Genomic DNA, 72,089 nt, shown 5'->3' on the forward strand with positions numbered 1-72,089 from the left:
TTTGTTTTAGACCATTTCCACTCAGTGATATTTTGTATGACCCCATACTCCACTACAATAATCTAGAACTGGTACGACAGTTATAAATACTTTAAATCCAACGTCTTTCATAGAATGTATTTCTTAAATTACAGATTCCAATGTACGCCCTCCAGATTTTGCAAGGTTTTCAGCATTCCATTTGAAGTCATTTTTTCATCAAATATTACTCCAAGATGTCTATAGGAAGTTTCCTATTCCAAATGTTTATCTTCTAGATTAAACGTATAGTTGCTTCTTTTTGTTCGTTCTTTTTTTTTTCTGAAGTGAACAACTTTTGATTTGTCCGGGTTTATTGGGAGGCGCCACTTCAGACACCAGGAGTCCACAGTATCCGGTGCGTCCTGTCGACCAGTCTCAGTTGGAGATATTAAAACGATGTCGTCTGCTTACATTAAAATACTCAAATCATAATCGTCAATTTGGATTCATTTGTTTGGGGATTTTACCTGATCAGCGAGATCATTTATAGAGAGCGCGAATAAAGTGGGGGATAGCATGTCGCCCTGTCTCATTCTTGTATTGCAACCAAACCAGTCCGTGTATCCCTCCTCTAAAAGAACACATTATTGTGTGTTTTTGTACAAAGATTTGACTGCATGATAGAAAATACTATCAATTCCACTGCTTTTAAAAGATCGTGTTCTAGCAACTCTCTATCAACCGAATCAAATGGTTTGTGTAAGTCAATAAATGCCACAAAACCAGAATTTGAATTCTGGGCCACACTGTCTAGTGTAAACACATGGTCTTTATTCACAAAAAGCTCATGATTCTCGAAGTATGTCAAAAATCTATTGCTCAGAACAGAACTCTGAATATCAGCCACCGCGCATTGCAGACTGATTCCTCTATAGTTTAAGGGTTTTCTGGGACCTGGAGTGTTGTGATTTAGTATCCGACAGATGATAGCCTTCCGCCAAATCGAGGGAATAATGTGTGTGTCAAAGTACAACAAGAATTCGAACATTCTATGCATAACGATCTCAGATTTAAGGACCTCGTATGGTAAATCATCTACTCCCGGGGATTTGCCCCCCCCCCCCCCCCCCCCACTCCGTTCTTTTGCGCTATTTGAACTACTTTTTATTTTCCTCATATCGATCTCTCTGTTCAATTCACTATTCGCGTCATAGAGGGGATCACGCACTTCACATTCTCTGTGATGTTAACGTTTCTGATTCACTACGTGGGTTTTGAAATCGGAGTCAAAATTCTCAGCGTTTTGAGGATTGTATGGGTTTCAAATTCTGATGTCTATTTTTCTCGTATAAACTTGGAATCTGTTGTCAGATTGCCATTGTTCAAATAACACTCATCTGGAATTTTACATTTTCTATTTGGTCCCAACCGTTTGATACCGTTTGGTGTGACCGGTCAACAGGGGATGCTTACTCCTCCTAGGCACCTGATCCCACCTCTGGTGTGTCCAGGGGTCCGTGTTTGCCCAACTATCTATTTTGTATTGCTTATAGGAGTTATGAGATTGATCACTGTTCGTTATCTTCATCTTGCATGATCCGACCTCGGATCATGAGAAACAACCGAATCGATGTATATGGCCAGATGAAACTTTTCAAACATTGATGCCAATTTTAAAAATGCAATAAATAACTTAGATACTTTTCCTAACGTTAATGGATATTGTGTGTGCTTATGTTATTATACATTTAAAATTCATTGATAATTTTTCTGCCATTTCTTTAATCTGTAATGTAATGTAATGCACTCTCACGTATTTTGTAATGCAATGTATTACATTTCAAACTGGGGGTAATGGTAATGTCAAATTTTCGAGGTAATGGTAATGTAATGCATTGCATTGCTACGTAATTGACCTCCAGACCATGCTTCAAGCAATTAACTTAGAATAGGCTTTAGTAAAAAAAAAAATCACTTACATGTATTTCATAAGATTTATCGAGCACAGATTTTTTTTTTGAATTGCAGATTTATAAACAATTCAAATTGAAATATTCTGAAAACTTTATTTCTTCACGGAAATTATTTCAAAAGTTAGCTGGATTTGAAATTTAGACTTGAGTCTATTCTCAGTTTATGGTCTTGAGGCCTGATCTCACGACATATTTGAATTTTGTTGATTGCGTCAACCACTGTGTTTGAGTTCATGAAATGAATAGGATTTGCCTTAGATTATAGCGTGTTTAAGTTTCAGTTTCATTAACCTCATTTGGAATTGTCAGTTAAAGTGGTTTAAAAAAGCTAAAAAGTGAATATTGAGTGGTCAGGGAGTTTATTTTTCTCACCAGGAAGTTCATCAGACGGCATTGCTCTACAATATTGCCGTAGCCTGTGATACGGATTTGTACAACGTGGGAAAACGTCACGAGGTACACAAATATAACGTGAGAAAACGTCACGGGGTACACAAATATAACATGAGAAAACGTCACGAGGTACACATATATAACGCGTGAAAACGTCACGGGGTACACAAATATAACGTGAGAAAACGTCATGGGGTACACACATATAACGAGAGAAAAAGTCACGGGATACACAAATATAACCCAGGAAAACTTCAAGGGTTGAGAAAACGTCACGGGGTACACAAATATAACGCGGGAAAACGTCATGGGGTACACAAATATAACCTGAGAAAACGTCACGACGTACACAAATATAACGTGAGAAAACGTCACAGGGTACACAAATATAACGCGGGAAAACGTCACGGGCTGAGAAAACGTCACGGGGTACACAGATATAACGTGAGAAAACGTCATGGGGTACACAGATATAATATAACGTGAGAAAACGTCACGAGGTACACAAATATAACGTGAGAAAACGTCACGGGGTACACAAATATAATATAACGTGAGAAAACGTCACTACCTAATTTCATAATCTGTTTGCATCCAAAAATGAAAAAAAAATATTTAGAATTGTGTAAATACATACAATTAATTACTGAGAGAGTAACCCCTCCGGATTAAATGTATATATTATATTATTGTACTTATTTATCATCAAGATTGTGATATACATGTATTTATATGACAGGGCCGTAAATTAACCTTCAATTTGGAGGAGGCAGGAAATTAGGCGGGGGTCTGGGGGCTGCCCAGGCCCCCAGACGCTGAGCACATTTTGTGCACACTGAACACGTTTCGTGCAAAATCCTTGATTCTAGGGCCTTCTAAGATGTTACTTGACTAACTCATTCTAAAAGAAAGATTTGGAATGCTTTTTAAGGGAGGTATCATGTTCTTAGTTATTGGAAACAACATTAAATTCTAATGAACTTTAAATTTTAATTTTTTTTGGCTCAAAAGTTGGAGGAGGCAGCTACCTCCTCCGCCTCCATGTAATTTACGGCCCTGTATGAATTATTTGTGCATGCGTGAATATTGTTTTTGAATGCATATTTGATATGTTCTCTGTGTTGTGTAAACAGCAAATGAGAAAAATAAAAACTTGAAGCTTGAATACTTTGTAGAGTCTCTGCCTTGATTACGCAAAATAAGCCAGCGGCAAGCGTGGTCAGCACTTTTCTCGGTGACCACTACAGGTAATCACTATTTCTGAAAATCTAACTGAGTTACTTTCGTTTTTAATGCTTGGAAAGTGCAGGAACTCATGAATTCCATGAAATCCTGTGTAGCATTGACCATTCACAGGCACAGTTTATACTGGTAAGCAACTTGCATTTATCATTCAGTATTTTGTTATCAGACTCTTTATATAGACCTGAAGATATATATTCTATCGCTACACCAGGTAACGCTGTATTGTAGGGGTGAAAAAAGATTTTATCAGTATACTTTACAATATCAGTTAAACTCATGCATTTTATCGTATGTCGAAAGGGGGGAAAATTAAATAAAAAATAGGAATGAATTATGCTTTTTTTTATGCGGCGAAATCATGTTTTCATTTTTGTGAGTTGATTTTATCAACTCCTCTATGCAGTCACTCGGCTCAAAGTGGTTTGGACATTAGCATTTCTTTACAGAGTATTATGCAAAACGCTTCACATAAATTGAAATAATTGTAATGAATTAATGTTTCTTAACGCTTTAAATGTCAAAATCGTGTTTACACGTTTTTGAAATAATTGAGGGTATGAACAGCGCCGCGTCATGCTGGCCTATATACTACATGACACGCGTTCACTATATACAAATAAATCTAAAGGACATATTGCATGTTTCCAAAGTATACAAAATTATCTCTGCATTTTGTCTTTTATTGCTTATAGGAATTAATTTTAATAGGTAGTGCAGATTAATATCGCGATAATTAGCCACATTACGGATTTAAATCTAAGCTCCGATTTTAAGAAAAAAGGTGTCTTTAATTAGTTGGGTAGTCACGTGGTACAGTGACATCCCAAACGCCCCTTTTCGATTAACTGATTGTGAAAGTAGTTTTAGATATTTTCAAAAAGTCGGCTTTTAGGGGCTTAAACAATTCACCGTGGACAACATCTAAATCGATGTTGACAAAGAAGGTGTTGCGCGTCTCATGTTAATTTCCCTAAAGGTGTTGCATGAAATATCGAAAAAATTAAGTTATTCGAATATATGATAAAACCAGTTGGAACGTAGATCTATGTCTTGATTCAATAATTTTTGAAAATAAGTTTAAAAGACGTGTATTGACAAAATTAGCAAAATATTTCGAATTTAAATCAAGTAGTAAGCGATTTATATTATTTTTAGCGTTAAAATGGAGGGGCATCCCCGAATTTCAGAAAAACTGCCTCCGTGAAACAAAAATAAATTTAGCATGAACATGTTCTTAGGTTTTTCATCTAGATTTTTTTTCTCTATTGAAACACGCTTCTAGTTTTTATAAATGTTTCATGTCAAATGTCTGTTTATCACCATGTGCCTAGTTTAAAATAAGCTTCCAACCTGGACACTGTTTAGTGTGTGAATAGGACTCGCAACAAACACGCCGAATACAGCATGTAATACCTGTGTTGTAATGGTCAAGGCTGCTAACGAGAACTTGTATGTTTTTCTGAATGAAAGTTGTTGACAAAGGCATGGTGCCTTTTACGAAAAACCATTGTGAACTATGCAAAGCTTTGGAAGAAAAACAAGGGTTCCTGACATTGTGCAGATTCAAGTTTGTTAAATTCATGGCTCTTAGAGGTAGAATGGAGCCACAATAGGGAATCAAAGTTTTAAATGCGAAGATATAGGGAAAAGTCTTTATCAGTCTTTTCTCAAGAACCACTTGTCCATACAAGTTGAAATTTACATGGCAGCTTTCTGACAGTAAATATTCATGTTTGTAAAAATTATGGCCCACGGAGGTAGGTTGGGGCCACAACTGGGGATGAAAATTTTACATGCAAATATATTGGGGGAAAGTTTTTCATACGAGCCCAGGTGACTCATGAGCCCCTTATTTTCATTTTGCATTATAGTTTGTCAATATCTATGCTATCACTGCTAAGATGTACAACTAAATTTGATGTAAGTTTTCACACAGTCTCCAAATTGTTCAACAATCCAGGATCACGTCTGGATTCTGATGATAACAGTTGATGTTTTTGTCTCCTGTTGATAGTACACGTATTTTGTGGCACTTCATTTCGCCTTGAATTATTTTTTTTTATACATTCTCGTTTAGAGAACCAAAAGTAGCCAAGTACTATGATGTGACCGGTCGATAGGGGATGTTTACTTCTCCTAGGCACATGATTTCTCCTCTGGTATGTCCAGGGTCCGTGTTTGTCCAACCCTTTATTATGTATTCGTTGTGGGAGTTCTGAAATTGATCACTGTTCGTTATGTTCCACCTTTCATATGCAAGTTGACATGTTTCAGATTATACGGAGTGTCATAAGTGGCCTGACATTAGAGTAGATTAATGTCTAAGGGGGATTAAAGCTCTACATCGACATTTATCTATAGGGAAACATTTCTAAAATGTTCATCTCAACAATAACAGGGTCATGATCTGTAAGTATCTTTACGTAGTTCACTATCACGTTTGTTCTATTCCGGGGTCCCGGGGCAGGGTGTGGCCACAAAAGCATGATGAAAGTTGTATATAGGATCATACCGGATTTTGATTTGAACAAATTCTTTTGAAGATAAGCAGGGCTATACTATCATATACACTGCAAATGTTCCCAAATTGTGTGGATTTTTTTTTATGTCCCTGCGATTAACGTTTGATTGATTGATTGACAGTCAAGTATATTGTTTAACGTCCCACTTGGAAATTTTTCACTCATATGGAGACGTCACCAATGTCGGTGAAGGGCTGCACAATTTAGGCCTTCGCTCGGCTCTTACGGCCTTTGAGCAGGGAGGGATCTTTATTGTGCCACATCTGCTGTGACATGAGACTTCTGTTTTTGCGGTCTCATCCGAAGGACCGCCCCATTTAGTCGCCTCTTACGACAAGCAAGGGGTACTGAGGATCTATTCTAACCCGGATCCCCACGGGGTATTAACGTTTGAATAATGAGTGATATAGTTGTCATATTTCATACATATGCATGCCTTGTGACAAAACTTTATCTTTGGAACCAAATTTTTTTTTTTACCTTTTGACATTAACCTTGGGGATTGACCAACTTTTAAGAAAAGCTATCTTATCAAGTATCTCCTGAACTATTTAAGGCAATCATTTCATATTTTGTATTTGACGCTTTATAGCAACGATTTTCATAATTTAGCATCATGCAGTTTGACCTAGTAACCTTGCCGTGAAAGTTTGACCTGAAAACCTAAAGTATTCAATATCTCATGAACTATGTAGGGAAAATATTTGTATACATATTTCGTTTGGAAAGATCTTTCGTTTCATACCATGATCAATAACATTTCGAGCGTAACCTTCTCCATAACAGCACGGTCATGTTAGTCATATTGGTGATGATACATCCTATGTTTGTGTGAATACAATTTTGTGAATACAAATTTGGTTTTGTCGTGACCCTTTAGGGCTAAGTTAGGGCCATTACAGTGGAGCCTCGTTAATCCGGACACTTTGGATCCCAGCAAAATCGTCCGGATAAATGAAGCGTCCGGATAATTGAATCGCATATTTTCTATCTGTACATAAGTAACCAATATATGCCTACTTTATTGATGCATAGTGAATTAAACACATTCTATCGTTTGATATAACCATTTGCATTAGTAAATAAATTATGATAATGTTAACATTTACATGTATTTCAAAGCACTAAAATTTAATGTACGTGTTCAGTGTATTTGCGTGTGCTTACGTTGTACATATACATGTATATGAACCTTACAAATAAATATACAAAACTGTGTACCGTATGCACTAAAACAAATAATGAAGCACTTAAGTAACTATAAGTAAATAAATCATTAGCAACTAACATAATCACTTAACACTTCAAACACTTCATAACACTTTTACTTCTTAGAGAGGCCGGTAATTTCCATCTGTCACGGGTTCAGCGGTCTCTTAAAACACTCTTCATCGTCCACAGTTGATATAAGAATTTCGTGATTATCATGTCAGTTGACAACATTCTTTAACCAAAATTCCATCTGCCAGAGTTTATATTCCTTAGTCTATAATTATCCAAGACAATATCGGGAGAACAAAATCATTTAAGCTCATAATATATAGACCCACTACTGCTTTGATCTAGCCACGCGCACCTATTATTTTGATGATGCGATAACAACGGAACAAAACACGAGTGAAACTAACATTACGGGTACACACAGAATTCAATTGTCATTTTTCTTAAAATGGTAATTTTCTCACTTCTACCCAGAGTTTAAAAATTCGAAAGCAATAAAGCTCTACAACATCGTAACAAGAATCAATCGTACAAAGATACATTCTACATGCGTGTCATTCTAAACGTTAAAAACTTACTACACATACATGTGCATGAACATACATATATATTTCACGCCAATCAAAAGTATAAAATCCAGAATCTAGAAGTATAATCTACACTCTTTAGATTTGCATAAGCCGATAATCAATTTACGAATCAGTACAACTGATATGTGCAGCAGTTAAAAAAAATATCATTACGTCATGATGTTTAATTTATTAATACTATTAGGCTATTGATCAAGACTATAAAATAATATGCTACAGATTTATTTACAAAATTCAACACTACTCGCAATAAAGATCATATGTGCGAAAATTGGCAATACAATGTCTCGATCGGCACGTGCTATCTAACTGACATATCATCACACACTATGCAATTATAGGGAGGTATGAACAGGGTACAGGTAATCGCTTCAATTAGACGGTTTGACTTGTTTTCTTTATAATTTACATCTTGCTAAAATTGTCCGACACAGACCTTCCCTACAAAAAAATTTACCGTCCGGATTAATGGTACAATTTCCAATGCATTATAACGTTTAGTAGTAAAAAGTTACCGTCCGAATCCGGAACGCGAATTTCGGGATTAATGATGTAAAATAATGTATAAAAATTCCGTTCCCGAGAAAAACCGTCCGAAAGGTGAAGCGTCCGGATTAATGGCGTCCGGATTGCCGAGGCTCCACTGTATATGGGTCCAACATTTCTATTGGGTTAAAGATTGTAAAAAAAACCTTTTAAAATTCACAACAGCTTAGATTTAAGAAAAGTGGGAACAGGGTGACTCAAGTTAGCAATGTGGTCCACCGGCCTCTTGTTCTTCTCATTCACAATGGTGAATGTAAAATCATGACTATTTGATTGTTCAATAGCGTAAACAGTCTGAAACTCAACAATACAAGGGAATCATTTTATGTTAAGGAAGTACCATGGCTAGTTTAGTTTGTCGTGCTATTTTTTGAATTGGGGGAAATTTGAATTTGTTGAAATGAAAGATCGAATCCCCTCTAAAGGGAGAAATTAAGGAAATAGTTAAAGTGTGATCGGGTGTGTAAAATATCTTTTCAAAAACCGCATGTTTATTGTTATTTTGAATTTCCAAAATTTCGGCTTGCGCATCACTGGCGAGACATTTGTCGAAATTCGCATCTGGTGCATCAAAATTGGTACCGTATAAGTTTTACATATGTACGGTTTGTCAAATATTAACATTAGCATTCCCCTGTACTGTTGAATTCACCTTACGCGAGGGGTTTTGAAGTTTAGATAGGAATACCAGGTATATTGGAAAAAACTTTGATGTTGCGTGTACTAGATTAAAGTGTCTCTACACCATGTACCTCTGAAGCAGGACGGGGCCACAGGAGTGGAGGGATGGGATATAATCAGAAATTATGTTTTATACACAATACGTGAGCGATGTGGTTAATGTTCCTCCTATTGAACACGATACTCTGTAAATATGGAATGACAAGTACCCCCCCTCCCACACACACGAGGAATTATAATTTATGTGCTAAATGTAAACCGGATGTGACTGTATATATGGATGTGGTTGACAAGAGATGTCCAAAATAGTAGAATATACAGTATTTAAAAGATATAGACAGCTTTAAAAGGAAAGTGTTCAGGATGTATAACTGCATAATGTGTCTGTATTTCTTTTCAGTGAAATAAAGAGGAAGGAAGAAAACATCCCTGTTTGATTGATAACGTTAAGTTTTACATTATGGGAAAGGGAGGAAAAAACAGGAAGAAAGGTAGAGGGCAACAAAACAATGAAGAAAAACCAACAACAGACGATAAGGGAACTCCACCTTTGCAGGGAGACCCCAAACATGTAATGAATTCAACTGATTCTGAGGGCGATAGTCATAACAGTCGTTCAGCCAAAAATGACACAAAAGAGTCTGAAGTAGACGGACTGGGGGGAGAAAAGCACTGTGGGAACCAGAGTCCGACAGAAGCACACAGAAGTATGAAAATGAATAAAACTGGTACAATTAGTGATAGTATCGAGGTGATCAAAGTCACGGATCGTGAGGATATGAAGAGGGTGAATGACAATGATAGCACCAGTCAACAAAACACTGTGGAAGGAACGCTGCACTCGGGGGATCAAACTCCCATGGACGAAAACCAGCCGGACGACGTCGAATTCTATCATACATATCCATATCTGTTTTGGACATATGTCATGTATATATACAAAAGCGTTTTAAACTATTTTTTAGAAATTGCGGGAAAAATGAGAAACTCGCGTCGACAACTTGAACCTAGCCTGACAGAATATAGAGGTATTGTGGAATATTATTTGTCTGATATTTCCCTGTTACCCAGAACGTCAAATTAACATATATTCAAATATTTGTACATATCTTCAAATGACTGAACCTTAAATGTTTGTAAAAGCATATATACAAATTATTGACTTCCTAATATCAGAATTTTAAAGTTACATTTACTGCGTATTTCATTCATTTCAAATCTGCATGCATATGTGTTGATAAGGGTAATTATATATTTTTTCACAGAAAATTTCTGATAACAACATTATGGAATTTCCTTGTCTTGCATCACGTGATTAACAATCTATTTCCATCGTTACATTGTCTCAACTACTGGTAGAAGTTAAAGAGCATTTTGTAATAGTTTGGACTAGGCGGATGAACATGCTATTGAACTTTCGCGCCATTTGTGACGTATTGGAGACAATAAATGACGTATAGAAGATCTTTTAAGGATTAGTTCTTATTGTCAGTATAATCATAATTAAGGATAGTTTCAGTTTAATTGCACTTATCTTTAAATCCAGTATGCTTATATTTATTTCATTGTATTTGTATCTTATATTCTGTAATAGTCAAATCGATAGAGCCTGTCTCCAAATAAGTCAAAGGAAGGTATATTTAATTCTTATAAGTACGATTGGTTTGAAGAAAGCTACAGATATCTGAAGATGGGTATGAATATATGTTTATTTGGTATTCCATCTGATGAACATTTTACTGATCAGTATGTTTCTAATTAATCACCTTAAATTCAAAGCATGGATTATTTGCCTGAATGATGAATTAACACCCACAATATTGCACCTTTTATTCATTCAATATTATTCAGCTGTTAACAGTAAAGTAACGGTGCTACTAAGTAAATTTTTTCCATATATATATATTTATTTAACAGTATATTATACAAAATTCTGCGTAGGATCAGCTTTGAAATCGAGGGGAGGGGGGTCTTTATATTACTGATTTTAATTACGTATTACTCCATTTACCTGACCAAAATATGGGACTCACAGTGGATGTGACTGTAAAGAGGGGATTGCCTGTACTAGCCACCTTATCTCACTATTGAGGTGTACAGGTATCCGTGTTTGTCCTATGTTGAGTCGTTCAAAAATGATAGGCATGTTTCAGGAAGGGGTGTACCCCCTCTCGTAGGACATTTTTTTCTTCAAACTTTAAAAGTAATTTGTGCCATTTTAAGAATTTTATATTCTAATCTTTTGAAATTTTATGGGGATGGATGTCCCTTTACCACCTTAATTACGGCAGTGGGAAGGACGTTTTATTTTAATGTCTATTTGTACTGAGTTTGATACTAGCTGCAAAATGAAAATGTGATCAATTCCATAACTCCTATACAGAATACAAACTTATGAGTGAGACAAATACGGACCCTTGGACATATCAGAAGTGGGATCAGGTGCCTAGGGGAAAAGATGATCCCCTGTCTAACAGTCACATCCACCGTGAGCCCTATATCTCGATCGGGTAAACGGGCTTATCCGTAATCAAAATATTAGCTGCAATAATGTAGCCTATCTGATTTGGGGGGGGGGGGGGGGGGGGACTCCTTAGGATCTCCGTAATGATGTACTCCCGCAGCACTTTCGATCGTTCTAAGGTACATTCTCCATTAAAGTGTTAAATTGCATATTCTATGTGTCCGTGGCCCTCAAAAATACAATTAATGCTTTAGCTGATAAAATCGTATATTTTACACATGTATTCAGTATGCATCAAAATCCTAACAAATTGTGCTGACTTTCTTTACGTACAGAAAATGATATTCTATATTTCTTAGTCAATATATAAATTTACAATCCGCAACTTACGATTTGTGAGGCTCTATTATACCGTTTTCAACAATTTCGATATAATCCAATTTTTCGATTCATATTTGTGCGCCATGTTTAATGTACTGAAGTTTCAACCTCCGATTGTCAAGTTATTTGCATATGCCATATAAGGTAGTATTTACATCGATGGACAAATACGGACGAGAAAGCTATTTCGTCAGTATTAAAAACTTTTAGGTTTGATAATATCAAGTTAAAAAAAACGAACAGCAGAGTGTAAATTCTTCCTGCAACCATATGATTTTCCTTTCTTTGTCACATTTGTTCGAGTGACTACATTTTCGCGCAGATTGTCTATGCTTAGGTTTTTTCACTAGATCTATCTATGAGATCTCGTGATAACAAACATGGCGGAGCAGACGAAGAATTTTGCATACTGTATATGATCTTGATTAGACAAGCCCAAGCACAAAGTTGGTACTCTTTTTTGGTGTAAACAACATATTGGACTAATACACTGAGCTTATTATCGGTAATTCATTAAATTATGTTGCACCATTACGGAGATCCTATGGAATCGTAGCACTATCCCGAAAACGTCAGAATAAAAAAAATCAGATAGGGCTACATTATTGCACTATCAAAATCTGTGTGCAGAAAAAGGGTCGATTGGTATGAAACATGCCACACAATATTTTGACAGGTTATGAAATTTATCACTGTTCGTTATCTTCACCTTTTATTGGTACATGTAAATTAGATTGTTATAGTGACCGTAAAATTGCGAAATGCAAACTTTGAACGAGACTGTTTAAACCCCTCTAACATTAAGTTATTTGTCAGTTGCCAGCCTCGATTTAAAACCCGAACATGTACAGAACAAGCTTTTGCGTATCGAATCAGTTGAGAAACATTAACACCATATGTAGGTGATAATGAGTTATTGCTGCATAAATATGGGAAGTTGACGATTGAGAATCTGAAGTGATCTCATTTGTTATAAAATATGAGTTGTTAATTTGCCGTCAACACTTAATTAAAATAAATATTTAAGAATGGCGTAGATGTGGAAGACTCTGTGATGTTTTTTTTAAAAAAAAATTTGAGTTCTCTGGGATATATTGGATCGACGCATGATTGTATAGTGACAAAAAGGTCTTCGAAATATCTTAATTTCGAGTTGAAGGTTACGACATGCTTTTTTTTTCTTTTCGTGTGAAAGCTTTTGAATAAATTATGCATCGAAAAAATATAAAAATAGGTCGGTTAATAAAGGAGTTCAATTCGTGCCCATGGGAATTGCAACAGACTGTTGGAAGACCTGATCACCAACGATCATCAACTTTTATGAATATATTGTCAATGAGGAACTAGTATTATATTGAGAGTACTTGTTTGTTGAATAAAGTGGTGTTTAACACAACAAAGGTTTGAATAACTAATCAACAGAAATGAATAAGGAGCAGATTTCCCGACCATGGGAATTTCTACAGACTGTTGGAAGACCTGATCACCAAAGACCGTTTCCTAAATCTGTTTCCTTTGTTTAATATATATCCAACCTGTTTTTGTAGTACCTTCATCTGAATAAATAACGTTATATATTGTCTTTTCAGAAAAAGTGTCTGAATGCGAGAGAGAAATCGCGGAACTGAAAGAAGAACTTGAAGGAATTCGTAAGTACCCTATCTTAACAGATAAAAACCCCATTTATTTAACTGATGTAAAACGAAGTTTACATTTGTTGAAAACTAAGATTGAACGTTAAATACCTTTGTGGAACAATTTAATGTAACTACATACTTGCATTATCATCTGATAAAAAAATCAAGATGTGCATCTATTTCAATTTTTCAGAGTTAAAACTAATAAATTATCAAATAAAATATATAGATCATCACACTTTTTAAGATGCGAGACATACATATACAAAATCATATATCAATGTCAGAAAATGGCAAATTTATCAATGAAATTTCACAAAAACTGGTTTAAAAAATATAATATTCATAATAATTTCATGAAACTTTTTCTTTACAAAACTATTGAAAATTTCTGTAAATAATATGGAAAACCCATCGCATAATGAATCCGATAAAGGATTCAATGAAAACAGAGTTATTGCTCTTGGATTCAATATTTTGAAACATATTATTGATTATTTATATATAATTTAGACTTTTGAAATATTTTATGTTGAACAAGATTTTAAACAATAACCTTTTAAAAAGACTCCAACAAAATTTATGATAAAATCATGCATAAATCTAAATAAATCATTGATCATGACGTCACAGGAAGGTGGACTTACTTTAAACAATATTTTAATCAATTCTGAAGGAGATTGGGCAGCAGGAGAAATCTTTGTTCGGGTTTTGTGTAGGGCAATCATGTTTGATACAACAGTTTTCTGCATTTACCAAATGTTATAAACACATTCACGTTTATTTTTATTCCTTTATAAGTTGCTAGAAACACGTTTGTGACACTGATGCGGTGTATTTCGTTTGATGAGATAATTTTCTGTACTCTCCTTTTATCTGAATAAGCCTGGCTTTAAACAATACAATCACTTTAGATTTACAAATTATTGTATGATATTAAAGGGAGGGGGGAATCATGTCATGCAATAGTTTTAAACTTTTAAGTTATTGTACAAAAACAGAATGAATTTGAAAACAAAAGAAGTGAATGTATAAACAGACCAAATTCTGTATCAATTTTAGATTCGCCATGTTCCGCCCGGATGTCATAATCTGTACATTTGCGTTAGACTCGTGCTTCAGATATAGAAGCACGTGTTCATTTCACCAGAAGCTGGAGATACAATGTAAATAAAGTTATATACCTCTTCAACTTTAAAACCGTCATCAAAGTCTACGAAAAAGAAGCCCCCCCCCCTCCAATTTGCTCCCAATAACAATTAAAGACAACCAAACACAACCAGCTATAAAGCAATAGTTATCTGATTCGCGGAAATTGTCCATGTAGCTCGTGAAACACCACTTAGAACCATTTTAAAAAGAACACGTGGTATCTCTTGACCAGTTCATAGGACGATAAAGAGAATGTTTTATTGTCTGTTTCTAAGGAATATTGTAGAAAGAACATTTTTTTCTATTTTCGAGAAATATGTTTTCGATTAGGAATGCACATTTCTTTTATATACTATGTACAATGGGAAATAATGTAAGAAATAGACTCAAGAACATTGTAAGAGATTATATATTTAAGAGGATTGTACAAGACAGGACTTATGTAATGGACCACTGTTTGTTATTTTCATCTTTCATGCATATTTCATGCACATTCTGGCTACTGACAAACCAGTTGATGTTACAGGGGATCATACGAGTCAAGTGACGTTAAAGCTGTATTGTCTGAATTACAATATTTTTTTCCATCTCGTAAAAAACGCTATTAAATCATCACACGTATGTATTTATGAGGCTGTATGACATATCATACATTATTTCACCTGTTTCAACCCCACTTATTTGAATTTAAATCGATGTTTACAAATAACCGCGTCACTCTGCCATTTCAAGTGATAGTCACGTGACCAGTTCAAACTTTCAGATTAGCGGTGGTCTTATCTGTGTAAAGCTGTGCATTTTGTTACAACAGCACCGTGCCATAAGTTTGATAAAAATGAAAATATCAAATACCTCTTAGTAATTCGTTGTTTTACGCGCTTTCAGCTTTAAAACTAGACGAGTTAATACATCATGTTGGGATTCCCCTGACGCGGGTGGGTCTATTTATAGACGTCTATTATGGGATGATTGATATATGTATCACACTTATTTACTTTCTAAATAATATTCTCGCTGTTTTCTTTTACATGCAGATATATTAAAGTAATAATGCACAAAAATAATACATGAACATCGGGTCATACAGCTTTAATTCTCGAGTTACTTCTAAATCATGCCAATGACAACAATGACAATTAGATGTAGCTGTCGAATGCAGTTGTATCAGTCAGTTTGACGTGCTCGTGCGTGTGGATAGTTTGTACCGGTGGATTTTTGTGTGCACGTGTCTGGAAATATTTTGTAACAATCTGTTTTATTGACACGGTCTTTAGGATAATTTATTTGTACACAGTGAATGTTCTGTACGTTCAACCATAACTTTAATATAACGTAGTTCTCACGATGAGGGAACTGTATCAGTCAACAGCGTACCAATGTGGAGGTACTTCTTTTCGATGAATGATAATCTGATAAATGTTTCGAAATATAAAAGTCCATTTGGGGAAGAGGTGCTGATTGCTACTTGTATCATTATTTCTGTTGCATGGTTTAACTTTTCTTCTAAACCGTTATTGTATTGCATGTTTCAACTTTTTTATTTAGAGACGAATTATAATGAAAACCAGAAGCTGACAGAAGAAGTACAGTGTTTGAAAGGTATTTGACTTCATTTGAAGTTTTGTAGAACATTATATGTACGATGATTTTATTGATATCAACATTGATGATAATCATTGCTTATAGGAGTTATGAGATTGATCACTCTTCGTTATCTTCACCTTTCATTAGTCAACAGCGTACATTTGTAGAAGCATTTCTTTTCGATAAATGACAATTTGATCAATATATCAGATCTGAAAATTCCAGTTGATAAAGAGATGTCGATTGCTAGTTAAACCGTTATTGTATTGCATGCTTCCACTTTTTTATTTAGAGACGTATCATGGCGAAAACCAGAAGCTGACAGAAGAAGTACAGTGTTTGAAAGGTATTTGGGTTGGTTTAAGGCTTTTTTTTTTACATTATATGAAAGATGATTGTATTCCTACCAACATTGATGATAATCATTATTTACTGTGCTAAATAGGATCTTTTCTTCACACCAGATGTGTTATTATTGATATTTATTCGCATGCTGTAATTATTACAGAATCCCGTGACCAGGAAATGAATGCTGGGAAGGAAAAGGAGATGAAGATCCAGCACCTGAGCGAGGAATTAAATGGGCATGAAATCTCAATTGCAGAAATCCGTAGTATGTTTTTTCTGTTCACGGCAAATTCTAAACGCATATTTCCATTGCTTAAGTTATTTAAAGAAAATTTACAAAATGAAGTTAGCTTTAAGATTTCAACATTTACTATCTAAGTCTAAAATGTCTAGCATATTGTAACATCAACATTTGTAAAACGAATATCCAATATTCAATACATGATATTCTTGTTTTTATTATACTTTTAGAGCAATTAGCCGATGGAAATGAAGAGAATCAAAAGTTGGAAAGAGAAATCAAGATACGAAATGGTGGGTAATTTTAGTGCTTGTTTATTATTATTATTATTATTTATTAGCAGTATTCGTGTATTAAATAGGCTTGGTAATTAAGTTATGCACAAAATGTCCACTTTCCATTGCATTTGTACATTCTTTAGATCTGTTTGGTAGGTATATTTCCCATGAAAATTTTATATCTAAAGATCTATGTAAGTGGTGTAGAAAGAGGGCTGTAACTCGTTACATTCTCACGTATACATTAAAGTTATAATTCTCGCATGAATGGATGTATAGAAGGCTTATTCCCGCGTGCAGTGCAAAATATCAAATGACAATTGTGACTTATTACAGGTCACATGGATACATAATGTCCATCTAAGAATATGTGTAAAAGCGGGTGAATGTAAATGTTGGATTTCATAATAATTTCTTACAATTCCTTTTCATTAGTGTTTTTTGAAATATTTTACTTTAATTCTCTTGGCAGAAAACATATCATCATTTAAAGAAGAAATTGAACGTCTGCAAAGTGAAATTCAAAGCAAAACAGGTTGGTGGTTTACTATATATAAACATGAAATCCATTTACTCACCACGTAGCGAACGTTCTAATTATGAGGGCAATATACTTATTTGTTTGATTGTTTTACGTCCCCTCCAGAAGTATTCATTCGATTTTGACTACGGATAATTCCGTTTACCTGATCAGGATATAGGGCTCACGGCGGGTGTGACCGGCCGACAGGGGATGCTTACTCCTCCTAGGCACCAGATCCCATCTCTGGTGTGTCCAAGGTCCCTGTTTTCCCAACTATCTATATTGTATGGTATTGCTTATAGCAGTTATGAGATTGATCACTCTTCGTTATCTTCACCTTTCATTAGTCAACAGCGTACATTTGTAGAAGCATTTCTTTTCGATAAATGACAATTTGATCAATATATCAGATCTGAAAAGTGCAGTTGGTGAAGAGATGTCGATTGCTAGTTAAACCGTTATTGTATTGCATGCTTCCACTTTTTTATTTAGAGACCTATCATGATGAAAGCCAGAAGCTGACAGAAGAAGTACAGTGTTTGAAAAGTATTCGACTTAATTTGAAGTTTTGTAGAACATTATATGTACGATGCTTTTATTGCTATGAACATTGATGAAAATCATTATTTACTGTTCTAAGGAGGATCTTTTCTCCACAGCAGATATGTAATTATTTATATTTATTCGCATGTTGTAATTACAACAGAATCCCGTGACCAGGAAATGAATGCTGGGAAGGAAAAGGAGATGAAGATCCAGCACCTGAGCGAGGAATTAAATGGGCATGAAATCTTAATTGCCGAAATCCGTAGTATGTTTTCTTTGTACACGGCAAATTCTAAACGCATATTTCCATTGCATAAGTTATGTAAAGAAAATCTACAAAATAAAGTTAACTTTAAGATTTCAACATTTACTATCTAAGTCTAAAATGTCTAGCATATTGTAACATCAACATTTGTAAAACGAATATCCAATATTCAATACATGATATTCTTGTTTTTATTATACTTTTAGAGGAATTAGCCGATGGAAATGAAGAGAATCAAAAGTTGGAAAGAGAAATCAAGATACGAAATGGTGGGTAATTTTAGTGCTTGTTTATTATTATTATTATTATTTATTAGCAGTATTCGTGTATTAAATAGGCTTGGTAATTAAGTTATGCACAAAATGTCCACTTTCCATTGCATTTGTACATTCTTTAGATCTGTTTGGTAGGTATATTTCCCATGAAAAATTTTATATCTAAAGATCTATGTAAGTGGTGTAGAAAGAGGGCTGTAACTCGTTACATTCTCACGTATACATTAAAGTTATAATTCTCGCATGAATGGATGTATAGAAGGCTTATTCCCGCGTGCAGTGCAAAATATCAAATGACAATTGTGACTTATTACAGGTCACATGGATACATAATGTCCATCTAAGAATATGTGTAAAAGCGGGTGAATGTAAATGTTGGGTTTCATAATAATTTCTTACAATTCCTTTTCATTAGTGTTTTTTGAAATATTTTACTTTAATTCTCTTGGCAGAAAACATATCATCATTTAAAGAAGAAATTGAACGTCTGCTAAGTGAAATTCAAAGCAAAACAGGTTGGTGGTTTACTATATATAAACATGAAATCCATTTACTCACCACGTAGCGAACGTTCTAATTATGAGGGCAATATACTTATTTGTTTGATTGTTTTACGTCCCCTCCAGAAGTATTCATTCGATTTTGACTACGGATAATTCCGTTTACCTGATCAGGATATAGGGCTCACGGCGGGTGTGACCGGCCGACAGGGGATGCTTACTCCTCCTAGGCACCAGATCCCATCTCTGGTGTGTCCAAGGTCCCTGTTTTCCCAACTATCTATATTGTATGGTATTGCTTATAGCAGTTATGAGATTGATCACTCTTCGTTATCTTCACCTTTCATTAGTCAACAGCGTACATTTGTAGAAGCATTTCTTTTCGATAAATGACAATTTGATCAATATATCAGATCTGAAAAGTGCAGTTGGTGAAGAGATGTCGATTGCTAGTTAAACCGTTATTGTATTGCATGCTTCCACTTTTTTATTTAGAGACCTATCATGATGAAAGCCAGAAGCTGACAGAAGAAGTACAGTGTTTGAAAAGTATTCGACTTAATTTGAAGTTTTGTAGAACATTATATGTACGATGCTTTTATTGCTATGAACATTGATGAAAATCATTATTTACTGTTCTAAGGAGGATCTTTTCTCCACAGCAGATATGTAATTATTTATATTTATTCGCATGTTGTAATTACAACAGAATCCCGTGACCAGGAAATGAATGCTGGGAAGGAAAAGGAGATGAAGATCCAGCACCTGAGCGAGGAATTAAATGGGCATGAAATCTTAATTGCCGAAATCCGTAGTATGTTTTCTTTGTACACGGCAAATTCTAAACGCATATTTCCATTGCATAAGTTATGTAAAGAAAATCTACAAAATAAAGTTAACTTTAAGATTTCAACATTTACTATCTAAGTCTAAAATGTCTAGCATATTGTAACATCAACATTTGTAAAACGAATATCCAATATTCAATACATGATATTCTTGTTTTTATTATACTTTTAGAGGAATTAGCCGATGGAAATGAAGAGAATCAAAAGTTGGAAAGAGAAATCAAGATACGAAATGGTGGGTAATTTTAGTGCTTGTTTATTATTATTATTATTATTTATTAGCAGTATTCGTGTATTAAATAGGCTTGGTAATTAAGTTATGCACAAAATGTCCACTTTCCATTGCATTTGTACATTCTTTAGATCTGTTTGGTAGGTATATTTCCCATGAAAAATTTTATATCTAAAGATCTATGTAAGTGGTGTAGAAAGAGGGCTGTAACTCGTTACATTCTCACGTATACATTAAAGTTATAATTCTCGCATGAATGGATGTATAGAAGGCTTATTCCCGCGTGCAGTGCAAAATATCAAATGACAATTGTGACTTATTACAGGTCACATGGATACATAATGTCCATCTAAGAATATGTGTAAAAGCGGGTGAATGTAAATGTTGGATTTCATAATAATTTCTTACAATTCCTTTTCATTAGTGTTTTTTGAAATATTTTACTTTAATTCTCTTGGCAGAAAACATATCATCATTTAAAGAAGAAATTGAACGTCTGCTAAGTGAAATTCAAAGCAAAACAGGTTGGTGGTTTACTATATATAAACATGAAATCCATTTACTCACCACGTAGCGAACGTTCTAATTATGAGGGCAATATACTTATTTGTTTGATTGTTTTACGTCCCCTCCAGAAGTATTCATTCGATTTTGACTACGGATAATTCCGTTTACCTGATCAGGATATAGGGCTCACGGCGGGTGTGACCGGCCGACAGGGGATGCTTACTCCTCCTAGGCACCAGATCCCATCTCTGGTGTGTCCAAGGTCCCTGTTTTCCCAACTATCTATATTGTATGGTATTGCTTATAGCAGTTATGAGATTGATCACTCTTCGTTATCTTCACCTTTCATTAGTCAACAGCGTACATTTGTAGAAGCATTTCTTTTCGATAAATGACAATTTGATCAATATATCAGATCTGAAAAGTGCAGTTGGTGAAGAGATGTCGATTGCTAGTTAAACCGTTATTGTATTGCATGCTTCCACTTTTTTATTTAGAGACCTATCATGATGAAAGCCAGAAGCTGACAGAAGAAGTACAGTGTTTGAAAAGTATTCGACTTAATTTGAAGTTTTGTAGAACATTATATGTACGATGCTTTTATTGCTATGAACATTGATGAAAATCATTATTTACTGTTCTAAGGAGGATCTTTTCTCCACAGCAGATATGTAATTATTTATATTTATTCGCATGTTGTAATTACAACAGAATCCCGTGACCAGGAAATGAATGCTGGGAAGGAAAAGGAGATGAAGATCCAGCACCTGAGCGAGGAATTAAATGGGCATGAAATCTTAATTGCCGAAATCCGTAGTATGTTTTCTTTGTACACGGCAAATTCTAAACGCATATTTCCATTGCATAAGTTATGTAAAGAAAATCTACAAAATAAAGTTAACTTTAAGATTTCAACATTTACTATCTAAGTCTAAAATGTCTAGCATATTGTAACATCAACATTTGTAAAACGAATATCCAATATTCAATACATGATATTCTTGTTTTTATTATACTTTTAGAGGAATTAGCCGATGGAAATGAAGAGAATCAAAAGTTGGAAAGAGAAATCAAGATACGAAATGGTGGGTAATTTTAGTGCTTGTTTATTATTATTATTATTATTTATTAGCAGTATTCGTGTATTAAATAGGCTTGGTAATTAAGTTATGCACAAAATGTCCACTTTCCATTGCATTTGTACATTCTTTAGATCTGTTTGGTAGGTATATTTCCCATGAAAAATTTTATATCTAAAGATCTATGTAAGTGGTGTAGAAAGAGGGCTGTAACTCGTTACATTCTCACGTATACATTAAAGTTATAATTCTCGCATGAATGGATGTATAGAAGGCTTATTCCCGCGTGCAGTGCAAAATATCAAATGACAATTGTGACTTATTACAGGTCACATGGATACATAATGTCCATCTAAGAATATGTGTAAAAGCGGGTGAATGTAAATGTTGGATTTCATAATAATTTCTTACAATTCCTTTTCATTAGTGTTTTTTGAAATATTTTACTTTAATTCTCTTGGCAGAAAACATATCATCATTTAAAGAAGAAATTGAACGTCTGCAAAGTGAAATTCAAAGCAAAACAGGTTGGTGGTTTACTATATATAAACATGAAATCCATTTACTCACCACGTAGCGAACGTTCTAATTATGAGGGCAATATACTTATTTGTTTGATTGTTTTACGTCCCCTCCAGAAGTATTCATTCGATTTTGACTACGGATAATTCCGTTTACCTGATCAGGATATAGGGCTCACGGCGGGTGTGACCGGCCGACAGGGGATGCTTACTCCTCCTAGGCACCAGATCCCATCTCTGGTGTGTCCAAGGTCCCTGTTTTCCCAACTATCTATATTGTATGGTATTGCTTATAGCAGTTATGAGATTGATCACTCTTCGTTATCTTCACCTTTCATTAGTCAACAGCGTACATTTGTAGAAGCATTTCTTTTCGATAAATGACAATTTGATCAATATATCAGATCTGAAAAGTGCAGTTGGTGAAGAGATGTCGATTGCTAGTTAAACCGTTATTGTATTGCATGCTTCCACTTTTTTATTTAGAGACCTATCATGATGAAAGCCAGAAGCTGACAGAAGAAGTACAGTGTTTGAAAAGTATTCGACTTAATTTGCAGTTTTGTAGAACATTATATGTACGATGCTTTTATTGCTATGAACATTGATGAAAATCATTATTTACTGTTCTAAGGAGGATCTTTTCTCCACAGCAGATATGTAATTATATATATTTAAAGAAAATATACGAAATGAAGTTAGCTTTAAGCTTTGAACATTTACTATATAAGTGTAAAATGTCTAGGATATTGTAACATCAACATTTGTAAAACGAACAGCCAATAGCCAACACATGATATTCTTGTTTGTTTTTTTATATACTTTTAGAACAATTAGCCGATGGAAATGAAGAGAATCAAAACTTGGAAAGAGAAATCAAGAGACGAAATGGTGGGCAAATTTAGTTCTTGTTGATTATTATCATCATTATTATTTATTATTTGCAGTATTCGTGTAGTAAATAGGCTTTATAATTAAGTAATGAACAAAATGTCCACTTTCCATTGCATTTGTGCATTCTTTAGATGTAATTGGTAGGTATATTTCCCATGAACAATTTAAATTCTAAATATGTATGTAAATGGTGTAGAAAGAGGGCTGTAACTCGTTACATTCTCACGTATACATTAAAGTTATAATGCTCGCATGAATGGATGTATAGAAAGCTTATTCCCGCGTGCAGTGCAAAATATCAAATGACAATTGTGACTTATTACAGGTCACATGGATACATAATGTCCATCTAACAATATTTGTAAAAGCGGGTGAATGTAAATGTTGGATTTCATAATAATTTCTTACAATTCCCTTTCATTAGGGTTTTTTGAAATATTTTGCTTTAATTCTCTTGGCAGAAAACATATCATCATTTAAAAAGGATATTGAGCGTCTCCAAAATGATATTGAAAGTAAAACAGGTTGGTGGTTTACTATACATAAAAATGAAATGTATTTGCTGACCACGTAACGAACGTTCTAATTATGAGGGCAATTTGTTTATCTGTTTGGTCGTTTTACGTCCACGCAAGAATTTATCATCTATATTGAAATGTTGCCAAGTGTCGACCAAGTGCTGTCTGACGTGTTTCATACCGATTGTTAAGCCGTTCTTGGCACACTGATTTTGACTGCGGAAAACACCGTTTACCCTAACAAGATATAGGGTTCACGGCGGTTGTGACCGTTCTACAGGGGATGTCTACCCCTCCTAGACACCTGATTCTACCTCTGGTGTGTCCAGGGGACCGTGTTTTCCCAACTATCTATTTTGTATTGCTTGTAGGAGTTATCAGATTGATCACTTTTTGTTATCTTCACCTTTCATTAGTGCTTATTTTAAATTTTTTACTTTAATTCTCTTGTCAGAAAACATATCAGCATTTAAAGAGGAAATTGAACGTCTGCAAAGTGAAATTCAAAGCAAAACAGGTTGGTGGTTTACGATATTTAAACATGAAATCCATTTACTCACCACGTAGCGAACGTTCTAATTATGAGGACGATATACTTGTTTATATGATTGTTTTACGTCCCCTCCAGAATTATTCATTCGATTTTGACTACGGATAACTCCGTTTACCTGATCAGGATATAAGGCTCACGTCGGGTGTAACCGGTGGACAGGGGATGCTTACTCCTCCTAGGCACCAGATCCCATCTCTTGGAGTGTCCAAGGTCCCTGTTTTCCCTAACTATCTATATTGTATTATATTGCTTATATAAGTTTTGAGATTGATCACTCTTCGTTATCTTCACTTTTCAGTAGTCAACAGCGTACATTTGTAGAAGCACTTCGTTTTCGATAAATGACAATTTGATCAATATATCAGATCTGAAAAGTGCAGTTGGTGAAGAGATGTCGATTGCTAGTTAAACCGTTATTGTATTGCATGCTTCAACTGTTTTATTTAGAGACGTATTATGGCGAAAACCAGAAGCTGACAGAAGAAGTACAGTGTTTGAAAGGTATTTGACTTAATTTGAAGTTTTGTAGAACATTATATGTACGATGATTTATTTCTATCAACATTGATGAAAATCATTATTTACTGTTGTAAGGAGGATCTTTTCTCCACAGCAGATATGTAATTATTTATATTTAAAGAAAATCTACAAAATGAAGTTAGCTTTAAGATTTGAACATTTACTATGTCTAAAATGTCTAGCATATTGTAACATCAACAATTGTAAAACGAATATCCAATATTCAATACATGATATTCTTGTTTTTATTATACTTTTAGAGCAATTAGCCGATGGAAATGAACAGAATCAAAAGTTGGAAAGAGAAATCAAGAGACGAAATGGTGGGTAATTTTAGTGCTTGTTTATTATTATCATTATTATTTATTATTAGTAGTATTCGTGTAGTAAATAGGCTTTATAATTAAGTTATGCACAAAATGTCCACTTTCCATTCCATTTCTGCATTCTTTAGATCTGTTTTGTAGGTATATTTCCCCATGAAAAATTTAACTTCTAAATATGTATGTAAGTGGTGTAGAAAGAGGGCTGTAACTCGTTACATTCTCACGTATACATTAAATTTATAATTCTCGCATGAATGGATGTATAGAAGGCTTATTCCCGCGTGCAGTGCAAAGTATCAAATGACAATTGTGACTTATTACAGGTCACATGGATACATAATGTCCACGTAACAATATTTGTAAAAGCGGGTGAATGTAAATGTTAGATTTCATACTAATTTCTTACAATTCCTTTTCATTTGTGTTTTTTGTGAAATATTTTACTTTAATTCTCTTGGCAGAAAACATATCATCCTTAAAAAAGGAAATTGAACGCCTCCAAAATGATATTGAAAGTAAAACAGGTTAGTGGTTTACTATACATGAAAATGAAATGTATTTGCTGACCACGTAACGAACGTTCTAATTATGAGGACAATATGCTTATATGTTTGGTCGTTTTACGTCCACGCGAGAATTTATCATCTATATTGAGATGTTGCCAAGTGTCGACCAAGTGCTATCTGACGTGTTTCATACCGAATGTTAAGCCGTTCTTGGCACACTGATTTTGACTGCGGATAACACCGTTTACCTGAATAGGATATATGGCTCACGGCGGTTGTGACCGGTCTGCAGGGGATGTCTACTCTTCCTAGGCGGCTGATTCTACCTCTGGAGTGTCCAGGGGACCGTGGTTGCCCAGCTATCTATTTTGTATTGCTTGTAGGAGTTATCAGATTGATCACTGTTCCTTATCTTCACCTTTCATAAGTGGTTATTTTAATTTTTTTTACTTCAATTCTCTTGTCAGAAAACATATCATCATTTAAAGAGGAAATTGAACGTCTGCTAAGTGAAAATCAAAGCAAAACAGGTTGGTGGTTTACTATGTATCAACATGAAATCCATTTACTCACCACGTAGCGAACGTTCTAATTATGAGGGCGATATACTTGTTTATTTAATTGGTTTACGTCCCCTCGAGAATTATTCATTCGATTTTGACTACATATAACTTCGTTTACCTGATCAGGATATAGGGCTCACGGGGGGTGTAACCGGTGAACAGGGGATACTTACTCCTCCTAGGCACCATATCCCATCTCTGTTGTGCTCAAGGTCCCTGTTTTCCCAACTATCTGTATTGTATTGTATTGCTTATAGGAGTTTTGAGATTGATCACTCTTCGTTATCTTCACCTTTCATTAGTCAACAGCGTACATTTGTAGAAGCACTTCTTTTTCGAAAAATGACAATTTGATCAATATATCAGATCTGAAAAGTCCAGGTGGTGAAGAGATGTCGATTGCTAGTTAAACGGTTATTGTATTGCATGCTTCAACTGTTTTATTTAGAGAGATATCATGATGAAAACCAGAAGCTGACAGAAGAAGTACAGTGTTTGAAAGGTATTTGACTAAATTTGAAGTTTTGTAAAACATATGTACGATGATTTTATTGGTATCAACATTGATGAAAATCATTATTTACTGTTGTAAGGAGGATCTTTTCTCCACAGCAGATATGTAATTATTTATATTTAAAGAAAATCTACAAAATGAAGTTAGCTTTAAGATTTGAACATTTACTATCTAAGTCTAAAATGTCTAGCATATTGTAACATCAACATTTGTAAAACGAATATCCAATATTCAATACATGATATTCTTGTTTTTATTATACTTTTAGAGCAATTAGCCGATGGAAATGAACAGAATCAAAAGTTGGAAAGAGAAATCAAGAGACGAAATGGTGGGTAATTTTAGTGCTTGTTTATTATTATCATTATTATTTATTATTAGTAGTATTCGTGTAGTAAATAGGCTTTATAATTAAGTTATGCACAAAATGTCCACTTTCCATTCCATTTCTGCATTCTTTAGATCTGTTTTGTAGGTATATTTCCCCATGAAAAATTTAACTTCTAAATATGTATGTAAGTGGTGTAGAAAGAGGGCTGTAACTCGTTACATTCTCACGTATACATTAAATTTATAATTCTCGCATGAATGGATGTATAGAAGGCTTATTCCCGCGTGCAGTGCAAAGTATCAAATGACAATTGTGACTTATTACAGGTCACATGGATACATAATGTCCACGTAACAATATTTGTAAAAGCGGGTGAATGTAAATGTTAGATTTCATACTAATTTCTTACAATTCCTTTTCATTTGTGTTTTTTGTGAAATATTTTACTTTAATTCTCTTGGCAGAAAACATATCATCCTTAAAAAAGGAAATTGAACGCCTCCAAAATGATATTGAAAGTAAAACAGGTTAGTGGTTTACTATACATGAAAATGAAATGTATTTGCTGACCACGTAACGAACGTTCTAATTATGAGGACAATATGCTTATATGTTTGGTCGTTTTACGTCCACGCGAGAATTTATCATCTATATTGAGATGTTGCCAAGTGTCGACCAAGTGCTATCTGACGTGTTTCATACCGAATGTTAAGCCGTTCTTGGCACACTGATTTTGACTGCGGATAACACCGTTTACCTGAATAGGATATATGGCTCACGGCGGTTGTGACCGGTCTGCAGGGGATGTCTACTCTTCCTAGGCGGCTGATTCTACCTCTGGAGTGTCCAGGGGACCGTGGTTGCCCAGCTATCTATTTTGTATTGCTTGTAGGAGTTATCAGATTGATCACTGTTCCTTATCTTCACCTTTCATAAGTGGTTATTTTAATTTTTTTTACTTCAATTCTCTTGTCAGAAAACATATCATCATTTAAAGAGGAAATTGAACGTCTGCTAAGTGAAAATCAAAGCAAAACAGGTTGGTGGTTTACTATGTATCAACATGAAATCCATTTACTCACCACGTAGCGAACGTTCTAATTATGAGGGCGATATACTTGTTTATTTAATTGGTTTACGTCCCCTCGAGAATTATTCATTCGATTTTGACTACATATAACTTCGTTTACCTGATCAGGATATAGGGCTCACGGGGGGTGTAACCGGTGAACAGGGGATACTTACTCCTCCTAGGCACCATATCCCATCTCTGTTGTGCTCAAGGTCCCTGTTTTCCCAACTATCTGTATTGTATTGTATTGCTTATAGGAGTTTTGAGATTGATCACTCTTCGTTATCTTCACCTTTCATTAGTCAACAGCGTACATTTGTAGAAGCACTTCTTTTTCGAAAAATGACAATTTGATCAATATATCAGATCTGAAAAGTCCAGGTGGTGAAGAGATGTCGATTGCTAGTTAAACGGTTATTGTATTGCATGCTTCAACTGTTTTATTTAGAGAGATATCATGATGAAAACCAGAAGCTGACAGAAGAAGTACAGTGTTTGAAAGGTATTTGACTAAATTTGAAGTTTTGTAAAACATATGTACGATGATTTTATTGGTATCAACATTGATGAAAATCATTATTTACTGTTGTAAGGAGGATCTTTTCTCCACAGCAGATATGTAATTATTTATATTTAAAGAAAATCTACAAAATGAAGTTAGCTTTAAGATTTGAACATTTACTATCTAAGTCTAAAATGTCTAGCATATTGTAACATCAACATTTGTAAAACGAATATCCAATATTCAATACATGATATTCTTGTTTTTATTATACTTTTAGAGCAATTAGCCGATGGAAATGAACAGAATCAAAAGTTGGAAAGAGAAATCAAGAGACGAAATGGTGGGTAATTTTAGTGCTTGTTTATTATTATCATTATTATTTATTATTAGTAGTATTCGTGTAGTAAATAGGCTTTATAATTAAGTTATGCACAAAATGTCCACTTTCCATTCCATTTCTGCATTCTTTAGATCTGTTTTGTAGGTATATTTCCCCATGAAAAATTTAACTTCTAAATATGTATGTAAGTGGTGTAGAAAGAGGGCTGTAACTCGTTACATTCTCACGTATACATTAAATTTATAATTCTCGCATGAATGGATGTATAGAAGGCTTATTCCCGCGTGCAGTGCAAAGTATCAAATGACAATTGTGACTTATTACAGGTCACATGGATACATAATGTCCACGTAACAATATTTGTAAAAGCGGGTGAATGTAAATGTTAGATTTCATACTAATTTCTTACAATTCCTTTTCATTTGTGTTTTTTGTGAAATATTTTACTTTAATTCTCTTGGCAGAAAACATATCATCCTTAAAAAAGGAAATTGAACGCCTCCAAAATGATATTGAAAGTAAAACAGGTTAGTGGTTTACTATACATGAAAATGAAATGTATTTGCTGACCACGTAACGAACGTTCTAATTATGAGGACAATATGCTTATATGTTTGGTCGTTTTACGTCCACGCGAGAATTTATCATCTATATTGAGATGTTGCCAAGTGTCGACCAAGTGCTATCTGACGTGTTTCATACCGAATGTTAAGCCGTTCTTGGCACACTGATTTTGACTGCGGATAACACCGTTTACCTGAATAGGATATATGGCTCACGGCGGTTGTGACCGGTCTGCAGGGGATGTCTACTCTTCCTAGGCGGCTGATTCTACCTCTGGAGTGTCCAGGGGACCGTGGTTGCCCAGCTATCTATTTTGTATTGCTTGTAGGAGTTATCAGATTGATCACTGTTCCTTATCTTCACCTTTCATAAGTGGTTATTTTAATTTTTTTTACTTCAATTCTCTTGTCAGAAAACATATCATCATTTAAAGAGGAAATTGAACGTCTGCTAAGTGAAAATCAAAGCAAAACAGGTTGGTGGTTTACTATGTATCAACATGAAATCCATTTACTCACCACGTAGCGAACGTTCTAATTATGAGGGCGATATACTTGTTTATTTAATTGGTTTACGTCCCCTCGAGAATTATTCATTCGATTTTGACTACATATAACTTCGTTTACCTGATCAGGATATAGGGCTCACGGGGGGTGTAACCGGTGAACAGGGGATACTTACTCCTCCTAGGCACCATATCCCATCTCTGTTGTGCTCAAGGTCCCTGTTTTCCCAACTATCTGTATTGTATTGTATTGCTTATAGGAGTTTTGAGATTGATCACTCTTCGTTATCTTCACCTTTCATTAGTCAACAGCGTACATTTGTAGAAGCACTTCTTTTTCGAAAAATGACAATTTGATCAATATATCAGATCTGAAAAGTCCAGGTGGTGAAGAGATGTCGATTGCTAGTTAAACGGTTATTGTATTGCATGCTTCAACTGTTTTATTTAGAGAGATATCATGATGAAAACCAGAAGCTGACAGAAGAAGTACAGTGTTTGAAAGGTATTTGACTAAATTTGAAGTTTTGTAAAACATATGTACGATGATTTTATTGGTATCAACATTGATGAAAATCATTATTTACTGTTGTAAGGAGGATCTTTTCTCCACAGCAGATATGTAATTATTTATATTTAAAGAAAATCTACAAAATGAAGTTAGCTTTAAGATTTGAACATTTACTATCTAAGTCTAAAATGTCTAGCATATTGTAACATCAACATTTGTAAAACGAATATCCAATATTCAATACATGATATTCTTGTTTTTATTATACTTATAGAGCAATTAGCCGATGAAAATGAACAGAATCAAAAGTTGGAAAGAGAAATCAAGAGACGAAATGGTGGGCAAATTTAATTCTTGTTTATTATTATCATTATTATTTATCATTAGCAGTATTCGTGTAGTAAATAGGCTTTATAATTAAGTTATGCACAAAATGTCCACTTTCCATTGCATTTGTACATTCTTTAGATCAGTTTGATAGGTATATTTCCCATGAAAAATTTAAATTCTAAATCTGTATGTAAGTGGTGTAGAAAGAGTGATGTAACTCATTACATTCTCACGTATACATTAAAGTTATAATTCTCGCATGAATGGATGTATAGAAGGTTTATTCATGCGTGCAGTGCAAAGTATAAAATGACAATTGTGACTTATTACAGGTCACATGGATACATAATGTCCATCTAACAATATTTGTAAAAGTGGGTGAATGTTAATGTTATATTTCATACTAATTTCTTACAATTCCATTCATTAGTGTTTTTAAAAATATTTTACTTTAATTCTCTTGGCAGAGAACATATCATTTAAAAAGAAATTGAACGTCTCCAAAATGATATTGAAAGTAAAACAGGTTAAAGGTTTACTATAGATAAAAATGAAATGTATTTGCTGACCACGTAACGAACGTTCTAATTCTGAAGGCAATATGCTTATCTGTTTGGTCGTTTTACGTCCACGCGAGAATTTATCATCTATATTGAGATGGGTTTTTTTTTTTTGTGGGTTTTTTTTTATTTATAAATTTTTTATTTCACAAATATTGACTTAAGACAGAAGAAAATTTGTCATTTTCTTTCTAACCACTTTCACACAATTTCATACGCACACTCATACTTTTGTTGGTACCGGTAAGTGCTTTTATTTTTAATATAATTGTAAGAGAAAAATGATAACAATACAGAGCTCAAGTAAATAGATAAAAGTACATGTGGTTTCAAAAGTAGAAGAAAAACATATTGCTTGAAATAGCAAAATTATGATTTTTTTATGCTGTCAGAAAGTGTTTTCAAATTTTTGTCTTTCTAAATTCTGATACGCAATACATTTTTCAACCTTGTATTTGTTGTATAGATAGAAACATAATTCCAAGAATCTTGTCAATTTGGTTTTTTTTCAAACAAGAAAAAATATATTGTTTTGTATATAGGATAAGGAAGTTTACAATTCTGTTGCCTTTCGACAATGGGAGTTCACCTAATAAAATATTAAATACATTAAAACCTATTCTTTTGGAAGTTGTTTTATAAATGTGCATGCTCAGATTGCTCCATAATATAGATACTTTTTCACAGCCAATGAAAACGTGTTGAATTGTCTCAACTTCATCATTACAAAAGGTACAACTATCAAAAGACACAACATTGATTTTTTAAGATAATAATTAACAGGCAGAATTCTATGAAGTAATCTATATTGTAACCATTGGATAGTAGAGTCCTTGGTAGTCTTAAAACATACAGTAAAAGCATCCTTAACACATATCTCTATTACATTAGCTAACAGATCTAAATTCCACTTTGAAACCGAAGTAGGTATATCATGGTTTACATTGTTCTTGGCACACTGATTTTGACTGCGGATAACTCCGTTTACCTGATCAGGATATGGGGCTCACGGCGGGTGTGACCGGTCAACAGGGGATGCTTACTCCTCCTAGGCACCTGTTCCCACCTCTGGTGTGTCCAGGGGTCCGTGTTTGCCCAACTATCTATTTTGTATTGCTTGTTGGAGTTATGAGATTGATCACTGTTCGTTATCTTCACCTTGCATTTAGTACATTTAGTTTGCAAAATCAAAGGTTTATAATATAATGGAATATAAGGTGTAAAAGATCTATTGAATAAACCTTTGTTTTCAAACAATTTCAGATGAGTTGATATTGCACTCAATACACTGTTATATTGTAATATACAAACTTGAATATCAAATTTATGTTGAAAAGGTTTATGTTATAAAGATTCCCTTTGCCATCTAGGAAATCGTCTATCAGTTTTACACCTTTTTATACCAGCTTTTGATAAACAGTGTTTTCATACCCACTCTAATATTTGAATTATACCACACAGGAATGCTGGGATAGGTTTCCTTGTAGAAATTTTTGTCAAAGGATTTTATTGCATGGAGCATAGAATTAAAAACATCTTGCCAAAAAATATTGTTTTCTGGAATGACACATTCAGAGATAAATGCATTTCCAAAATCAAGTAATTTGTGAACAAAATCATGACCATTAATTGCTTCAAAAATATCTACCCAGGATTTATTTCCCATCAATAACCTTTTCAACCATGAACATTTTAAAGACATGATAAAATTGTTGATGTCCACCATTTTTAGACCTCCATGATGGTGGTCTTGAGTTACAATAGAACGTTTTACTTTTTCACATTTTCCATTCCAAATAAATTCAAAAATATCTTTACTTAATGAATTAACTATCTCCTTTTTCGGTGTTGGTAGTGATAGAAATAAATGGTTTATTTTCGGAATAATTAATGTTTTAACCACTGTAACCCGACCAATTGGTGTTAGAACTCGCCTTTTCCAATGTTGTAGCATGCTCTTTATTTTAGGAATATTATGTTGTAGTTTAAATCTGTAATTTGTTGTAAGTCTACTGAAAAGTTAATACCTAATAAATTGAAAGTTGTTGAACCCCAGTCAAGTTTCCATCTAGTGTAAAACTTATACGGTACCAATTTTGATGCACCAAATGCGCATTTTGACAAATAATGTCTCTTCAGTGATGCTCAACCGAAATGTTTGAAATCTGAAATAACTATGAAGTTTTAGAGCTAAATATAGCCAAAAACAGCGTTTCAAAAAAGTGGAGCCAAATTCGTCCAAGGATAAGAGCTATGCATGAGGGAGATAATCCTTAATTTTGAAATGAATTTCTAAATTTTATAACAGCAATTAAATATACATCCGTATTTTCAAGCTAGTAGCGAAGTACTTAGCTACTGAGCTGTAGAGACCCTCGGGGACTAACAGTCCACCAGCAGAGGCCTCGACCCAGGGATCATAATGTTAAACTTATACGGTACCAATTTTGATGAACCAGATGCACATTTCGACAAATAATGTCTCTTCAGTGAGTGTGATGAAAGACCCGATTTGAAAACTTTTTAGATCCGATCCAAACATTTTTGTTTTTGAGTTGTTTACCTTCAAATCAGAAAGTTTAGAGAAAAAATCTAAGGTATCTAATGCTGTAAAAAGTGACTTGGGTGTTCCATCAAGAGCAAGTGATGTATCATCTGCATATTGACTTATTTTGTGTTCCTTATCACATATCACAAAACCTTTTATATCCTTATTTTGTTTAATTAAAGTTGCAAATATTTCTGCACAAAGGAGGGACAAATAAGGTGCAACAGGGTCGCCTTGTCTACAGCCCCTCTCAATATTGAATTGAGTAGATAAAAACCCACTCTGTAACACTGCAGCCCTAAAATTTGTATTAAAAATCTTCACCCATTCAAAATGTATTCACCAAAACCGAAATATCTTAATACTTTATATATAAATGACCATGAAATGGAGTCAAAAGCTTTTTCAAAATCAATTAAAACCAATAGTCCTGGCATATTTTTACTTTCTGTATAATGCATAAGATCATAGATAAATCTGGTATTTTCTCCAATGTATCTTCCTTTTATAAATCCAGACTGGGTGTCTGAAATAAGATGATCTAAAGTAGACTTGATTCTGTTACTAAGACAACCTGAAATAAGTTTATACCAGACATTTAACAATGTAATAGGTCGCCAGTTTTTTTAAAAAGTGTCTAGATTTATCACCTTTAGGCAAACATGAAATCTCCAATTGCTGAGAGATGGGAAGCTCTTTTTTGGAGAAAATACAGTTAACAGATTTTAATATGAGTTCTTTCATATCTGTTCAAAAAAATTTGAAAAATTCTACACTATATCCATAACTACCTGGAGATTTATTGTTTTCCATATTTTTTAATACTTCAAACACTTCTTTTTCAGATATTGTTCTTTCCAAAGACTCTGAAATATTTTTGTCCAACTTTGGAACACAATTTTGAATAATTTTGTTAAGATCTAAATCTAAAAGTTCTAAATCTTTATTTGTATATAGAGGTTGGTAAAAACATTTAACTTCATTAAGTATATCCGCCTGTTCATAGATCATACCATTTCCTTCAACGTCCAATTTTTTAATAGTTTTATTTAAATAATTGCGTTTTTCCAGACTGCAGAAATTCCTTGTGGGTTTTTCCCCTTCCTCTATCCATCTAGCTTTAGATCTTATGATATGACCTTCCAGTTTTTCTTTTCTGAAGTTTTCTAAAATCAACCTCTTTTCTGCAATAAGATGCAAGTCTATGTTTTCCTCAGTTTCTAAATGACCTATTTCTTCAAGTAGAGATATTTCTTGCTTTTCCCTTTGTTTTTTCTTGTAGGAAGAGTATGAAATAGTAACACCCCTTATTTCCATAAGTAAAACCTCCAATAGTATACTATCATCAATAGATCTTGTGTTATCCGTGTCACTTTTACTATATTGTCTACAGACTTTATGAATAGTTTCTTTGACTTTCTGCACATATTCTTTATCTGAAAGAAGACTATTATTGAATTTCCAAATTCCACATCCCCTTTTAAAAGAGTTAAATTTTAATTCTACAACAACTATGGAGTGATCTGATCTATAACCAGGTTTAATTAAGTATGTTTCCACAGAATTGGATAAACTTTCAGAGATTAAAATGTAATCTAGACGACCCTGTTTTAAGGGTGTCTTTTTGTGCCATGTATAAACCCGTCTATCAGGATTCAAAATTCTAAAATAATCTAGAAGTTGTAAGTCATCCATAATTTCTAATAATTTTTTCCTTGCTTTTGGGTTATTTATTGAAATATAATTATTTGTATCAATATCTGGGCTCACAGCAAGATTAAAATCTCCTAAAAGTATATAATACTCATTATCCAGTTCTAAAAATATCTCACGAACATATTCATAAAACTCAGGACTATCAATGTTTGGACGATAAATGTTAAGAGTGACCCTATTATCCTCTATTGTTAAGTCTAGGACAATTAAATTTCCCTCTTTGTCTCTCTTTTCTTGGTGTACCTTGAATTCAAAATTATTGTTAAAAAATAAGGCTACCCCTCTTGCATTTGATTTATAAGAGTTGAAGAAACATTTATAGCCTCACATGGCTTCAATATATGGTTCTGCTTCAGGGGTGAAGTGGGTATCTTGAAAACATATTATAGAATAACCTTTCGATCTATAAAAATTTAACACATCTTGACGTTTTGATAATGTAGCCAAGCCCTGGCAATTCATAGTAGCAATTTTTATGGAATCAACCATTTTCTAAAGTAAAAAGACTAATATATAACATAAAGCATTGCATAATTGCTAATGGATATTATAAGCAGACATTTACCGACATATACATATAAAAAAAAATTAGCATCTTTGTTTGTAAACAAAAAATACTCTCGGCCACTTTCACACATCTTCCACACTTGTAAACAAAACCTTAACATTGATCCCGAATGTATTTAGTTTGAGTCCCGATCCCGATGACAAAATACAGGCGCGGATTTTAGGTTTGTCTCCGCAAGAATAAACACACTAGCGCTTGTGTTTAAGTTTCTCATTCACATCATCCAAAATGTCGAATGTATGTCTGTTTCCGCTACTATCGATGGCGAACACTTTACCATTGAAGTACCATGCTGAATGAATCCTAGAATCTTCGTTTAGGTCGCGTATGAGTTTGACGTTCATGGGTGTAATACGATCGTGCATAATGAAGTGTTTCGTCACTCTTTCCTGTGACCAATTCTTTATCACTCTTATTTTTGTCTCTTGGTCACGAAATCTGGCTATTACCGGTCGTGGACCGTCCCTTACTCCACCTGGTACCCGATGAATGGCCACAATATCTGCAGGTGCCAAATCGATATTGACCGACTCTCTGAGGATTTTATACAAGTCCTCACGCAAGTTTTCACCCTGTTTTTCCTCCCACCGCAGGAACTTTATGTTACTTTTTTGAGAGTATTGCTGATTTTGATTTACAAGTCTAATCGCACTGTCTGTTCTACTCTGCAGTAGTTTAAGATTTTCTTTCATACCTCGTAGCTCCCGTGCTTGGTCACCTAACTTCTCACGTAGCGTCTCAAAGTCAAGGTTGAAGCCGTCTGAGATCTCTCTAACGTGTCCTTTAAATTTTTTCGTATTGTTCTCAAGTTTTTGTTCAAATTCTTTCTTTACATCGGCTCTGATTTCTTTTGTGGTGTTTTCTTTCATTTCTGTCAGAATTGTGCTTTTCACGACTGCAATGATTTCCTCTTTCATTTCCTTTTTTATCTCCCCTAGAATAGAGGACACAATGTCTTTGAGTTCTATTTTTTGCTCACCATATTGTCTTTAATTTCCGACAAACTGTCCTGAATCAATTTCAAGTCCATTGAAATATTTAATGTACCTGGATGGGCCCCGCCTGATGGAGAGTCCATATCTGAGCTGTTTGTTCTCTTCTGTTTTTTAGCCGACGCTTTTTCAGACACTGTGGAACTTCTAACGGCTTGAGGAACACTGTTTAGATTTAACTGCACAAATTTTCTCTCCGGTGTTTTCAGAATTTCCGTTTGCTTTCTATCTGCTTTTTCTCTTTCTTTGCTTAGTGTCCGCCATTGAGTAGTAATCACGATAGACATATAGAATATCACACTCTAATGTTGATCTCGGACCTGGGATTGGCCCCGAGAGTTGATCTCGGCCCGAGATCACTCAAGTTGCAATCCCAGGTCCGAGATCAACATTAGAGTGTGATATTGTTTATATCATATACCTAAAACACAACAAGTTGATAAACATTTTTTTAAAAATTGGCGGGGGGGGGGTATTGACCCAAACATAAATACATGGTATACTGTACAACGATATTTGACTATTTTATTCCTTCAGTGAGTTTACTTTAATGGTTATGTTTCCAGTACTATTGGCATTGTGAAACATGCTAAAGTCTGGGTTTTGTAGCTTTATTCCACTGCTGGTCAAAATAATTGGATGATTTTAACGTCATGGACATCCCCTCATGTGGTCTAGAATCTGGATGTTTCAATTAACTGAACTGCTTGGCTGCGAAACTCGTCATATCTATCGCTGTGCTGCTCATGTACATGTATATACTATTAAGCAGCTCCTAGGGGCTTGCTAATGAATACTAAAATTGGAAATAAGTGAATTATTTTTATTTCTTTTTTCGGATTTACCAAACTCGCCCGTTTTCATTATTTCATATAATTTGTAAGAGTTGTAGAACTTTGTTTACGTGGCGTCATCGTATGAACGGGAATGTTTACAGATATGATGCTGCTATTTATTTGCTTAGGAAATGTTACCTTATACTGAAGTAAGTTTTTGTTTTTTTTTACCGTTTCCCATCTGTTTAGCATCTATTAGTCGTTGAAAAACGTCGGAAGATATTGGTTCTGCTTTTCTCGTTTTATTGCCAAGTCCTCGGGATTTTAGATTTCAGAAATCGTTTTAAAGCAGTTTTCTACATCAAAATTACCGTAAATTAACATTTTGATCTCCATTAGGACCGGGATTTTCTAATAATGCTTTAGTATCACCCTCCATAATCCTCCTACTGTTTTCTGTCGCCTAGAACGTTGATTGTTTTTAAATGAAGTTAAACGTGTTATTGTTCTAAATAAACAATTGTTACTTGGGTTACCCCCCTTTGCTTAGATACTCGCTACAATTTAGCGCTGTTTTTGAAAACGTTTTTAAATAATTTTTCTGCTTAAATTAAATTTTGTCGTGGAAGAAAGTATTATATTTGAAAAAAATGTGTCTAACATCATTTTTTTCATGTAGTTATGTTAGATTTCAAAAGATTAAAGAAGAAATAGCCATTTGAAATTTGAGGGCGAGACAGCCCCTTGACAACGGGCCGAGACAGATATCTCGGCCCTTAGGGCGAGACAGCCCTACCTACTTGCAGCTGTCTCACCCTAGCCAAGATAGGTGTATCAGGGCTGATACACTACTAGGTATATGATATACAAAGATCCACAATCTCTTCCAAAAAGTATCCAAAATACTCGCATGCATTTTATAGTATCACAGTAGTGTCAATCAGATTCCAAATATTAAAAAAAATCCGGCTTATGAACGTCAAAAATAGAACAAAATTTGATGAAATAAGCGGAGCTCTTTCACTTGTCTCAGTACTACTCCATCACGTACTACTCCATCACCTGATCCGATCTCTATTATCATTATTTACTGTTCTAAGGAGGATATTTTCTCCACAGCAGATATGTAATTATTTATATTTAAAGAAAATCTACAAAATGAAGTATGTTTTATGATTTCAACATTTACTATCTAAGTCTAAAATGTCTAGCATATTGTAACATCAACATTTGTAAAACGAATATCCAATATTCAATACATGCTATTCTTGTTTTTATTATACTTATAGAGCAATTAGCCGATGGAAAGGAAGATAATCAAAAGTTGGAAAGAGAAATCAAGAGACGAAATGGTGGGCAATTTTAGTTCTTGTTTATTATTATCATTATTATTTTTTATTATTAGCAGTATTCGTGTAGTAAATAGGCTTTATAATTAAGTTATGCACAAAATGTCCACTTTCCATTGCATTTGTACATTCTTTAGATCTGTTTGGTATGGATATTTCCCATGAAAAATTTAAATTCTAAATCTGTATGTAAGTGGTGTAGAAAGAGGGCTGTAACTCGTTACATTCTCACGTATACATTAAATTAATAATTTTCGCATGAATGGATGTATAGAAGGCTTATTCCCGCGTGCAGTGCAAAGTATCAAATGACAATTGTGACTTATTACAGGTCACATGGATACATAATGTCCATCTAACAATATTTGTAAAAGCAGCTGAATGTAAATGTTGGATTTCATACTAATTTCTTACAATTCCTTTTCATTAGTGTTTTTGAAATATTTTACTTTAATTCTCTTGGCAGAAAACATATCATCATTTAAAAAGGAAATTGAACGTCTCGAAAATGATATTAAAAGTAAAACAGGTTAGTGGTTTACTATACATAAAAATGAAATGTATTTGCTGACCACGTAACGAACGTTCTAATTATGAGGGCAATATGCTTATATGTTTGGTCGTTTTACGTCCACGCGAGAATTTATCATCTATATTGAGATGTTGGTTTTTTTTTTGCTGTTTTTTTTGTGTCGATCAAGTGCTGTCTGACGTGTTTCATACCGATTGTTAAGCCGTTCTTGGCACACTGATTTTGACTGCGGATAACACCGTTTACCTCAACAGTATATACGGCTCACGGCGGTTGTGACCGGTCTACAGGGGATGTCTACTCCTCTTAGGCACCTCATCCTACCTCTGGTGTGTCCAGGGGACCGTGTTTGCCCAACTATCTATTTTGTATTGCTTGTAGGAGTTATCAGATTGATCACTGTTCTTATCTTTACCTTTCATAAGTGCTTATTTTAAAATTTTTACTTTAATTCTCTTGGCAGAAAACATATCATCATTTAAAGAGGAAATTGAACGTCTGCAAAGTGAAATTCAAAGCAAAACAGGTTGGTGGTTTACTATGTATAAACATGAAATCCATTTACTCACCACGTAGCGAACGTTCTAATTATGAGGGCGATATACTTATTTGTTTGATTGTTTTACGTCCCCTCCAGACTTATTCATTCAATTTTGACTACGGATAACTTCGTTTGCCTGATCAGGATATAGGGTTCACGGCGGGTGTGACCGGTCGACAGGGGATGCTTACTCATCCTGAGCACCAGATCCCATCTCTGGTGTGTCCAAGGTCCCTGTTTTCCCAACTATTTATATTTTATTGTATTGCTTATAGGAGTGATGAGTTTAATCAGTCTTCGTTATCTTCACTTTTTATTAGTCAACAGCGTACATTTGTAGAAGCACTTCTTTTCGATAAATGACAATTTGATCAATATATCAGATCTGAAAAGTCCAGATGGTGAAGAGATGTCGATTGCTAGTTAAACCGTTATTGTATTGCATGCTTCCACTTTTTTATTTAGAGACCTATCATGATGAAAACCAGAAGCTGACAGAAGAAGTACAGTGTTTGAAAGGTATTTGACTTAATTTGAAGTTTTGTAGACCATTATATGTACGATGATTTTATTCCTATCAACATTGATGAAAATCATTATTTACTGTTCTAAGGAGGATCTTTTCTCCACAACAGATATGTAATTGTTTATATTTATTCGCATGTTGTAATTATAACAGAATCCCGTTACCAGGAAATGAATGCTGGGAAGGAAAAAGACATGACAATCCAGCAGCTGAACGAGGAACTAAATGAACATGAAATCTCAATTGCAGAAATCCGTAGTATGTTTTCTCTGTATACGGCAAAGTCTAAACGCATATTTCCATTGCTTAAGTTAGGAAATGAAGTTAGCTTTAAGATTACAACATTTCGTATCTTGCGCTCCTCTCATATTCTAACATCAACATTTGTTAAACCAATATTCGTATTCAATACATGATATTCTTGCTTTTATCATAATTTTAGAGCAATTAGCCGATAGAAATGGAGAGAATCAAACGTTGGAAAAAGAAATCAAGATAAGAAATGGTGAGGAATGTATTTCTTATTTCTTATTATAAATTTTATTTATTATTAGCAGTATCCTTGTATTAAGTTGGGTTTAGAACTAAGTTATTCACGAAATGTCCACTTCCCATTGCATTTGTACATTCTTTAGATCCTTTCGTTCGTATATCCCCCATTTAAGTTCTAAATGTATATGTAAGTGATGTAGAAAGATGGTGCAAGTCCTTACTCCCCCATATATACATCAGAGTTGTACTTTGTGCATGATTACAGGTATAGTACGCTTGTTCTCGAGTGTAGACGGAAAGATCAAGTGTTACGTGAAAAGTGAAGATAACGAACATTGATCAATGTAAAACTTATACGGTACCAATTTTGATGCATCAGATTCGCATTTCAACAAATAATGTCTCTTCAGTGACACTAGGACTTTAATCTTGAAATATTGAAAAGGGGCATTAAAAGAAGGTGCACAGTACCAAGGTGTGTTCACTGTGACCCATTTCTTCATTTTTTTATCTAAGGTCATGTTAAAAAATAAAACAATGATAATTCTGGAAACTTTTGACATGAAAATTTGAAAGTTGGAACAACCAATAATCAGATTTAGCTGGGATGCTCTGGATTACAATTTTTGACTTTGACAAATTTCCTCAAGGTCAGATTATAAAAATACCAAATAACATTCAATGAATGAAAAATATGTCCATGTCTTGATTAAGTACGGTGCTAACCCTTAAACACCCACACTTCATACTTATGTATAACAATACAATAAACACCCACACTTCATACTTATGTGTACAATCAACAGTACAATAAACACCCACACTTCATACTTATGTGTAACAGTACAATAAACACCCACACTTCATACTTATGTGTAACAGTACAATAAACACCCACACTTCATACTTATGTGTACAATCAACAGTACAATAAACACCCACACTTCATACTTATGTATAACAGTACAATAAACACCCACACTTCATACTTATGTATAACAGTACAATAAACACCCACACTTCATACTTATGTGTAACAGTACAATAAACACCCACACTTCATACTTATGTGTACAATCAACAGTACAATAAACACCCACACTTCATACTTATGTGTAACAGTACAATAAACACCCACACTTCATACTTATGTGTACAATCAACAGTACAATAAACACCCACACTTCATACTTATGTGTAACAGTACAATAAACACCCACACTTCATACTTATGTGTACAATCAACAGTACAATAAACACCCACACTTCATACTTATGTATAACAGTACAATAAACACCCACACTTCATACTTATGTGTAACAGTACAATAAACACCCACACTTCATACTTATGTATAACAGTACAATAAACACCCACACTTCATACTTATGTGTAACAGTACAATAAACACCCACACTTCATACTTATGTATAACAGTACAATAAACACCCACACTTCATACTTATGTGTACAATCAACAGTACAATAAACACCCACACTTCATACTTATGTGTACAATCAACAGTACAATATTGATGTAAAGTGGATGACATAGTTAAATCATTTACAATGATCCTTGATATTGGCCGCATCATGATTTTGCACTCGTTTTTGTTGCCCCATTATAAGAAAACCAAACTTAGAATGCGAGACATCTGCGGTTGTTTGTTGTTTTGTAAAACAAAAAGCCAAACAATACTCACTAGTTCAACATAATTTGCATATCAATTAAAAACTACTAAAAATTTTGTTAAAAACAATCGTCTTCTCTACAACTGCTTATCTCTAAGGAAAACTAAATGCATAGTGATGTACCAAAATTGTAAATTTCATGACCCGCAGGATAGAGGTTCTAACTCTAGGCCGAGATCAAATTTGGTATAAATATTGCATATGTGTGTATGTGTAGATTTTGCATATAAATTCGAAACTTTGGCATTAAAGTAGTTCCGCCCTTCTGTGACGTCATAGGATTTTGCAAAGTCAATGATTTAATAAGATGTATGCATGACAGGAACATAAATTTTGTTGGAGTTTTTTTAATTGCTATCTTAAAAAAATCTTGTTAACCATAAAATATTTCAAAAGTCTAAGTTATATATGAATAATCATATATATTTCCAAATATTGAATCCAAGGGCAATAGCTCTGTTTTCATTAAACTATTTATCTAGTTTATTGTGCGATAAATTTCTTTTATTTTTCACAAACGTGTTATATATTTTTTAAAGAAGCAGTTTCATGAAATTGTTTTGAATATTATTTTATCGTTTTAACCAGTACTGAGAAATTTTGATAATGCTAAATGTAAATTTCTGACATGGATACGGGATATGTGTGCTAATTGATAAAAAGATTATTAAAACCAGAGCATACTTAATTTATAATTTTTATTTGTTACTAAGATATAGTATTTGTAGAATAAACAATGAAATATAAGATTGCACCTATAATTCTAGAAGGATGGAATAACCTTAAACGCTTAATACTCAATAGTAGCATTAAATAAGGTGTTCATTACAAAGAAAAAATAATTATATATTTATCCAGCTGTACTTTGTAATTTTGTTTATGCATATCTTTTGATATGATTTGATTGCTCTTCGTAAGAAAATTTCTTTATTAACCTTTGATTCCGTTGTACTTACTTTGAAACATATTTTTTGGTTATATAATGTTACGTATGAGAAGTCTTTCTAGACAATATAAAATATGCTTAAGGTAGCTCCATATTTATGTGACTCATCACTATTAATGGTTGAAAGTGGAAATCCCACTCAATATAGTTAAATCTAATTAATAAACTAAGATTATGTGTATTTGTGCCACCTTTTTTAAGATATCAGACGTACGAAAAAAACCGGAATTATTTAACATCAGAAAATCATACATTTTCGTTATACAAAATAATAAAAATAGACAAAAACTTGTTGAAATGACAAATCCTAAATGGCATCAATGTAAAAAATATCTGCTAATTCATAGATCAGTTGAATATTGGGGAAATCATTGTATGTAAACTTCAAATCGCAAAACTTCTCAAATCAACATCAGAGCACCATTCCTCACGATAAATTAAAAGACTAGAATTTTTGACATCATTAACAGTTGCTTCTTCAACAAAAATGGAAAACAGAAATATTCATATTTAGTGATCAGTCATCCAAAAAATTACTTTGTTAAACACCACTCTGATTCCACGCACAAGTACTTTGAAGTTGAAATAAAAAAAAATATGCTAGTTTTTCATTGACGATATCTTCATGGTCTTTGATGATCAGGTCTTCCAACAGTCTGTTGGAATTCCCATGGGCAATAATTGTGCTCCTTTGCTAGCTGAACTGTTTTTATATTCATAGGAAGCAGAATTTATTCAGAAACTCTATGCGAGAAGAAAAACTCTCTTGTCGTGGCCTTCGATTCGACATTTAGATATATCGACAACGTTTTATCTTTTAACGATAATAACTTTCATTCATATGTCGATTCGATATATACCTGAAAGATATATTTCTATCATGCATACAACTGTAATTGAATAAAAATCTTTGCAAAAGTCTATGCCATTACAAGAGGATCGATCAACCTTAAAAGTATAAAACAATACGATGGAACATTGCTTTTCCCCAAGATATGACAGCCAAGGTACATACATGTAACCTTTGAAAAGTGTAGATTCGTCTATAATAAAAAAAATGACTTTTGTCAGCAAGTGCGTTCTAAATATATTCTAAATTAAAAGGAAATATAGATTATTAAAGCTGTATGACCCGATGTTCATCTATTATTTTTGTACATAATTACTTTAAAGCAGATTAATTACTTTATAAAGTTATTAACTTTCCCTTAATTACATGCTTGAAAACATCTGCATGTAAAAGAAAACAGTGCAAATATTATTTAGAAAGTAAATATAGTGGCTACATATATAAATCATCTCATAATAGACGTCTATAAATAGACCCACGCGCGTCAGGGAAATCCCAACCTGATGTATTAACTCATACGCAACTGTCTAGTTTTCAGGCTGAAAGAGTGTAAAACGACGGATTACTAAGAGGTATTTGATATTTTTATACCCCCTGCAACAAGTTGTGGGGGGTATACTGGAATCGGGTTGTCCGTCTGTCTGTCCGTCCGTCCGTCCGTCTGTAGACGCAATGGTCTCCGGGCTCTAAAGCCTTATCCTTTCCACCTACCGTCACCATATCATACATATGGACTACTCATGGGATGAAGATGTTCCCTATCGATTTTGGGGTCAAAAGGTTAAAGGTCAAGCGCACTGGACATCGAAGTAGCAATATGGTTTCCGGGCTGTAAAGCCTTATCCTTTCCACCTACAGTCACCATATCATACATATGGACTACCCATGGGATGAAGATGTTCCCTATCGATTTTGGGGTCAAAAGGTCAAAGGTCACGCGCACTGGACATCGAAGTAGCAATATGGTTCGGTTTTTCATGCCATTTCTTTTTTACACTCAGAAAAGAGGTAGTTTATACCTATTACCAACACCATTTGGGAGATTGGGGTAAGCGGGGGTATTCTTAGTGAGCATTGCTCACAGTACCTCTTGTTATTTCTATTAAACTTATGGTACGGCACTGTTATAACAAAATACACAGCTTTACACAGTTAAAACCAGCGATGATCTGAAAGTTTGAACTGGTCACGTGACTGTCACTTGAAATGGCAGAGTGACGCGGTTATTTGTAAACATCGATTTAAAATCATATTATTTGGGTTAAAACAGGTGAAATAATTTATGATATGTCGTACAGCCTCATAACTACATACGTGCGATGATTTAATAGCGTTTTTACGAGATGGAAAAAAATTTATTGTAATTCGGACCATACAGCTTTAAGTATTCTTTGCTCAATAACATAATATACATTCAGAGAATTTGTGGTTGATAATCCAACAGTTCTTTACAATTCTGCGACATTTTAAGGCATGATTTCAATGGACGAAATTTTATCCTGTCGTATGAAAAACTGTTGTTCGCTAAGCAACACTGGTGTCAATGAATTACAAATATGGATTTTACTTTACATTGAATGAAACTTTAATGGCATATCTGCCACACATTTTGTGATATGCGTTCGTAAAATATAGGCGTGTTAGCATATGTGTATATTTATGTGCTTTAAGGTTACTTATAAAAACATAAACGTCAGTCCTCGTTCATTGTACTAATCACGGTTTTCTGTTTTACATAATCATATCTATATGCAATATTTCGCATTATAACGCGACAACATGTTTTTATTTGCGCAATTTTGCGACAAAACGCGAAAGTTGCTCTTTTTTTCACGAAAGATTTAAGATGTATAGCAAAGGTTACGCGTTATAATGTGAAAGTTATTTCAGCCACGAAAATTAGCTGAACGGGCTTTCGTACAGATCCGCTTCAGAGAAAGGATAAACTTGTCTAACTAATTACATCATGCCTTACTCTCAGTTGCATTCTTTGTGAGATTCATATGATTGATCATTGTTGTTGTTTTTTCATGTATAATAATGAAATGTCAACGTGGAATGTTCTTCTTAATCTATCTGCAGTACAAATGGCACAGAAAGAGAAGGAAGCTGAAGCTAGAACAGAGCAATTTCAGTCCCAGGTGTCAAATTTAGCCGACAAACTTAAAAGCCTCGAAGGTAAAGTGTGAATATAAAACAATGACGCTCCAATAATTAAGGCATTCGAAAACAAACATCTAATCTAAAGAAGAGCTGCTGACATATGACAAATTATTTTCTATGGTTAAAGTAAAAATTTACCTTTGTTGCAACCACTATTGTATTAATGATTATTACAACAAGGGTTACTTAGTTAAACTTTTATTGTAATGATTACAATATACCAATTTACTATTATGACAACTACAGTTACATAGTGCGACCTCTATTAAAATAATTTAGATATAATAAACATAACATAACATAAACACAAATAGTTGAACGTATCGTTAATTATTTGAGGATACCATCATATCATTTGATGCGCGCATCAATTCACTTAAAGATCTCTTCAATAACTAATGATAGCTTCATTTCTGAATTATTGCTGGCAGTAATTCAATTGTTGATTAATTGTTCAAATGAATTTATGATAAATTTTTAAATCGAGGCAGGCTACTGACAAACAAGTTATTGGTGCAGGGGTTACAACAGTCTCAATTAAAGTCAGCATTTCGCAAATTTTATGGTCGTTATAACAATCAACTTTGCCAATACAACCTATCATTGGGTCAAATGCTGTCGGACTTGTTTCATACCGATTGTTAGGCTGTTCTTGGCACACTGATTTTGACTACAGATAACTCCGTTTAGCTGAAGAAGATAGGTTTTACATACAGTGTTCACGGCGGGTGATTGCTACTCCTCCTGGGTATCAGATCCCACTTCTGGTATTTCCAGGGGTCCATATTTGCCCAACTCTGTACTTTATAATGCTTATAGGAGATTGATCACTGTACGTTATCTTCACCTTTCGTGATGTCAATAATTAAATTGATGCGTGCTACAATTCATTTGAAGAGAGCAATAATTCAATTACTGCGTGTATCAATCCATTTAATGCTCGCATTAACTGAATTATTGCTCTGTTCAACTGAACACCATAGATGTGTCAGGTAGAATCATTACTCGATATATTATATATATATATATATATATATATATATATATATATATATTTATTTATATATTTATTACTGTTGTTACAATAACAGATAATAATGAATGTTAAGCGACCATTATTAAACAGAAGTCACATGGTTCAATTTCTAATGTGATACATGTATCAAAGATACACGGTGGAATATCTATTGTAATAGAGAAGTTACACGTTGATTTATTGTGGTAATAGAGAAGTTACATGTTGATTTATTGTGGTAATAGAGAAGTTACATGTTGATTTACTGTGGTAATAGAGAAGTTACATGTTGATTTATTGTGGTAATAGAGAAGTTACATGTTGATTTATTGTGGAAATAGAGAAGTTACATGTTGATTTACTGTGGTAATAGAGAAGTTACATGTTGATTTATTGTGGTAATAGATAAGTTACATGTTGATTTATTGTGGTAATAGAGAAGTTACATGGTAAATTGTTTATTGTAATAGAGAATCAAATACAGCAATTTCTATTGCTATAAATGTATGGTAGTTACATGTTGGAATTTCTATTATTATTTAGAACCTGTATGTTTGATACAAGATTGGCCATAAGAAATTGGCATCCGATATTTTTGAAAACTGTGTGTTGTTCATACAGTGTATATGTATTTGAAATATCACATTAAGGAAGTACTCTACATCGTCATAATGGCTGACTTCCTTTAAAAACATGGAGGAAAAAATCAACATCAGCAATATTTGACTTTGACTTTTCAATTCAAATACCTAGCTGAGTAGCTCAGTAGGTTAGCATGAAAGGTGAAGACAATGAACAGTAAATGCTGAACTGTAGGTTGCAGGTTAGAGTCCAGCAGGGGTTTTCAATTTTTTTCCAGATTATCTTCTACTAAAACTGTTTGTTTGTTTTTTTTGTTGTTAACAAAATAAAGTAAATTTGAAAAATTTCAACTTTAAAATATTGTTGTACATATCCTCCACTTTTCATCTACATCAAATTTCTCTGGTGTAGCATACATCCTTAATACGACAATACCTACTTTTTTTAAATGGATATCCGCTAAAGAAAATGAGACTGTTTAATTATTATAATGTATTATTGATGGCATATCAACTTCTCTGATTTTGCATGATTAAAAGTAAACCAATGTACCATTCCCTGTTATTAGCTCAGTCGAAACAGGAAACAGGAACACTTCAAACGGAAATCAACAGATTGACGAGGGAAGCTGAACGTTTACGGGACCAACAGCAACAAACACGTAGTATGTATTGTTACTGCTTTCTTCGAGAGATAGATAGATAAATAGATAAATAGATAGATAGATAGATAGATAGACCATGAAATTTTAAACACTGTCTTTCATATTTCTTTATGCAAGGAGAATTGGAGAAAACACAGATAGAAAAAACTGAGATGGATGCGCGCATTAGCCAGTTAAAGGGTAAATGTTTGTTTTACATCTAACTGGGCAATCCTCTCTCTCTCTCTCTCTCTCTCTCTCTCTCTCTCTCTCTCTCTCTCTGAATGACCAAAGCCTTATCAAATTTCGAACACTCTTACAAAATCTCTTTCAAATTCTACAACACTGCTTATAACCTGTAGTTACTTACCTGGAGATTGAAAACTGGTTCTTTATCTGCCTTTACTGCTCTTCATGCTTACTCTGACATTTCCATGTTCACACTTTGAGTAAATAAGAAGTTACCAGATCAATTGACCTTTGGCCAAGGGATTTTCTTCCTCTTAATTAATATTCTGATTGGTTATAGCAACGGGGTGCTCCACCTCCTAAAGTTGTCTCTCGTTTGAATTGCTCTTCTTCAATAATTAGTCTCCATATTCACTGGTACAGTTACAAATCCTAAGAAACTGTAATATATCTGCAACGAATTGAGCTGGAGAGCAAGACAAACAGCTGCATCTCGGTAATTTCTATAACTAATTTACAAGGTTTTGCTGATAAGAACTAAGTAATGATCAAACTCTCGAAGACAAATCTTTAATATAGTTTATTGGTAATATATATATATATATATATTTAACAGATCAATTGCAAAGTTCCCAGGCAAAGATATTGGAATCTGAGGCTGCAATAACTCTAAAAGAGGCAGAGAAGAACTGTGCTAATGGTATGTTTGTATGGACATGGCTTCTGAGAGATGAGGTCAAAATCCTATAGCAAATTAAAGTAGCCAGTGTACTTTTTGTTACACGTATCAAGCTATTGATGTATTCTTTATCTTCTGTTGAAGTCATCCGCTTAAACAAGGACAATAACTGCTCATACATTTATGTGTTTATTAACTATACGAGAGTTTTGGATGTTTGCAATTAAAAATTTCGGTAATCATTTTTCAATCAAAATATGTGAAATATTATGCAACTGACCGTTCTAAAGACATTCCAATGTTGTTAAAATAGCGACTATTTCAGCTTTCTATTGTACGGTATGCGGTAATAATTCTGTATGCTGATCCATAAGATTTAAACATTTCATTGTTCGTAGAGTGTCTGCAAAAGGCAGTTCTGGAACACCAGGCTATGATGCACAAGGTGACACATCTGCAGAGAATGGAGCTGGAGAAGAGGGGATTAGAGGCAGAAAAACAACTGAATCTCGGTAATTTCTATAATTAATTTACAAGGTTTTGCTATAACTAATTTACAAGGTTTTGCTATAACTAATTTACAAGGTTTTGCTGATAAGAACTAAGTAATGATCAAAACAACAAAGACAAATCTTCAATATAGTTTATTGGTAAACTCTGAAAACAAATCACTTTTGAACTGTTAGAAATTGACTCATTAACTGCAATGTTAAGATTCATATTGATAATGCATTGTTATGTCTGCTAATTGCAAATGAAGCCAAAACTATACATATAACACAAAACCGATTGTGCGTATTCGGCTGTGCCTTTACTTATTTAGGATTGTACTCCTGAAGAAGTAAAGAAAGAAATCGAATACACTCAATCGGCTTTGTGATATTATTTATTAGACTACTGTTTGTGATTTATGCAGAGAGAGAGAGAGAGAGAGAGAGAGAGAGAGAGAGAGAGAATTCTATGTACATATTTTTGGAGAAAGTTTTGGGATATATGGCCCCAAAAAAAGGAGAGCAGAGGATAATAATAAGCCTAGTTCTAATTAGTTTTGAATAGTAAAAACATCTATTGTAAACTGGGTGTATTGTCTCTTTCAGATGAAATCACCAGACTGCGGTCGTCCCTGCAAGAGTCGCACCATTTGCGTGATTATTTACAGCAATATTACAAATTATTGCAAGATTCTCAAATGGAATTATTCCGAGAAAAGGGTAAGCCTAAAAGTTATATGGCAAGTGGACGGGATGGGATGGTGGCTTTGAACTTTTAAAGTTATTCTATCCTTAATCAGCACCAACAATATTTTCTTAACAAAGAGTAAAGAATTGGTAAATTTTCTATAGAAGATACTAAAAAGTAGATATTAACTAAGATATATTTTTTTTAACATTATCTCCCAATGAAAATGTTTAGTCTAATTAATTCAACGTGGAAGTCTACATGTATGTGAAAAATATAATTTTCATGGATTGAAAATAAAGAAATGAATTTCATTTAAAAGATCCACAAACATATCGTTAGTAAATTAGCGTACTAAAAACTATAGGTGACCATGCAAATTGTTTTCCAAATTTGTTAAGAGGATATAACTCTTATAATCAACAGGGACTGTTAATTAGATTGATGTTCAGGTGTTTTAGGTGCATGTAATAAAGCGCTAACTTGTTGAAGCCTTATGTCCCACCGGGGACGAAGAGGATAAGTAAGTAATAAAGTGCTATATAGTATTTTTAGCAGATAAACAACTTTGAATGATTTATCAGCTGAAAGTAGCAAATATGTCTTTCATTGGGGGTGGTATACGTTAATTAAAAGTATACCGGTATGTGCCGTATTTAACATTATTTTGTTTCATGTTGAAAACCAGACCATGATAAACGTTGAACAATAATACAAATTGACAATTTCTACAAATTATATACGGGTATTAAAGGAGTTATGGCCTATTCAATGTAAGGAAAAAACGATGATTTTTTACTGCATTTTTATGAAGGAATGACAATTATGGTGGATGAGCGCAAGAGAAAACCATTGTTTGAAACACCATGAGATTGAGATACGTGTACAGTATGTAGTCATACTGAATGGTGATTTCATGTTAAACATTAAATTTACCCCCTCCCCCTTCATTGCTCAAAGTGATTTTCTCTACCCTGTTTGTGTTTGACCGTCTTTTATCGCTGGATGTGTCCCGATAACAGCCTGTAAGACGTCCACGCTTTCACGTCGCCATGTTATTGTTCACTTTCGAAATTCTGCGTGCAACATCACGTGCTCATGAATATTTCGAAATGGGGCGTTTACTATCCGACTCGGAGAATACATAATTAGATAGGAAATTAGCTTCATTACTCTTTAATCCACCTGAGTTAAATAGTATGATTTGCATAAAGTGTATAACTTTTATATCTTGATATCAAACACATGTTTTTTATATTCCTAAAATAGTATACAAAGATAACGTTTGTTTCGATTTGATATTCTTTCTTTCACTGTTCGTTATCTTCACCTTTCATCCATGTAATAATCTCTTTAGATATTTTGATCATTGAGAATAAGTTATGAAATCATGAAATATTAACCTATGTATTAAGAATATATAATTTTGATTTCACTCAATATGTCGCTTTAAAACAAAAATGAAAATGTCGTGTGGCCTATTCATTTATGGGATTCAAAGATTTATGACAATTTACCTCCACTACAATGTACCTTTCGTTGAGATAGTGATTTATCCCCTTCCATCTTATGTATCTTATAAGTAGTCTTTGTATAAAATTTGAGCAGCGGGGGTATTAAGGAACTGCTAACATTTCTGTGGTTAATGTTACGAATTAATCAACAATAGGACCTGGAATTGCTACAGGTGATTAAATCAATACGTATTTTGATGTAAAATCTAAGCTATCTAAGACTAAACATGTTTTGATTTATTTTTATAAATATCTTCGTGTCAATTTTAACATGCTTAACTGTACAACTGTACATCCCGGGCTTTATTTTCGCTTTCAGCCTCCCTCTAAGTTTGAAACGGTAACTTCATTTTCAAATAGAGTATTTCGAAAATTTCTGCAAGGAAATTCGACTTATCCGACTTGTATAATTTCCATTGTCTTAATGAGTTTTCACTCAAATTCAAATATTCAAAGGCATGTCAGTCCTCCACAAGGCTCTGTACACATTCTTCATTTAGTATTGCCTTAGGCATCCAGAGATCTAAATATCTTGGGTTTATGAAGAAAACCTTTCTGTGATTGTTTCAACCTTTATGTTTTACATAGCAAAAAATAGACATTTCAACGAACTCTTGTCAACCACTGGTCACCGTTTAGACAATATGGCTGGGGATTTACAAACTTGCCGTTCTGCATCTGAAAACTATCGGCAATTACTGGAACACGAAAAAGGTAAAACTACAATAAGAAATTATCCTCAATATTGGTCTTTATTTATTCCCCAGTGGTCCATTTCATTAAGAATACTATAATTAAAATTAACTTTATTTTCCCGTCTTCGAATCAAATACACACGACATTATGTACATGCAAAAGATATATCAAACATGAATATAATTTCTGTGATCATTCAGGAAATCTGTAAGATATGAGTAATAAGGAAATTAAAAGTTTTGTTTCAAAGTGTTATCTTTTGTGAAACAGACCACATGTTTTCTGGTCGCATGTCAGAGAAGCAGGATGTGTTGAGCATGTTTTGATTTCTAGCATATACCGAAAACCTACAAGTACCAACATACACATGGTCAAACATCGTTATCTTTATCGTAATCACTAATTTCCTTATTACATGGGTGCACGTTGTTCAATTTGTGTGCATACAACAGAGGTAGCTACATACAAGTACACAGTGTATTAGCACAATAGATGTCGGAAATGTATCTTTTATTGCTGAAATGATATACAGTCATTCACATAAAGAAAACTGTTTGTACTATAAAAGTGATGAAATGATTACTTGAAAATAACAGGTAATATTTTGTTTTTCAGAAAATGTGCATGGACTTCAACGACAGATCGATCATCTCACATGTAAGTAAACCCGTACGTAGGGAGTCTCACGAGCGCAATTGGTGTTCATGGGAATTCCAACAGACTGTTGGATATTGTCAAGGAAGTCTCAGGTGTAAGTATACCCATACTAAACAAGTCTCGCGTGTAAGTATACTCACACTTAGTCTCACTTGTACGTGTACCCACACTAAGCAAGTCTCGCGTGTAAGTATATCCACACTAAGCAAATATCACGTGTAAGTAGATCCACACTTTGCAAGTATGAATATTGAACTCTCCCTAGTTTGGACTGAAACTATGACCTGAATTTTTCGACAAAATCTAAGTTTCGAAACTTGGACTTTAAGTCAACTTTTGACATCTCAAATAAAAGGAAACTTTGAAGTTTGAGATTTTTATGCCCCCACCACAAAGCGGTTGAAGCATATAATTTTACCCTTGCCCGTCCTTCTGTCCTTCCGCAACACCCAGTTTTCCTGACTTTTTTTCTATAAATGCCTTCAGATATTGAACTGATTTTTGTATGCAGATGTATATTGATGAATTACAGCTCAAGTTTGAGATTTGTTCGGTTCGTAATATTTGATGGTGGTGTGGCCCTTTAATGTAGAACAATTACTGTTGCGACCAGTTTTCCAGCCTTTTTTCTAAATGCTTTGAGATATTGAATTGATTTTGTGTATGTAGGTATGTATTGATGAACAAATCGAGTTTGCTTTTATTCTAGTTTGTTGATTTTTCATGGAGTTGTGTCCCCTTTAAAGGGACATGGCCACAATTTGAGCGGAACATTTTCAAATTTTGTTGGTTTTTTTTTTTGTTTTGGTTATTAATGTTTAGAATGTTTAAATAAAGTATTACAAATCATCAGCAAGCATTTGAATATCGGTAATCTAGGTACATGGGAGATACAGAGGCCACAAGTCCTTGTAATGTAAACAAGGCTTATGTCGTGTTTTTTTTTTTTTTTTTTTTTTACATAGGATAAATAAACTATTAAAAGTTTCGTTTAAACCAGATTTTTTTTTCAATTTACAAATGAATTCTTCACACATTTAAATAGTTTCTAGTGTTTGGCACTTCTGATTTTGTTTTAAAGTACGCTATTTTCTATTAAACAGTCTAATGTAAACAAAAACATGGCACGAGCCATGTTTACATAACAAAGAATTGCAAGTGCTGTATCTCACTTATAACTCAACAACTGATATTCAAATTTTGGTTGACCATTAGAAATACTTTCGTTAAGCATTGTAAACAATAAAAATGGAAAAACAGAACCTGCATTTTTTCCAGCTCAAATCATGTCCATGCCACTTTAACTTTGAAAAATTACTGTTGTGGCCAGTTTTCCAGACTTTTTGTCTAATCGCCCTGAGATATTGAACTGCTTTTTGATGCAGATGTGTATTGAGTGTGAGTTTTATTCCAGTTCGTTGATTTTTGATGGAGTTGTGCTCCTTTAATGTAGAAAATTCACTGTGGCAACCAGTTTTCCATACTTTTTTCTAAATGTCTTGAAATACTGAATTGATCTTTTGTATGCAAGTGTATATTGACGAGTTACGGATAGTTTGATTTTGTTCCGGTTCGTTGATTGGTGATGGAGTTGTTCCCCTTTAAGTTAGAAAAAATATTGTTACGAACAGTTTTCCGGACTTTTTTCTAAACGGCTAGAGATATTGGATTGCCTTTTTGTATGCAGATGTATATCGATTAGTTACAGATCGGATTTGAATTTTGTTCCGGTTAGTTGATTGTTGATGGAGTTGTGCCCCTTTCAATTAGAGATGCCAATGATAGAACCGGTTTTCCAGACCCTTTTCTAAACAGACATTAAATTACTTTTTGGTATGCAGGTATATATAGATGAGTTACAGATAAATTTTGGGTTTTGTTCCGATATATTGTTTTTGATGAAGATGTGCCTTTTTTAACATAGACAAATTAATGTATCTATTCCATGACTGTTAAAACATAGAAAGGATTGTTGTTACGTTTTTCATTGTACTAAATATGTACTAAATATGTGTAACATACAATCTGAATACCACATGCAATACTATACTTCGGTGGATATTTGACTTTACTGCATACGGGGACAGTTGTGTCTATCTTTGTTGTAACCTGGCAAGTGTTGACATGATAATAATATATCCAAATTTGTTACAGTCATGAATGAGAAATTACAAGAAGGACTTGACAAATACTACAACCACAGTGTTGACTTAGAAGATCAATACCAGTCATTGAACAAAGAGATGGGGAGACCAGGGACTGGAAATAAAACACTTCACCAACAAATGGCTGAAGACGCAACTGATGGAAGAATCCAAAATAGAACATCTCCGCAACAAGGTAAATGTTTTACTTGGAAGTGGTGAGGCAATATATATATATATATATATATATATATATATATATATATATATATATATATATCTTTCCCACATACAAGGCATGTAATGATTGGTTTATTAAATAGTGTTTAACGTCCCTCTCGAGAATATTTCACTCATATGGAGACGTCACCACTGCCGGTGAAAGGCTGCAAAATTTAGGCCTATGCTCGGCGCTTATGGCCATTGAGCATGGGTTATCTTTATTGTGCCACACCTGTATGTAATGTAATGCCAGTGGGTCAATGATTATTAATTAAATTCTACATTTGTACATATACTAACGGTCGCTGTATTGTCCCCTCATCATGACGTTTATGAAATATCGGAACACGACGATGCATGTATCAAATTACACTGAAGCCATTACTTCATACCATCAATTTCATGACCCATTTATTCCGGAACTTTGACGATAACAATATAAATTCTCATATTGTAGAACCCGAAGTTTACAAAAATAAATCTATTAATAGATAAACGGAACAAAAAATCTAATCGCTCAATCTACTATTGCAATATTACACAAAATATTTACTAGTACGTTAGGAAAGTTGCATGTATTTGAAAAGTATCTGAAGTTATGAAAAATGATGGTGAAAATTTTATGCTCCGTTGCATGGAGGATAATTGATCGTGACAAAATACCAAACAATATTTCATGCATGATTTATTCGTGATCGGTTTTAATGTCCAAATTACATATTCTTAGAAAATATATCCAATGACAAATGAATTGCATTTGGGTTCAATGTTTATAAAATGTGTCCTATGATCCGCTCTTTGGTGTTTTTAAAAACGACATTGGCGTATTTACGTACTTTTAAAATGTAATGGTAAATGCAGCGCTAATTCATGCCTGTGCAAAATACTGAATATACAGCTAATGAAAATGCTGATTGATATTTCCATGTCAATTGAAATCTTTTGTAATTTGTAATTCCATACATCTCACAATTAGGTCATTCTCACTGCTATCTTGATGTAATGATATTCTCTTACAATGTTCTGTTATTTTACAGGAATGGATCCTCGGCGTCATCAAAGCTAAATCCAAACAACGATTGAAGCAGAAGTCGCATTGTAATTTGATTGTATTAGTGTTTTGGTATGGTAGTGGACACACTTTTTAACATTGCTGTCAGGCAGTGGATAACGTGTACTTTATATCATGTACTACATTTTATGCATTTTCTTCCACATTTTAATTGCATTTTAGAAATATAGTTTTGCAGGGAATGTATTGATATTTTTTCAACCTTTACATTTTGAAACATTTCTGAATATTTTGAGAGACATTAGGGTGCGTGTGTGTGTGGTGGGGGGGGGGGGGCTAACAAGAGGAAGATAGGAACTCGCTAACGCATAAAAGTGATTTGGTATTATTTTGTGGAGTAATATCATTTCATATCAAATACATTCCAATCGTGAGTAAAATGTTTAGAAATTAATTTCTGTCTATAATAATTCACAATGAATATGAAATATAAAATAACTTTTGAATTGAACTCAAAATATGATTCTACCTTACAAGAATATTCAATATAAGTTTTGAAATCGACATTAAAGCTCATATACACAATCTTTTTGATATAAATTAATGTTGATCAAAGGAAATAGGTGGAATGGTAAATTTTAATCTTTTTAAAACATTTTAATTTTTCATTCTTTACTTACTGTAACCACATTGTTTTTAGAGAGAGAAAAGTCACTGTATGAGGCGATGTGACTTTCAAAATGTTACGCTGTGGAATGTGCAGTGAATTTCAAACTACTTGAAACTGTAAGCTCGGCCTATAGAAAGTTTGTCAATAAATAGAGTGTTAGCTGTGAATTTGAGTCTTGGTGAAGTTAGATCTGAGATATTTGATTTGTAAGATCACTGTAACTTCATCAACATTTTGGGAAAAAGTTTCATTGAAGAGGTATACATTGCATTCCGTGTTTGCATGATATATCTGCGCTTACTTTTCTACATGTTTTTTGTTTTTTTTTTGTTTTTGTTTTTGTATTTGTATTTCAATTCTGGGTCATTTGCATTTTAAGGTCTTTCTTTTTACTTATTCATAATCATATTCATATTCATATTCATATTATGTAGACATTTTTTAATTTAGTTTATAGCACTTTTATAAGACATATACGTCAAACGTTGATAGGTATTATAGGTTAAAAAAAAACAAATTATGATTAAATAATCGAACTTTATATTTTTCACTGACGAAACAAGGACTTTTGATGAGACATGTAATCTGTGGTAGATATTTCTCAGTCTCATCTTTTAATGGGATGTGGACACGGTTTCTAATTGTTTGAAATTAGCATTTTGTTTTTGTTACAGAAATAAAGATCATAAACAAGTGAATTAAACAATATAGGATACATTTCGTGTTTTACATAGAGCAGGCTACCAAACTGATTGTTTATAAAAAGCGAGCAATTTGTAGGATTATTAACAAACTATGTCATTAGCCAAGTTACCGCACCCAGAGGTAAAAACACCAATTATTTCTAAAACTCATGTCCATTACACTCAACAAATTGACTAGGTTAATTAGAAATCAATCTACAGTACTTTCAGAAAAAACAAAAACTGGAAATGTTTGTTATAAAACCTTTTTTTCACTGACGCCGTCAACATTGGTGCGATGCTGGGTCACGTAAAATGTAAACATAAACGTGACTCGTGCGTTGTTTTGAATACAAAAAGCTTAGATTTTGCATCAGATTTTCTTTTTAAATTTGGGTTTGTTGCTATGTTTTGATCGAATTAAATTCTTTTATAATATTCATCTAATTATTCAAGTATTTTCAACACAACCGTGTCCATACCTTTTAAACATATACATATGTCTCAGGATTGTATTTTATATATGCATTTTTGTACTGTATTACATTAGTATTTTTTCTATAGAATAAATTTATATGAAACTAAAACTTTTGCAGATTGTTATCACTCATTTAATTGCCTTTTGGAAACTACTCGGCTAGTTTTTAATTTTTAACAATTGTCATTCGCTTAAAGGTTGGGCTTATCACCTTTAATGTGATGAAATCGAATTACTGCCAAATATGATTTGATGGTACTGTAGATAAACTTTAGATCCTTGTTGCGGTGAATCCCAAAATAAAAGCGTAGTTCTGTAATCCTTGTTGGACGGTATCCATCCGATGGAAGAGTTGAAATTTTTAATTTCTCTATCTAAAAATAAGAACTTGCTATAACGGTATTTTCCTGGATAGTGTTCGCATAAAATAATGACAATGGTTGATTACAATGTTACATGCAATTTTCGCAATGATTATGATGCCTAGTACATACTGATTCTGACTACGATTGGTCCCTTTAGCTAATCAAGATAGAGGGTTCAATGTGGGTGTGACCGGTCGATTGGGGATGCATACTACTCATAGACACCTGATCCCACCTCTTGTATGTCCAGGGGAACGTGTTTACCCAACTCTTAATTTTGTTATTCCTTATCTGTTCGTTATCTTCACCTTTTAATTACTAGGGATGCATTGGATCAATATTTCCTAATAATCAGAGTTAACTCCACCTGAGTTTATAACCGTTATGGAGACCAGCTATTCACCATTACTTATGTACAACAAAAGATATCCCACGCAGAATACAAGATATTTGGTACATAGTTTTACCTCATCAAAGAGCATACGCACTACGGGTGGTTTCCTTTTGAATACAGAGTTGCTACAGGCGACATCTTACAGAACTTGACAATCCCATTTCGTATAGTTTTACCTTACCTTAACGAAAGGTTCAAGTGAGCATTTCTGATTGAAATTTTTCTGTTATCTGTCGCCGTGGGCGTCGTTGTAAACATTTCACATTTTCATCTTCTTCTCCAGCGCATTGAAAATCATGAGTCCCTGGGGGTATGTTGGGGTCACAATAGTGGATTAATGTTATGCATGCAAATATATAAAGAGGATCTTTAAAAATCTTCTTCTCAAGAACTACTGGGCCAGAAGGGTGGATATTTACCGAAAGCTTCCTTGATATAAAGTAGATTCACATTTGTTCACAGCATAGCCCCCGGTGGTAGAGTGGGGCAACCATAGGGGATCAAAGTTTCATATGCGAATATACAGGGAACCAGACTTGGCACAAAGCATCCGTAGATGAAATTTGTTACATGTAATATGTAAGGTCATATCCGTCTACAAGAGCATATGATTATTCATGAATTTGTAGTCTTTAATGATTAAGTTTGATAATTAATACATTTTAGTCATTACCTCTGAAAGGGTTTTCTGAACCAAGCTGCTTGTATAATAATAGTTTTTGCACAAGCTTGTTTATTGCTAGGAACTACTCCTCAGGTGCGCGATGTTACTCTAATAATCGGTATACAACGGTAGGCAAAATCAAGATAAAACCGTATCCATCATGCTGAGGGACTCAAAGAGGACTAAGAAAAGACTGCGGGGACAGCGAGAGATCCCATTAGGCGTAGGGCCTCCTCCACATTGTCCACAGACCATTCCACCCAAACTTACCTGCCCTCACCCACTAACCTTATAATGGTGACTCCTACTACCCACGATTCTGATCTCGCTCAAATGTATCAACTAAACAAAAGGGAGAGCATTCACACCTGCTCTCGATAATTTACAACCTACCATATCATCTTTAGTCAGTGTGGGTGATGGGGTGGCTAGACATGTCGATCAAAAGAAAATGTTTGGTGCAAAGAATAGAAAAGAGTTATCCAAATTGCTTTAGTCCGAATTTCAACATACCTATGATCAAAATGTATCGATCGTGAATATACAACCCAAAAACCCACCTTAAAATGACAACAATTCAAGTCTGGACTGATGCATTTTTTTTGCCAGCATCTACTTAACGAGGCACCCTGTTGATCTCCAGGGCATCCTTAAGTACATTCACAAGGTTAGACTGGCAGCAAACAGATCACTCAGTGGGTGGGTGGAGTACGATAGACAATTTAGGCTACGGATGTCCAAGAATCCACACATGTTTGGGATTCAGTGGATGCCGAGCTGTGGTTAATGTATATTTCTAATTCAAGCCAGCCACTCTCAGCCCATTCAACCCTCAAATGTTATTATTCTAATTTCCAGGGATCATGTTCCAGACAGACATGCAACTACCACCACTCATGTATGTGCTGTAATAAACCCCACCCAAGAATTTATTATTGGGTCAACACGAGTATTTCATTCCCTCGAGCTCAAGCCTCGAGTCAATACACTTTACCAAACACTCAACCTTGTCAACCATTAAGTCAACCCAATTTTGTCCCTTCAACCCCCGAGCAGTATTCAATTCTGATCAACACCCAAGAAAAATGGGCCGTCGGTTCAACACCCATGAACCTATCAAATATTCAAAACATATATTGTAAAATACTCAGATTCCCAGTTAGTGCAGTGTGTTGTTTCCGTTTCTCTCATGGTTTTAAATTGAATTATATAGTGGTTTTAGGCTCCCAATTTCACCAAATAATATGAAATCTGCTACTCAAGCTGCTCAAATTAAATTGCTTCAAAATTATTCATCCAAAACAATTAGGGCGCAGGCAATCGGAACTCCTCGAATGTCTCGCACACTCGACATAGATCTCAGATGTAATACGATGGCATCCATGAGCGAATTTGATGCATTGTCAATTGTGACGTCACAGTAATGCATCAAATTCGCTCATGGATGCCATCGTATTACATCCGAGATCTATGTCGAGTGCGCGAGACATTCGAGGAGTTCCGATTGGGGCGCAGGACATATTCGTCTCTATACCACCCCTTATCAAATTGATTGATTGATTGAATATTGTTTAATGTCCCTCTCGAGAATATTTCACTCATATGGAGACGTCACCACTGCCGGTGAAGGGCTGCAAAATTTCGGCCTATGCTCGGCGCTTATCGCCATTGAGCAAGGAGGGATCTTTATCGTGCCACACCTGCTGTGACACGGGACTTCGGTTTTTGCGGTCTCATCCGAAGGACCGCCCCATTTAGTCGCCTCTTACGACAGGCAAGGGAATACTGAGGACCTATTCTAACCCGGATCCCCACGGGACATATCAAATTGAAAGTGTAACCCAGTTAGTGTATTGCCTAAAAAAGATGGTAGCTGGAGGTTAAGAACAAACCTGCCAGCCCTATCAGGAAATAGTGTAAGCCAGTTTATTGACCCACAATTGTGTTTAGTCTTATATGCCTCATTTGTCCAGGCTATTAAAATGACAAATCACAAAAAAGACAATATAGGGCAGGGGAATTCATTGTGCAAGATGGATTTACTAAGTGTTTTATATTGTTACTCATACATCCTACGGATTATTCCTTATTAGTTATGCGCAGTTATGTGTTGTTGTTGTTTTTTTCCACCGAAAACCATAGTCACTGACTCACCATCACACAATCTGAACTTTGGCGACACTATTATCAGTGAAACACCGTTTGTGAAGAATTTAGGTGTATGGTTTGATAAGACACTTTGCATGCAAAAGCAAATCTCATTTGTATATTTAATTGCTGTTATAAAATTTAGAAATTCATTTCAAAATTAAGGATTATCTCCCTCGTGCATAGCTCTTATCCTTGGACGAATTTGGCTCCACTTGTTTGGCACGCTGTTTTTGGCTATATTTAGATCTAAAACTTCATAGTTATTTCGGATTTCAAACATTTCGGTTGAGCATCACTGAAGAGACATTATTTGTCGAAATGCGCATTTGGTGCATCAAAATTGGTACCGTATAAGTTTTACACTATAATCAACTACATAACATCGGACGAATACGGTCGCTCATCACAGAAGATGCGTACAAGACCTTAGTATGTACCCTCGTGACATCTCGGCTCGACTACGCCAATGCTCTTCTTTTCGGTATTAACACAACCGACTTGGCAAAATTGCAGCGGACACAGAATATGGCAGCACGAATCATCACTCGTACCAAGAGAAGTGATCACATAACTGCAGTGCTGATTTCTTTACATTGGCTGCCTATTGACAGGCGCAGCCAATACAAAATTATCCTCTACTCATATAAGGTGATCCATAAGATGGCACTAAAATACTTGGAGGAGGTGGTCACTGTTTACCAACCGAATCGTTCCCTAAGATCTGAAAATTCACTGATATTCGTTAGACCCAGATGTCGAACCTCCATAATATGGAAACAGGCGCTTGGATGTAACAGCAGCTACACTCTGGATCTCTCTGCCTGATACCCCCCGCCGTTGTCAGAATTTAAACACTTTTAAAAAACATTTAAAACACATCTTTTTAGACTTGCATATTATTAGTATTATAGGTGTTTAAATCTTTATGGTTTCTTTACCATCATTTTAACATGACTTTTTCAAGTGTATAATTGTATATTTATTTCAACTATTGTATTTCATATCATTTGATTGTACTGCGTGGAACTTTTTTCATGCATATCATGTTTTAGATTTTAGTAATTTTACTTCACATTATTGATGTTTTTCTAGCATTGTTTTGATATTATCTGTCTTAATGCTATTATAATTTCCTTTTACTACTTTTATAACATGCTGTATCATTTTTATTGTGTGCAGCGCTTTAGAGTGGTTATTATAGTCATAGAGGGCGCTATATAAATAAATATTATTATTAAAATATCATTATTATTATGCGCATCGATAACCAATTTTACATTGACATATGAACGCAATTCCGATGCTCTATTTCTTGTTCGACATTTGAGAAGTTTTTTTCATTGTTATATTGGATAGTAGCAAAAGAGGCAGACAATAACAATATCATCCATTACTTAGACGATTGTTTGTTTGTAAGTAAGCAAATGCCTCGATATTGCTATGCCCTGGCTCAAGTCTGTAGACAAATGTGTCAAGCAATCGGAGTCCCCGTTGATGACAACAAAACGAGGGTTTCAACCACAAAACTAGTAAAACAATTTTCATCCTAAAGGAATTGACTATAGAGCTTATGGAAATGTTGTTAATTTTAGGCGCGTCAAATAAGATTACACTAAAAGAAATGCAGTCACTGCGGTTCCTTCATTTTTTTCCCAAGGCAAGTAGAGCATCTACTCGTAGATTTTATAACTCTACCATATGAATACGCAAGTCCGCTTTCAGTGTGATCATTTCAAATCGCCGGCCCTTCAGGCAGATAAGTATCCTAAGCAGTTACCCAGGCATTATAATGGGAAATCCCGATGGTCGTGCAGAGGCACTATTACCTAGCAGTTTTAGATTCCAAAAAAAACCAGCAACACCTTATCACAGGGTACTGGACTCGTTTACAAATGTTTGAACTAAGTACATGCTTGCTGCACTATGGTCACTTTCTGTTAAACAAATTGTTCATTATTTAGAGTATCAGCAATAACATATACAGTGATCCCTCGTTATAACGCCAACATTTGTACCTCGGTAATTTTGTCATTATAACGGGGGTGGCATTATATCGGGGAAGGGTGTGTGTGTGTACAGCTGTCATTAGAAATCAAACAAATTTTATCTACTACATCAACGTGCTATTAGATTTCGGTGTGTCCGCCATACTCAGATTAAAAAAAAACACTGCATATTTGAACTCGGATGCATATGATTATCGTTTACGTAACTTATTATCTGCTCCAAACTTTGATACTTGGAGGGCTAACGGCGGATAATTGGTTAGCCTGCTAACTGAAATTTCCCTGCCGTTGATTGGCGATAATTAGCGGGGGTGATTATAACGGTAATTGACCAAATCGTACCTGTAAAGAGGTTGGCGGATGGCGGTATGCGGGGGATGGCGTTATAACGGGGTTTTACATAGCGAGGAAAACGGGACTTTGAACTTTTTTGGCGATATGCGTGGGTGGCATTATAACGGGGGGCAATATAGTGGGGGATCACTGTAGTAATCGGCAACATTCTACATTAGCCGGCTCTGTTAACAGTTTCAAGTTGAAGGAAAACAAGACACAACTAAATTATACATAGTTCGGAAAAATGTTAATAAGCATGCATCGTTTAAATCTTTCGTAGGACATGTGGGCTCTTATACTTAATCGATAAAATGTCAAAACCGGCTAACAAAGCTTACTAAATGATAGATTATCCACCATGTTTGCTCAATTTCAGTGCAGATGTTCATATCAGATAGTAGTGCATGTAGTCAATCCTTACGCATGGAATGTTATATTTATAAAATGTACTTTGATTTTATCCGTGATTGAAGTCAGTATTTTTCTCTTGACAAGAAACAGGAAACTTAGATAATTAAGGGCATCTAACGCGTCCGGTTTTCAAACTTTGACGCCGTTTTCAATCCGTTACAAATCAATACCGACAATGATAAAACTTTTAAGAAAAACAAGAGAATGTAGACGAGTTTGTTATCAAGAACATTTAAACAAGAGAATGTAGACGAGCTTGTTATCAAGAACATTTAAACAAGAGAATGTAGACGAGCTCGTTATTAAGAACATTTAAACAAGAGAATGTAGACGAGCTCGTTATCAAGAAGATTTAAGAGATACAAACTAAACAAAAAAAGCTTGGGAACGCCAATAAAACCCTAGCACTGATTTATAATGAAAAGGGTTACCAGAACGGTCTTCATTCCTATAAATCTTTCAAAGAATACACATTTGAGAGCAGGGCAAACATGGACTTCTAGAATCTTCAGAGACGGGATAAGGCACCAAGGAGAGTACGCATCCCGTGTAGGAAGTTCGGTGATTTACTAAGTAATGTTAATTGAGAATTTGAAAACTGGATGGTTTTCTTTTCTTTTCTTTTTTTAGCCCAAACTTTAATTTGAAAAAGGAATAAACTTTATTCCCCCTTTATACGATTTGATTCAAGAAATGAAGTCGAGATAATTATTGAACTATATTAAGTAAGAGCATATCCACCAATCTGATTGATTACTATTCACAAAATAAAAATCCTGAGGGGTATTTGGCATTTCCATATAAATATCCTATAAAATTAAACTAATGAATAAAACAAATTACAGGATCTCGCACGTTACCCAACAATGATTTGATTTACACAGTCAAATTTTGAATATAAGTAAGATGAAAATTTGCAAATCAGAATTAATTAAAGAAGGTAGAAATGTGATTATGAAACAAGGGCCATACTGAAAGAAATAGAGGTAAGTCTAACGAAATCAAAGTAACCACTTTTAAAACTTAAAATTCATAGTTCGTTACTCTATTCTCAATTTTGTGTTCCGTTTAGAATTTTTGATAAAAATTTCTGTTTTCTTTATCTTCAATCTTTTATGCAAAATGTCAGTTGAATACAAACGGACATGTAAACTTAATTACTACTCCGACAGCTAGTTTCACCACTAGTTCTGTACATGAAAAATGTGACGATAAACGTATAGGTCGCAGACTTGTCAGGCCTTATAGATGTAAAGAGCAAACAGCCGGGGTCCGCTTAGAAGATATCTTACAATAGAGGGCAATTTTTGGTTGATTTTTTTATTTAATAAAATTACAACACATCATTAATCATATACTAGTACTTAATGACACAGGTTTAATGCAAGGCGAAACTTTGTCACCCATTTCATTTTCTTTAAATGTTAATGATTTTAATATAAGTTATATCAAGGAATATTGTCCAAGGTTCGATATTCAAAAAATAAATTTCTTTTTTAATCTATGTAGATGACATGGTTAACATATTGGAAACTCCTAAGGGTTTACAAAACATGTTAGATGCTCTGAATAAATATATTAATGAGTGGAACCTAAATATATATAAATGTACATAAAAAAATTGTTGTTTTCAGGAACGGAGGTAAAATTAGGAAGATGAGACACAGTCTTTTGATAATTCATGTTTACGTATTGTCAATGGATTTAATTACCTTGGCATACTGTTTGATTATAATGGTAAATTCCATAAAACACAAAAACGTGTCGCAGAACAAGGGATGAAAGCATAATTTTCGGTTTCCGATAATTTGAAAAACAAACAAACATTTCGTTAATACAGAAACACAATGTTACATTGTTTATACCTATGTCTACATCTTTTATTATACGGTTCAGAAATGTGAGGTTTTCATAAAGCCCCAGATATGGAGAAAGTGCATATAGATTTTGTAAAAAGCTTTAGGTGTAAATAATAAAACCTGTAACAATTTAGTTTACTGCGAACAATGCATGAGACAACGATACTAACCTTAAGCTTCGTTTATCAAATTTACATAAACTCGCAAAAATACAAGTCAACTGAGCGGCACAATGATTCACTTAGCAACAACGACGAAGCGTCTAGTTGTGAAGGTTGCCATCTTTAATCTTAGGTCTACGGGGCCCAGTATTGTATGAAGGTGAACTTTGTCATGATAGAAAATGTATGTAGACTATGCATACAGTGCGTATTTCGCTGCCCTTTACAAATAGAGATCGACTTTGAGGTCACTCATCTCCGACATACTGAGAAACATACGGGCCCGGAAATTGCATTGTTTAGGCCTACCAAATATAAGTCTTCAAATATCACAAAATGCAATTATTTTTAGACCCAAATAAAATACAGTACGGTATCTTCACGGATCACTGGATGTGGGGCGGAGCTTATCTATGGTCATTGTTATTTACCTGGCCAAGATATCAGGGTGCAATGGATACTTTTGATGTACACAGGAAGGGTCTCAGGGCTGTCAGCAGTGTTTCTGGGGTCATAGTGTTTGCATAATGGCTGTATCCCTATGGCTAGATGACACACAGGCTACACCCTCCCTCTTTCTCTCTTTTACTCTCAGTCATTGGCTCAATGAATGATTTCTTTTATAAATATAGAACTGTCATAAATTGATAATATAAATCATTCCAATATGTTAAAAGTTTTAGAAATTAATGGGCAAATTATTGTTTGATTACTGATTGTGTAATTTATAATACATGTATATAGAGGGGGGATTACAATTATATTAAAATCGCATTGTTCATGGGTCTTTTTAAAAACAATTGAATTACGAGAACATAGCAGTTATGGACAGGTCAATGCTATCAAAACTCTAGGATACAGTGCTTCCTCAAGATCTAAAGAATGTCTGTAGGTACTGGCTGTTATTGTTATCTAAACAACTCTCTGGGGTAGCTCTAGACCACAGTTTCTGCGGATGTCACTCCACCTGAGATCTATTGTTAAATGTTTGATTGACAGACGGCTAACAATTTGGGGTTGTTAACTTAAAGTTGGGTCTTTAACTCTTTGAAAATGTCTACTACATGAAAACTTACCCTTGCATGCAACGTTGTCGCTATAGTAAATCCAACACAAGAAATCGCGATCCACATGTCAATGTGACTGACGACATACATGTATGATAAAATGTGACGTATGAAATTTTGTTTGCTTTGTTGAAAGACGGATCAAGCAATAAAACACCCCCCTTCCCTGGGCAGTGAGAAATGTATTTCAAAATGAACAGGGCAATACTTAATTGATAAATCATTAATTCGAATATAATATCTTGGTTTTAATCTATTATTCGACCATCATATAGAGAAAGATGTTTTACAACAATCATGTGCGTACAAGTAGATGCTAATTGACAACGAGAAAACAACATGTGTATCAAACCGAAGTATCTTATTGTACACGTTGAGTTTCTATTCCATAGTAGGCTGAAAACAATGCTGCGATGTAAATCTAGAGAAAGAGGGAGAGAAAAATAGTTCCGGCATCTAATTTTCGAAAGGGTGTGTCCCCATGCCAAACCAGGTTCTAGAAAAACAACTTACGATTTGACCAATCAGAGACAAGGATACAATAAGAATTAAATTATTTTAAAATCCCCGCTATTTGCTGATTTGAGGCAATGTATGTTAAGGAAATTAATTATACAAAACCCAGTGTTTTCAAGCTGATTAAACTACTCGGTGTTATAAATACTAAAGAACTGATTAGTTTTAGAAAAAAATTACGGTATGAAACTAAGTTCAAAAATTCATATATGGTGTGATACAAATTGTTTAATTTAAAATGACCATCGTTGTAACTATGGGATTGTTCAATAGTGTTAACCTATGTTTGACCTCCCCCTGTCACATTTCAAATGCTGATCGCCTGTCATTTTCATGTTCTAGATATGGCACTAATGAAAGCAACTGCTGTTCTGCTTTTTGCATCCATACTTTTAGGTAAGTGTGTCATCTATTCCAGTCACTTGTATTTTGTTAGTCCGAGAACAAGTAAAACAGGAAAACATTTTTCTGGCACGGCAAATATCAAAATCATAAAAAAAAAACCACCAGAAAATCGTCAGATATTTCGGACTAGTATTTTATAAACACGATTCCTCTTCCTATATTATCTCCCCCCTTTACTTCTATTTCGTTGTTTGAAAACTAAATAAATGAAGATGTATATGCATGGCAAATTGAAATCACGATTTACAGTTGATAAGTCTGACAAATCTTTTAAATACTGAAAGTAATTTGAAGTCTCTTTCTTTTTTTTCTTCTTCTTTTTTTTATAGGAGTGTTAGCACGAGAAATATCCGACTCTACATTTCGGCGAATTATCAGAAGAATAGCGAAACACCACTCTGTTTCCAAAGATCACTACCAGGATTCCAGCACTCGTTCCGAGTTTTTAACTAGTAAACAGGGCAGTTTGCAGATACGAACGTTTTATTCGAAACGGTCATTAAAAGATAGAGTCAGAGAAATTCGTGCATATTCGAGATCTTTAATGTCAATGACAACAGACCGAGGACACACAATCCTTGTACCGGTATCAGACCCTTATGGAAAACCGTATACCGACGAATATGGAATAGCAATTCCAGAACCTTGTACAAGACCAATGACCGACGAAGTTGGACAAACAATTATGGTACCGTTACCCATTACAAATCACCCAACGAATTCAGGGACAAAAGCTCCAAAAGACAATATCAATTATATTTATATTGTATTAGGTGTTGTGGTGTCACTGTTAATTATCATTGTCATTGTCATTTTCGTCATTCGGGCGATGAAGAGGAGAGGTCGTCAGATCAGTGATACAAATCTTGAGAACTGATTATTGTGACACTTCAAATCGTCAAATGTACATACTGGTATACGTTACGAGGTCGTCAGATCAGTGATACAAATCTTGAGAGCTGACGATCGTGACACTTCAAATCGTCACATGCACACACACACACACACACACACACACACACACACACACACACACGTCTGCACTCACGAGCGCGCTCGTATACATTTCTCATATATTATATAGAGCACCAAATTCCAAAAGCATTCATTACCTTGACATCCACAAACAAAAGTATTTATTGCCATTTTAAATAAAATAAAAGATACTACCTGAAAATAATCTTAGTCATTTATTAGTTAATATCAGTATTTCATGAAGGGCATCAATTTGAAAATTTGACTGGAGTACATTTTTTCAGTCACGGGGAAAGATGCGACTCCTTGTCAGATAACTATTTGAATGGGACGGATCAAAGAATCTCAATTGGATCATAGTGACACCTCTTGTATAGTAAATCCACATAATACTGAAATTGCTCTTAAGGTTCAATGCCAACATTGGTAACCAAGAGCATGATAATAATAATAATAATATTCAATTTTAACTCGGATATACAACGTTTTTCACGCATATTTGCTTTTATTTTGTAATATCTGTATTAAAGTAATTCCTTCCTCCTATAATGTCATCAGATTGTGCAAAATCGATAATTTATATATATTTATGCATGATAGAAACATAGATTTTGTTGGAGTCTATTCTGATAGGTATTGTAAAAAATCTTGTTAAAAGTAAACTATTTGAAAAGTCTAAGTTATAGATGAATAATCTATGATATGTTTAAAGATATTGAATCCAAGGGCAATAACTCTATTTTTCTTAATATCTTTATCAAGACTATTATGCCATAGATTTCCATTATATTCTTTTTTAAAACATTTTTGTGAAGGAACAGTTTCATGCAATTGTTATGAATGCTATTATATCGTCATAATCAGTTTTTATGATTTTGATAAAAATTTAAGGAAAATTACAATTTTCTGATGTTGATATATGATTCTGTTTATGTATGTCTTGCATCTTAAAAAATGTGATGACCTATCAATTTTATTTGCTAATTCATTAGTTTTAGCTCTAATAAATGGAAATAAATACACTTTTTAAACTTGTATCAGATAAAACTGCTAGTATGGAGTTACCTTAATATCGTTTTCAATGCATTTCTTTGTATTGC

At 34.1% G+C, this 72,089-nt stretch overlaps 1 protein-coding gene across 2 annotated transcripts; it reads left to right on the forward strand.

The window, feature by feature from the left end:
- Positions 1-3,580: 3,580 nt before the first annotated feature.
- On the forward strand, positions 3,581-59,788 carry LOC125673907 (chromosome partition protein Smc-like). 2 transcript variants are annotated; one of them, XM_056159270.1, is made up of 54 exons: positions 3,581-3,698; positions 9,533-10,160; positions 13,567-13,626; positions 16,312-16,365; positions 16,643-16,696; positions 16,859-16,963; positions 17,170-17,232; positions 17,690-17,752; positions 18,233-18,286; positions 18,447-18,551; positions 18,758-18,820; positions 19,279-19,341; positions 19,822-19,875; positions 20,036-20,140; positions 20,347-20,409; positions 20,868-20,930; positions 21,411-21,464; positions 21,625-21,729; positions 21,936-21,998; positions 22,457-22,519; positions 23,000-23,053; positions 23,342-23,404; positions 23,869-23,931; positions 24,380-24,442; positions 24,926-24,979; positions 25,258-25,320; positions 25,785-25,847; positions 26,297-26,359; positions 26,841-26,894; positions 27,175-27,237; positions 27,702-27,764; positions 28,214-28,276; positions 28,758-28,811; positions 29,092-29,154; positions 29,619-29,681; positions 30,131-30,193; positions 30,675-30,728; positions 31,009-31,071; positions 39,514-39,576; positions 40,040-40,102; positions 40,569-40,631; positions 41,112-41,165; positions 41,326-41,430; positions 41,615-41,677; positions 47,236-47,331; positions 49,482-49,577; positions 49,695-49,757; positions 50,362-50,445; positions 50,823-50,936; positions 51,522-51,635; positions 53,706-53,831; positions 54,429-54,470; positions 56,625-56,810; positions 57,874-59,788. In XM_056159270.1, the coding sequence occupies exons 2-54, from the start codon at positions 9,593-9,595 to the stop codon at positions 57,900-57,902; spliced, it is 4,272 nt and encodes a 1,423-aa protein (XP_056015245.1). In that variant the 5' UTR covers positions 3,581-3,698; positions 9,533-9,592; the 3' UTR covers positions 57,903-59,788. The 2 variants fall into 2 exon arrangements, with proteins under 2 accessions (XP_056015245.1, XP_056015246.1); XM_056159271.1 differs by lacking the exons at positions 27,702-27,764; positions 28,214-28,276; positions 28,758-28,811.
- The last annotated feature ends 12,301 nt before the right edge of the window (positions 59,789-72,089 follow it).

Source organism: Ostrea edulis, chromosome 3 (genome assembly GCF_947568905.1).
Source record: "Ostrea edulis chromosome 3, xbOstEdul1.1, whole genome shotgun sequence".
Classification (NCBI taxonomy): domain Eukaryota; kingdom Metazoa; phylum Mollusca; class Bivalvia; order Ostreida; family Ostreidae; genus Ostrea; species Ostrea edulis.

Excerpts from the sequence above, each read along its gene's own strand:
- LOC125673907 (XM_056159270.1), top strand. The coding sequence starts at position 9,593 with ATGGGAAAGGGAGGAAAAAACAGGAAGAAAGGTAGAGGGCAACAAAAC. Across the intron at positions 25,848-26,296 it reads TGATATTGAAAGTAAAACAG|AAAACATATCATCATTTAAA; the intron begins GTTAGTGGTTTA and ends TTCTCTTGTCAG. Across the intron at positions 29,682-30,130 it reads TGATATTGAAAGTAAAACAG|AAAACATATCATCATTTAAA; the intron begins GTTAGTGGTTTA and ends TTCTCTTGTCAG.